This window comes from Lynx rufus, unplaced genomic scaffold (genome assembly GCF_022079265.1).
Source record: "Lynx rufus isolate CCGP_SWC_20201006 ecotype Redwood Valley unplaced genomic scaffold, mLynRuf1.p SCAF_5, whole genome shotgun sequence".
NCBI lineage: Eukaryota > Metazoa > Chordata > Mammalia > Carnivora > Felidae > Lynx > Lynx rufus.
Window position 1 is genome coordinate 52724937 of NW_025814867.1, and position 72089 is coordinate 52797025.

At 40.0% G+C, this 72089-nt stretch overlaps 1 protein-coding gene and 1 pseudogene across 2 annotated transcripts; one reads left to right on the forward strand and one right to left on the reverse strand.

Moving 5' to 3' along the window:
* The first annotated feature begins 2058 nt into the window (after positions 1-2058).
* MFSD1 (major facilitator superfamily domain containing 1) lies at positions 2059-28274 on the forward strand. Of its 2 annotated transcripts, XM_047100130.1 has the most exons (16): positions 2059-2297; positions 4330-4382; positions 5971-6083; positions 7987-8029; positions 8335-8402; positions 9935-10043; positions 15636-15738; positions 17702-17800; positions 18252-18363; positions 19956-20012; positions 20346-20502; positions 21937-22034; positions 22631-22743; positions 24839-24886; positions 26030-26087; positions 27398-28274. In XM_047100130.1, the coding sequence occupies exons 1-16, from the start codon at positions 2126-2128 to the stop codon at positions 27399-27401; spliced, it is 1407 nt and encodes a 468-aa protein (XP_046956086.1). In that variant the 5' UTR covers positions 2059-2125; the 3' UTR covers positions 27402-28274. The 2 variants fall into 2 exon arrangements, with proteins under 2 accessions (XP_046956086.1, XP_046956087.1); XM_047100131.1 differs by lacking the exon at positions 27398-28274 and having other exon boundaries at positions 26030-26091.
* Positions 28275-38100: 9826 nt separating this feature from the next.
* Positions 38101-39187, reverse strand: LOC124527160 (P2Y purinoceptor 3-like; annotated as a pseudogene).
* Positions 39188-72089: the final 32902 nt, after the last annotated feature.

Below are 72089 nucleotides of genomic sequence, written 5' to 3' on the forward strand. Positions count from 1 at the left end.
CCCTGAATGTTAACATTTTACCACATTTCCTCTCTCTCTCCATATACATGTATGTGTGTAAACAACATACACAATTTAAAATTTTCTAGCAGTCATATTAAAAAAGAAGGTAAAATTGTATTATTTGACCCAATATACGTCTGTTATCATTTCAACATGTAATCAGTATAAAAATTAACAAGATATATATATTTTTTCATACTAAGTTTTGGAAATCTGGTGTGTATTTTACAGGTACAGTACATCTTAATTAGATAGCCACACTTCAAATGCTAAACAGCCATACACAGTGATGGCTACTTAATGACCAGCACAGAGATAGTGATGATCTTTCAAGCTATGGGATTGGATGAGAGAAAGAGAGCCCAGGACTGAGTCTTGGAGTACTCGAAAATTTAGAATTCAAGCTGAAGAAGAGGAGCTGACAAATGAAACAGCAAATGAGAGCCCAGTAGACTAGTAGGAAAACAAGGCAAATGTAGTGTCAAAGAAGGAGACTGCCAACTGCATCAATGGATGCTGAGAAGTCAAGTGAGATGAGGACAGAGAATTGACCACTGTAGTTGGGAAGATGAGAGTTGTTAGTCATCTTGGCAAGACAGTTTCATTAGACTGGGGGCTCCTTTTTTGGAACTGAAGAGAGACTGGGAGGTGTTAAGTGGAGGCCTCATGTACAGCTATCTCCAAGGCAACAAGTTCCAAACGGATCTATCTCCTATGATACTCTCCTTCACTCTCTTCTCTTCTTACTTTGGATCTCTATTTGGGGCCTATGCTGGATATGCAGGAGACATTCTCCAGTCCTTCCTTTCTTTCAGACCTCATATGCTATTATTCACAAAGTCATCCCGATTTCACCTCCTAAATACTTATTCTGTCTTCTTTGCTCTATCCGTATTTCCCCATTGTAGGCCCTTGCCACCTGTTTCTAATCTTCCTAATACCTAGTAATCCTCACTGTAATTATGCCTCTAGGATTGTCATCCTCAAAATTCTTTTTGCAAAGCCTGGAGACATGCAAAAAGGGGGCGGGGGTTAAGACTCAGTGACGTTGCCAGGTTGATTTTTTAAAAACACCAATCTTGTATCCTTGCTATTCTATTAGAAAACTTTGCATGGCTCTTCATGCAACAGGTTCAGTGTCCCTTCTCTTGAGTTCCTTCTCCCTTAATCCCAAAGTAACACACACTCACTCTCTTTCTCTCTCTCTCACGCGCGCACACACACACACACACACACACACACCCAGTTCTGTTTCACTTTTGCAACGTATTATCCCTCCTGCCCATCCCTTACCTCCCAGTAACCCATTCCCTGGAACCGGCAGCACTACTGGCTCATTTTTACCAATACTAGTTTAGACACCACCTTCAAGTAGCTTCAGCATTTTCCCACTCCCCCTATGGCCACTTTCTCCAAAACTAGTTAAACTGTGCACCTGTTCTCCTTTCCCAAATGCCCTTCCTGGGCATTTCAACAAAATTCAGGGCTTATTTCAGCCACTGTTCTCATCACATTCATCCATTCCTCTAGTTTTTTAAAGTACCAGTATTTGGTACTATCTCCAACTAAACCGTAAACACCTTGAGGTCCAAGAGCTTATCTCATTACATTTTGTATTCCCAGTACCTGGCATGTCACGGCACATCATTAGGCGCTCAATCAAGTATGTGAGTATTAAGAGCAGCCAAAGTGGCTGCGGAAAGCAATACTGCGAGAAGGGCGGCTCCTCTTTTCGTGTCTCCAGCCCACATCCGATCACGCAGGAGGAGCCTGGCATCGAACTGGATGCAAGTCCCGCACTATCTCCCGGTGGAGCTGCGCAGAGTCTGCAACAACAGCAGGGCAGGAAACAAAAAGATAGCGCTGCCTGTGGTAGAAGGCCGGAGCTGAGCACCTCACACAGCTCCCCCGGGGAAAAGGAGCGGCGAAAACCCCACCTCTTCGTCTCCTACCAGGCCAGTTCTGCCCACCATGTGATCAGGGCGGCTCACGTGAGCGTAGCTCCACGTGACCTGCCGCGGTGTCACGTGAGCTATCGCAGTGAGCACATTCTTCACTGGGCTTTTGGCCGCGGAGCTTTATCTCGGAGTTACCACTCTAGCGTCGATATTTCCCCGGTTCCATGGGAGAGGACGATGAGGAAGCGCGGGCGCTGCTGGAAGGCAGCCCCAGTGAGGCTGGCAGAGGTGCTTCGGCCGTCCCCGCTCTCCCCCGGGCGCTGCCGGCCCTTTGCGACCCCAGTCGCCTGGCGCACCGGCTTTTGGTGCTGTTGCTGATGTGCTTCCTAGGCTTCGGTGAGCCTCTGGCTGGGTAGGGTGGGGCTGATAATCAACAAATTTCCGATTTTCACTCGGACCCCGGAGATCCGCCCTGAGCTGACAGCCGCCACACGGCCTCAGCGCAGCTTCTGGCTTCCTTTCGCGCCCCTCCCTCCCCCCGTTCGCAACCGAATTCAGGCCTGTGGATGTTGCCAGCTCTTCAGCCTCTGGCTGGTGGGAGTCAGGGGACTGAGCTGGGCGAGTTTTGACCCACTCTTTTGCTTTGCAAGAAGTCCCAGAGGCTAGCAGCTCGCCTCCTGGGGCCATAGATGTGAAGGAATCCCTATGTCGCCCAAGCTTCTGTCGTTATACTTTTTGTTAAGAAGGGATTCAAAAAGATTTACCCACCCGTAAGCACCCACCACCCGCCTTTTAAATAAATAATACGTTAGCAGTCTATTGTTTGTTTCTCACCGTCTTTGGGTAACATGTAGGAGTGTGTCTGGGTGATAGCTTCAGTGAGTAGATGTGTGGTTACTCTTCCGCTCTGCCACTAGTGAATCTACTGGAGTAGATTTGTGTGTGGTAGTCTTAGCGGTATTTAGTTTCAGTTACGAAATCTGAAGACTCTGAAAGCAGTTTCTTAAGATAATTTTTAAAACATCTTGTATTCCAGCAACTGATGTATTCCGTAGCATTCTAATGTCAGCTTGGTACGGAAGTAATAATGTGTTTTGCGGAGGGATTGGCTAAAACTGGTGTCATTGACAGGTTTAGAACATTATGGTGGATAGCTTAATGCTGCTGCTGGAATAGTAAACAGGCATGAAGGATGGTTTGGCCTTAGTTTCCTTGTAACTCTGTTCACCCCTCTCCCCACACTTTGTGGAAAGATGGTGCCCATCAAAGCTTTAAAGCATGACACTGGTATCCTTTATCGCAGTTAAAGCAGAAATCACAACTTGCTGGGTTTAGAAACCAAAAAGAAGAACAATACAAAACACTTAGAATTGCCCCACTCAAGTAGACAGATTATTTTTGGTAAATTATGGTTAACTGCCTGGTTTCAGAAGCCAGATTCATATCTTTATACTGATAATTTGCTTTCTTTTGAACTGGTAGCTTCTAATATGTACTTCTAGAAAGTGAAGAAGTGAACTCAGTATTATCTTGTATCCCATTAAAAATCTGTTAGTTATATTACTTTATTTTTATTTTTTAAGTGTATTTATTTTGAAAGAGTAAGTGGGGTAGAGGTAGGGAGAGAAAGATGGGAGAGAGAGAATCCCAAGCAGGCTCCACACCACCAGCACAGAGCTGGGTGCGGTGCTTAAACTCAAGAACCACGAGATCATGACCTGAGCTGAAATCAAGAGTCAGATGCTTAACCGACTGAGCCACCCAGATGCCCCTAGGTATATTACTTTAAATCTGAGTGCATGTATATCAAACCTCTCTACACTTCTCTCATATCCATACAGACATTATCATCATGTTTTAATTTAATGTTTTAGAACTCTGTTTCTTCTTCAATCCTGGTGCTGTATTCACTAAATTATTTGATCTTGGGTATTCTGTTTGCAGAGTTAGATTCTTACTTCAAACAAACAGAGTAGTTAAACTCCATTCCTGTGCTCTCATGGTAAGTGGTGAACTCAGGTAGCATTATTAGGAAACTGCTGAGGATGTTTGTTAGATACTGTGTGTGTGTTTTGGTAGCTTTAAATATGGAAAATATAGCTGCTTCATGAAAATGCTAAAAAAAATAGACATGGAGCATGATAATAGTAAAATGGAAGAACAATTAGTTGTTGATTAACTTCTTAATCTAAGGTCCCAATATTTGCTATATATGCACATAAGTAATTTGTAAATGTTTTGGCATGTTTTCTCTGCATTGTTTGGCTACAACCTAAAAAATATTAGTGGAAAGGAAGTGGTCCACCGTGTTAATCCTTAAGCCCCTCATATAAACATTGAAAATCACCATTTGAGTAGTATTTGCAGCTTGAAACTTCTGTATGGGCAGTATTATCACCTATGAAACATTTGTTGTTTTTTATTCTAGGCAGCTATTTTTGCTATGATAATCCTGCTGCTCTTCAGACTCAAGTCAAACGGGTAAGTTGACTTTTCACCTCGTTTCTTTCCTTGGCTTTGGAATGAGTATAGTTGTTGAGGCATGGTCAGGTCTCAGATTGCCTAGTCTGAAACATTGTCCATTGAGTCCATGTTAACATCTGTAGTCAAATCCATATGTAGCAAGGAGTGTTCCTGAGTTGGAATGAGTGGCCACAAAGACTTCATTTATAGCACTTGTCGCTTGATATTGTTTTATACTTTAAATAAATAATTAAGTGCTATTTCCATAGAAATGCCAAAAAGTATTAGCAGATTTTTGTTTGCATTTCACTTTCCAGTTGCATAATCATCTGAATGGCAAATGATTTGGTAGCAATAACTTTTTACTTTCTGAAATATGTCTTTGTTATTGTTCTTTCATTTAAAAAAATTTTTCTTTAATATTTATTTTTGAGAGAAAGAGAGACAGAGTGGGGGGAGGCAGAGAGAGAGAGAGGGAGGTACAGAATCTGAAGCAGGCTCCAGGCTTTGAGTTGTCAGCCCAGAGCCTGACATGGGGCTGGAACTCATGAGCTGTGAGATCATGATCTGAGCTGAAGTTGGTTGCTTAGCCAACTGAGCCACCCAGGTGCCCCTGTTCTTTCGTATATTTTTTAAAAAATTTATTTATTTTGAGAAAGAAAGAGAGCAGGGGAGGGGCAGAGAGAGAAGGAGAGAGAATCCCAAGTACGCTCCACCCTGTCAGCACAGAGGCTGATGTGGGTCTGGAACTCACAAACCGTGGGATCATGACTCCAGCTGAAACGAAGAGTCGGACACTTAACCGACCAAGCCACCCAGGCGCCTGGTTCTTTCATTTTTTTAAATGTGGATGCTGATTGCAGAGGATTCTGCATGTCAGTATTTTTAGTCTGGTTTTGTAAAAACACATTTGATATTTCCCTTTTCTTGTGTATTTAATTTTTTTAAATTTACTTATTTATTTTGAGAGAGGGAGAGCAGGGGAGGGGCAGAGAGAAGGGGAGAGAGAGAATCCCAAGCAAGCTCCACGCTGTCAGCACAGAGCCTGATATGGGGCTCGAATTCACAAACTGAGATAGTGACCTGAGCTGAAACCAAGAATCGGGCATTTAACCGACTGAGCCACCCAGGAGCCCCTATTTTCTTGTGTATTTAGATTTCTGCCTTTGGACAGGAAGAAATAGATTTGCCCCTCACATTCTAGAATGAAAGGGAAAGAAGGTAGGAGTTAGTTGGAAGGGGTATGGATAGGTTAAGATAATTTTTTTCCATGTGTTGGTGGGGGGCACCAATGCAGATAGTATCATGGGACTAAGAGTGTAAAAGATACAGGCAAATGCAGATGGAGGTGGTCCCAGTAATGGGGGATCTAATTAACCCTGGACACCATGAAGCCTCTGAAAAGGCATGTGGACCCAGGAACTTCCCAGGGAGCCCACGTGTGGCCATTTTTTCTGAGGCAGGGGCCGTAGCAGACATGAGCTTCTCAAAGCAGTTAGTGACTACCAATGATTAAGAGACGCCTGCCCTACACAAAAATAATGTTTTGATTTGTTGCTAAACTTAACTGTTTGGAAAAAAATAGTTTTATTTTCTTTTCATATAGGATATGCAGGTGAATACCACGAGATTCATGCTGCTGTATGCCTGGTATTCTTGGCCCAATGTAGTTTTGTGTTTTTTTGGTGGCTTTTTGATAGACCGAGTATTTGGAATACGGTAAGCTTGAAAAACATCTCACCTGTGGGTAAAATATTATTAGGAAAACACAGAACTAGTTAAAATATTTCTAGGAAGAAATGAATAAAATTCTGTATCGACTATGATTTTATGATTTTTTTTTTTATGTCCCTTGAATTGACTTCTGAAATTTTGTTGGTATTTCAGTTAAGGTTGGGACTAGTAATGCTGCTAATGGAATATGGTAACTCAGTTATCTAAAAGTGTAAATTATGTCCTCACTTGGGACCAGGCAAACCAAGGTCTGAATCCCATTTCTGCCACTTGCTCAACTTCTTATTGTGAGCTGTCCTGGCTTCCTGAGCTTTAGGTTCTTCATTGGTAAAGTATGGGTAATAATTCCTGCTTTACAGGGTGGTTATGAAGATTGAAAGAGATAGATGTATGGCATTTGGCTCATATGTAGTATTTGCCTCTCCCAGTCCCAGTGATATTTTCTCTTTCTGCCTTTGGGCATTGAAATTTTTGTGGCCACTTCTGTGGTTGAGGAAGGAATAACATAATAAGCTTTGTCACTTTTCATCCTTAGGATTATGTGTGTATTGTTAGTGGAGACTTTAAGGGGGATGTAGTCTGGGAATATTTTCAGGAGGCAGAGTGGAAAATGATGAAAGATCTTCCAATCGTATCTGATGGGAAAGGATTGAAGAGACTAAAAGTGTTTAGACTTGGGGACTTAAAAATTTTGAAAGATTAAGTATAAAGGAGAAATTAAATTTATTTTGCTTGGTAAAGGGATGGAATTAGCATGAAACTTCAGGGGGACAGATTCTACTTATTATGATGAAGACTTTGCTTGGTCAAGGTTGATGAGGGACCATGAATTGCATTGGGACCATAGCAAGTTTTCCAGTGCTAGAGAAGATTCAGTAGATTGAGAGGGACTTGAGTTTCAGAAGTATGATTTCCTCATAGGATCTTTAGGGACTGTTATAATACTGGTGTTTTATTACTCTGGGGAAACATTAATCAGATATTCAAAGTGTAGAATGTGTAAGTAGGCCGATTTGTAATTGTATTAACTTAGCTGATATTTGTCCTTTTAAAAATAGTTATACTAAGTGGAATAAATCAGACAGAGAAGGACAAATACCATATGATTTCACTCATGGAATCTAGAAAAAAAGACTGACAAATAAATAAACAAACAAAAAGCAAAATCTTACCTAAACAGAAAACAAACTGATAGTTGCCAGAGGGGAGGGGGATGGAGGGTTGGCCACAATGGCTTAAAGGGAGTGGGAGATAAAGGCTTCTAAATATGGAAGGAATAAGTTACAGGAATAAAAGGCACACCATAGGGTATATAGGCAATGGTATTGTAATAGCGATGTATGGTGACAGATGGTAGCTATATTTGTGGTGAACATAGCATATGTATAAACTTGTGAAATCACTGTGTTGTATACCTGAAAGTCATATAACACTGGGTCAAACTATACTAAAAGAACAAAACAAAACAAAACACAAACAGGAAACAAAATAAAAATAGTTTTAGTTATCAGGAATTGTAACCACTTAAAATTACTTAATCTTGGAATAAATTCTAAACTATTAATAGTAATTTTGTAAAGAATGTCCATTTTTAAGTGGGAACCCTGGGAACTTCTTAAAGATTATGTAACAAGTTTTGTTTGTTTAAGAGATGAAAATGGTTTAAAGTAACATATGCCATTGCTAAAACTTCTGGAATCTCCTTAGAGGTCAAGATTTCTGTAGATTAGTACTTAGCTGGGAAAGCTGCTGACTTAAGAGGCAGGCCAGCACTTTGTTTTTCTTTCCTTGGAGGAAATGTATGGGGGTAAAGAAAACTGAAGTGAATTATTACTGAAGGACTTGGTGACATATCTTAATTCATTCTCTTTCTCTCTGTCTCTAACAGATGGGGCACCATTATTTTTAGCTGCTTTGTTTGCATTGGACAGGTAAGAAAATCCAAAACATTCATTGATTACTTATTTAACAGTGACTTCTTGTCTAATTCTACCAGCAAAAATGTGTTTATTGAATGCCTGGCTTAATTAAGCAGGGTCCAGAAATGCTCATGTGGCATAATACATGGTCCATTTTAAGCCTTGAGCTAGAGGAACATTAATATCTAAATTTCACGTATTTACTGAGAAGGGATGTTAAAACCATTATAGAAGTTGTTATTCATTGTAAGTTACTTATCTCTTGAATACTTGAAATTCACTTTTTCATTGATTCTACGTTATATTCTACGTTATAGGTAGTTTTTGCTCTGGGTGGAATATTTAATGCTTTTTGGCTGATGGAATTTGGAAGGTTTGTGTTTGGGTAAGTTATATATAATTTCATTCATTCTAATATATTATAGTTTTAGTGTTCACCTATCAATTTATTGAAGATTTACAAAAATCTGTTATTGTCTCTTCTGGAGAATTACCTCAAATCCTCGAAATCTAACTACATATACACAAGACTGTTTATTTTACTTTTCCTTTAAACTAAGCAACAATTTTGAGTGGTCATTGTTAACTCTGGGCTTTGAATATTAAATAGTTCTCTAGAAATGATATTTTTCCTGAGTGTTTTGTTTTTTGTTGTATTGAAGACTGATTTAAACCTCATTTAGAAAAGTATAGAGCATCAATTTGTAGGTTGGTGATTTTGCTGTTTCTTAGTGGGTAATGTGCAGGTCCTTTTGAAACCTGTTAAAGAGGCTTGAATGGGCAAAATACCAATAGATTGATTATTCTTCATGAATTTCAGTGTCTGTTCAGTAACTCCATTCTGAGTCCAGCCTTGGGCTTCCTGCCCTGAGGATGCAAATGACATAACTTATTTAAAGTTTTTAGAAGTACTGGAGACATGTAGACTAATGTGGCAATTCCATATGTAGACAAAGTGCTCTAAGTGAGAGAGAAGGAAAAAAAATGTATATAAAAAAAGAAAGGGATTCAGAGATGGAAATGTGGTCAGAAATGGCCTCAGACATGAAGTATGTTTTGGCATCAGTATAGGATTTGGATTAGTAGAAGAGAGAGGGAAAATTTTGGATTAGGACAGAGCGAGGAAGGTTCAGTATTAGGATATGGAGGACAATCTCCTAACTGAAAGCCTAGAGGGGGCGTGGTCAATATGTAGAACTTACAGAAGGGAAAGTTAAAACCCAGGAAATAGGAAAATGTCGAATATGGAAGCGATTGGCCTGAAAAATGAATTTTTGTGTTTCCACAAAGTATGAACCACTCTTCCCACATAGACATTTTGTATACATAGGTAGATATTTTATTACAGGTCATGGTTGTTATTGCAGCACACCACATTCCCCCAAATTTACCAGTGTCATACAGCAATTACAATGTGCTTGTGAACGTTGTGGATCAGGAATTTGGGCAGGATACAGCATAGATGGCTTGTCTATGCACCTGATGTCTGGAGCCTCAGCTCGAAACATTCATGTAAAGTTGGGGGCTGGAACCATCTGAAATCTTGTTGACTTATATGTCTAGTTCTGGCATTGGGATGACCTGAAGACTAGCACTGCTGGATGGAGTGCCTAAGTGTGGCCTCTCTGTGTGGCTTGGCTTTCTTATAGCATGGCGTACTGAGGGTAGTTGGACTTCACACCAGGTGGTTCAGGGCCTCCAAGTGTGAATGAGTGAAAAGGCAGATGTCACCTTTGAGAACACAGCACCATTTCCACCATATTACGTTGCATGAAGCCGTCTCAAGCTCACCTAGATTCAGGAGTGGGAACGTAGATCCCATCTTTTATTAGCAGGGTTGTCAAAAATTTAAACTTGGATTGTTCATTGTGGTATTTCCGTAAAAGCTGTGACTTTTCTTCCTTTCCTCATTTTTAGGATTGGTGGGGAGTCCTTAGCAGTTGCCCAAAATACATATGCTGTGAGTTGGTTTAAAGGCAAAGAATTAAACTTGGTGTTTGGACTCCAACTTAGCATGGCTAGAATTGTAAGTATGACAAACTAATGAAGCCAAATGCGAAGCAAGGGATTTAATCTTGTAGTTATCTCATAAAAATTTATTTTTTTTTTTTAGGGGCACTTGGGTGGCTCAATCGATTAAGCATCCGACTTCAGCCCGTGTCATGATCTCACAGTTCATGAGTTTGAGCCCCACGTTGGGCTCTGTACTGACAGCTCAGAGCTTGGAGCCTGCTTTGGATTCTGTGTCTCCCTCTCTGTCTGCCCACCCCCCACTCACGCTCTGTCTCTCTCAAAAATAAACATTAAAAAAAAAAATTAAAAATTTTTTTAATGTTTATTAATTTTTAATGTTTATTTATTTTTGACAGAGAGAGAGAGAGAGACATAGCATGAGTGGGGGAGGGGCATAGAGAGAGGGAGACACAGAATCCGAAGCAGGCTCCAGGCTCCGAGCTGTCAGCACAGAGCCCGACAGGGGCTCGAACTCACGGACCTCGAGATCATGACCTGAGCCGAAGTTGGATGCTCAACCGACTGAGCCACCCAGGCTCCCCAATGTTTATTTATTTTTGAGAGAGAGATAGAGTGCAAGTAGCGGAGGGGCAGAGAGAGACAGAGACGCAGAATCCGAAGTAGGCTCCAGGCTCTGAGCTGTCAGCACAGAGCCCGCCGGGGGGCTCAAACTCACAAACTGCGAGATCATGACCTGAGCTGAAGTTGATGCTTAATCAGCTGAGCCATCCAGGTGCCCCTGTAGTTATCTCTTAAAAATAACAGGATGAAGTATGTTTTTGCTTGATAAATTAGGTATTGATTTTTTTCTGTATTTCTCTAGACTACAATATAGCATTTACCTTCCTTTAATTAAGGCATTTCTAACCTTATTTCACTTAGAAAACAGTGTAAAAAGACTAATTTTGTTTTCATTAGTTCAAAGAATCTGAGCATTGGGAGGGATCTTACAGGTTTTGTTATCTAATTTCTTTGCCCACCTTTGGCATCCCTGCTATGAAAGTCTTCACATATGGTCATCCAGACTCTCCTTGCACATTTCTGGTGATTGGAAGCTCGCTGTATGATAGGGCAGCTCATCTATTTCAGTTAACTTTATAAAGTTCAATCTCATGTAGAGATGAAATCTGCCTCCACAAGTTTTTTCTGATTGCTCCCACTTTTGGCCTCCAGTTAATGTTTATTTCCTCTACTCTGCACCAGACCTTTCTTGTAAAGACAGCTCTTAAGTTCTTGGTCAGACGTGTTCATTTCCTGTGGTTGTCTAAGCCACATGACATGGGTTTCAGCTCCCTGACTATGGTGCTCCCGCCTGCCTGGGCTTACTGCAGGTGGTCATACTTTTCCCAGCATTTGAAACCTGGAAATGTTCGTGGTGTTTCAGGTTTGGTTTGATGGGAAACTTTATACTTTTATTAGTGCAACCTATAAGGTGTTTGGCAGTCCCAAACCCTGTTAGGTTTTTTTCCCTCATAAACTCCTATGAATGGAGGTTTTTAAAAAAATCCTTGCCATTGAAAATCAAGGTTCAAAAGACCAAGGTTCCAAAAATGGCATGAAAATGCTTGTAATATATTCTTAGGAAAGAAGAAATCGAGTATACAAAAAGTTTTCAATGTACTGCTTCATTATATGAAGTATATGACATGTATGTGTAATCTATAGAACATTTTTGTGATTTTGTGCATGCAGTTCTAATTTTTCACCACTATCAACAGTGCTGTTGTTGTGTGACATTGCGTAAAACTTGCCTGCATCTCTGATTGTTTCCTGAGACTAGGTTGCTAGGAATGAAATTGAGTCTAGAGGATTTGTTAGGGTTTGTTAGGACATATTCTCATATTATCCTTCCAGCGATATTTACATCCCCATTTATGGGATATGGAGGGATCCTTTTTATTACAGCTTTGATAGTACAGACTATTATTACATTAAAAAAAAAGTCATTTTAGGGGCATCTGGGTGGCTCAGTTGATTGAGCGTCTGACATTGGCTCAGGTCATGATCTCACGATTTGTGAGTTCCAGCCTCGCACCGGGCTTGCTGCTCTCAGCGCAGAGCCTGCTTCGGATCTTCTATTCCCCTCTCTCTCTGTCCCTCCCCTGCTCCCACTCTCAAAAATAAATAAAACATTAAAAAATTTTTAAAAAGTCATTTTATCAAATTGATTAGAAACACCTAAATATTACTTTAATTTGTAATTTTACTTAGTGTGGTTTCCCATATTTAGACAATATCCACAAAGATATTCTGAGTACTTCATTATGTATCTTGTGCAAGTCAAGACATGTCTGTGGCAGTTTGTGGGTCTTGTTGTCTAATAACTTGTCAAGGATGTGAGATGCAATCTTTGTGATACCAGTGTGATTACTAGTGATCTTCAGGTTCTTTTCTGTGCAGTCCACTCAGCTGCAGTCTTTTCCTAGCTGCATTCTGAGGAGCCCCCAGTTTCTAGATAGGAATCTCAGGGGCTTCTAGGATGCAGGGTGGGGGTTATTGGAGTAATGGGAGGACCTGAGGAAGAGGTGGAGCAAGTCAGACCTCAAGCAGCCACCTCTTCTTCAGCCAGAATGGCTCAGCTTTGACCTGATTTCTGCGCTTAGGGTCCTTGTGAGACGCATGAGACCAAAGGATTCCATTACAGAGCTCTTGGGGTAGATGGAGTTTTGGTGTTTTTGCACTTCCCTTGTCCTTGTGCATATTCAGAATGGTCAGAGAGGTTCTGGCTTTACTCTCCTTTTCTGTAGCCTGAGCTGAGTTTGTCTGGTTTTGAACACTTGATCTGTTACCATTACACCTTCAGGCCGCGGACTTTTCGTTTTTATTATTTATCTCTTACTGGGGGTTGGGATTCCAGCACCCTTTTGATGTTCATTTGTAATGTGTTACTTTTAAACTCATTATTTCAACAAATATTTATTGAGTACTTGCTAAGCCATGTCGTGTTAAGCATTTTAGAATTAAAGGATTATTAAGGTGACATCTCTATCTTTGAGAAGCTTTTATTTTCTACTATAATTCTAGGAAAGTTTCCAGTTTTATACCTATGCCCCATTTATACGTTGTTGCTCATTTGAATAATGCCATAAGCTAGCATTCTGTAAGAAGTAGCCATGTGTAGGGCACCTGGGTGAGCATCCTATCTTGATCTTGGGTCTCTCGGTTCGTGAGTTTGAGCCCTATGTGGGGCTCTGTGCTGACAGAACGGACCCTACTTGGGGTTTTCTACCTCCCTCTCTGCCTCTCCCCCGCTTGTGCCTTGCCCCCCCCCCTCAAGATAAATAAACTTTAAAAAAAATTAAAAAGAAATGAATAGCCATATGAAATTTGCTATTGTATTTGCTGTGAGAGTATTGTTGAGGACATATTCATTTCTCTGTCTTCAGTGTCTGACCTATTAACAACATTTAAAACAGTTAACATTCCCCTTACCTTGATTTCTTCTCTTGGGTTCCAGGACACTGCATAGTTTCCCTCTTGCCTTACTATCTATTCCTGCATGTTTTGCTGGTTCCATCTCAGTCTTCTCAACTTGTAAATGTGGGAGTGCCCCAGGGCTTGGTTATTGGACATCTTTTCTTTTGACACCTCCTTGGTGATCTTATCTAGTTTTGAACTTTTTTTTTTAAATACAAACAATAGCATTTATTTACCATTTTATTTATTTATTATTATTTTTAATATAATCTGTCAAATTGGCTAACATACAGTGTGTACAGTGTGCTCTTGGTTTTGGGGGTAGATTCCTGTAATTCATCACTTACATACAATACTCAGTGTTCATCCCAACAAGTGCCCTCCTCAGTACCCATTACCCATTTTCCCCTCTCTCCCACCCCTCCATCAACCCTCAGTTTATTCTCTGTATTTAAGAGTCTCTTATGGTTGGCCTAGTTTTGAACTTTTAAATAGCATGTCTTTGCTCCTGAATTTATATCACTTGTCCAGGTCTTTCCCCTGAATTCCACACCCCTATATGCAACTTCCTACTTGACATTTCCATTTAGATATCTAGTAGGCATGTCAGACCTGACATGGCCAAACCCAGCTGTTGCTTTTTTTTTTTTTTTCAACGTTTATTTATTTTTGGGACAGAGAGAGACAGAGCATGAATGGGGGACGGGCAGAGAGAGAGAGGGAGACACAGAATGGGAAACAGGCTCCAGGCTCTGAGCCATCAGCCCAGAGCCTGACGCGGGGCTCGAACTCACGGACCGCGAGATCGTGACCTGGCTGAAGTCGGACGCTTAACCGACTGTGCCACCCAGGCGCCCCGAGCTGTTGCTTTTCTACCAGTTATCCCCCAAACCAGCTTATGCTGTAGTTTTCTCATCCTCAGTTATGAGCAACTCTTTTCTTCCAGTTGCTCAGTCAAAACCTTAGATATTATATTAAATTACTCCTTGCCCTTCAACACACATTTTCCATTAGCAAACCCGAATAGCTTTACCATCAAAATTCATCTATTTTCTGACCACTTCTTATGATACCCACTGCTAGACATCCTAGTCCCAAGACCCTTCATCTCCATTCTGGATTATTGCACTAGCCCTCTAATGCCTGTCCTTACTTCTGCCTTCATCACCCCTTGTAGTCTCTTTTGAATACAACATCCAGGGCCAGTCTGTTAAAACGTATGGAATCCTGCCACTTCTCTACTCAAAACCCCGGTGGCTTCCCATCTGACATAGAATAAAAGCCAAAAGTCCATATTATAACCTATAGCCTGTCTCCCCACCATTTCCTCTCCAGGGATCTCATCTCACTTTCTTTCTTGTTCACTTACACTGTTCCAGTCTCTGCCCTTCCTACTGTTCCTTGAGCATGCCATGTGCACTTACTGGCTATTCCTTCTGCCTGAATGTGCTGTCCCTCCCATTTCACCTGATAGCTAGCTTCCTTCAAGTTTTTACTCAAAGGAAAAAAAAAGAAAACTCAAGTTTTACTCAGTGAGATTTCTGTTCTCCTTCCCTGCTGTATTTTTTCCTTATTTTTAGAAGTACTTTTCACAATTTAATATACTTCATATTTTCCTCTTCTACCCCACTGAAGTCTAAGCTTTATGAGAGCTGGAGATTTTTCTGTTTTATTCTTTATCATATTTGCAATATCTAGAGTAGTGACTGGTTCAATCAGGGCCCAGTGATTGCTGAATGAAGAAGTGAATGAAGATGATATTTTCTATATTTTTATATTTCTGTAACCTTTACTGTCTTCTTATGGACAGGATGTTTTTTTTTTTTTTAGATGTCAATATCAGTAAAAGCTGTGCTTTTTCTGAGCTAAAGTTTATTTTATTCATAGGTACCGTATGAATTTTGTCACTCATTGTGTTTCATTTTTGCTTTGGCTGCTAGGAAATTCTAGCATTGTGTTGTTTTCCATACTAGCATTTTCTATAAACTGGCATTTTTTTGTGTGCAGTAATCTTATCTGTGGCTTTATCTTAGTTTGTTAGTTTTTTCCTAGTAGTGTTTAAAAAAAAATCTATCTCTTATTTAATCTGAATCCTGTTTTATCTGTTTCTCCTAGCCACCTCACATCCTTTTGGAACAAGGCAGAGTATATACAAGTGAAAATTACATATTTTTTCCTTTTCTTTCAGGGAAGTACAGTAAACATGAACCTCATGGGATGGCTGTATTCTAAGGTTGAAGCTTCGTTGGGTTCTGCTGGTCACACAACCCTTGGGGTCACACTTCTGATTGGTGAGTGGATCCTGATGTCCCACGTTTTGTCTTTTCTGAAAGCATGTCATAGGAAGTACTGTGGCAGAGAGGGAAGAACACTGGAGTCAGGGATAGGCCACTTTGGTTATAGTTTTACCTGAACAGTTCCCTGGTTCTTGGACCTAATTAGAAATAGTGAATCCTTCACCCTTTCCATTTACTTAAAATGGAGGATCTTGTCCCACCTTGTCTACTTTAGTGTTGTCATGCTGAGCAAATAAGAGAGTGTGTCTGAAAACTCTGAAAACAGAGACTTTATACTTGTAAGGTGTTACTAGTCTGTAGGAGAGAGATAATTATTTCCTTTTGATCGAATTCAATTGTATACCCATAGAGCTAAGATTTTATAGAAGTCAGAGGTAATATCATATGGCGGGAAGTCCACTAAGTTGGGAGTCAGGAGTCTGGGTTCTAGTCCTGCCTCTAACTAGTTCTGTCATCTTGGACAAGGAAGTTAAATTTTGTGTCTCAGCTTTCTTTTCTGTAAAATTGCAAGTATTTGACCAAAGCTGTGTAGGTCCCTTCTGGCCCTAAGTTCTGTTAGCTAAGGCTTGGGTTATGCTGGTTGCTTGGTGGGTCACTGGGAAACATATGAGGCCTTCTGGAGTTACCACCTGCGCTTTTTCTCTGAGCAGCAGATTTTTGTAACTGAGCCCAGTGATGGGTAAGAGGTCCACTTTCAGAGCCCTACAGAGACTTGTGGGATGGTGAGGTGAACATTCTGTGCCATCTTTTATTCCTTATAATTCCTTGATAATAGCTTGGTAGAAAGAGGGCATTGGAGAGGAAATCTTGGACATGCAGCTTATACCTAGGGATTCCTCTTTTCCTCCCTGTATTCCCAAATCCCATGCTTTATTTAAAACTTCTTTTTTTGATGGGGGGTGGGAGGGAGGGGAGGGTGGGTGATGGGTGTTGAAGAGGGCATTTTTTGGTATGAGCACTGGGCGTTGTATGGAAACCAATTTGACAATAAATTTCATATATTTAAAAAATAAATAAATAAATAAAAATAAAAAGAATAAAACTTCTTTTTTACTCTCAGATGCTCTTTAGGATTCCTTCTAGTCCTCTCCACAATGGAGAATATGAGAATTTAAAAAAATTTTAAGCCAGAAAAGATCAGTGCCATCAAGTCAAAGCCTCTGATTTTACAAATAGAAGTTGAAGCTCTGAGAGATTAAGTTCTGTGTTGAAGATCATTCAGCTTGTTAGTGGCAGAAGTAGAACCCATGTCTACTGACTCTCATTTTAGCAATTTTCAGCTAGACCACATTATGAAATTAAAGATTCATTTATTTTACTGATCTTTTTAAAAATCTTGAGAAGTATAAACTTTATTCACTCTTTATCCTGATTTGCTTAAATAATATAAGATTAGCATTAGCTAGTGATGCTGAGTATGCAAAGGAAAGAGAGCCTGGGTGAACTGTGCTGTGGGGAGGGTGGGCCCTTTGGGCTGCCAGAGGGTGGGTAGGATCAAGGGTTACAGACTTGGGAAGGACTCTAGAGGAAGATGAGATGATCACAGAATCAGACTTTGCTTTTATAATTTTTTCCCTCTGGCATCTGTCAATAATCAGTGCTTAGACTGAGTTAAGGAATTAGTACTGATTTGCTAGTTGGTCATCCACTTTGTTAAGTCTGTATTCTGCTTTATAACCCTAGACTAGTATGTTCTAGGCTTTTCCTTCTAGTCTCTAACCTTCTATTGGGAAATAATATTAGTAAGAGTGACTGTTGTTTGTTGAGTTCTTACTACAGGCTATTCCTTTTCTTTTGTCCTGATTTAGTACTTGTAGGATTTTCTTGTATGTGTCTAGATGCTATCCCTTTTAGTTGCTAAGTTTTCTGCTGTTAGGTAAGGTGCTGCCTCTTGGGAACCTTCAGTCTGATTCTCTTTTAAAAACGTCTTTCTTTTAAAAATTTTTTTCTATTATAGGAGGTATAACATGTGTTCTTTCACTAATCTGTGCCTTGGTTCTCGCTTACTTGGATCAGAGAGCAGAACGAATCCTTCATAAAGAACAAGGAAAAACAGGTAGGTCTAAACACAAGAAAAGTGGGGCTTTGGGAATTGCAGACCTTTGAGGATAATTTACAATGAGATAAGTTCCTAATGTAGTGTTATATCCCAGTGAGGCTTAATACATGTTTTTTTTTTTTTTTAATCTTTTATTTCCCAACCTATTTCTACTTGTCTAAATTTTGGGGTACATTTTTTTCCCCTTAAGCATTGACAGCATTTACATTCTTGTATTTAAATGCAAAATGATGAGTGTTCTTGAAGGGGAGCAGGAAAGTAGACACTAATCTTAGATTTTGCTTTTTCTAATGTCTTTTTAAGTTTTCCCAGAAACTATGTTCCAGTAATTTACTGAGAAAAGTATTTTGTAAACTGAATGGTAAAGGTTTATCACATGATAAAAGAAAAATAATCTTGACCTAGATATGCAAAATTATGCTGATAGTTTCTTCCCTTTCTTTTTAAGGTGAAGTTATTAAGTTAACTGATGTGAAGGACTTCTCCTTACCCCTGTGGCTGATATTTATCATCTGTGTCTGCTATTACGTGGCAGTCTTCCCTTTCATTGGACTTGGGAAGTGAGTATTCTCTAGGATTCCATTTTTGTTGGCTAAATTATAATGAGAATTTAATCACATAAATGTAATTTTTTTAGCTATGAATCTTGCTTTTCCAGTTACAGTTTATATTTACACAGGAATTGTTTTACATCCTGGCATACAACTGATTTTCTTTGCTTTAAGATTTAGTATTTGGCTTAATAGTTTTAATTATTTTTTTTGATGAAATACCTAATAATAGTTTTTGATTCATAATACAGCTTTATTTTAATGCTTTATATTGGACTAGCATTCTTTTTTATTTCCTCTTTATTCCTTTGTTTGGAAGCTTTTTCTTGAAAATGGAAACAGTACTTTGGCTCCTTGTGCCTGGGCCATTTGCTAGGATTATAATTATGTCAGGGTTCAAAATCATTCTTTTTTGCTCTGTCACCTGCCTCTCCCTTTCCATTGGCAGCTGCTTAAACAGAGCAGTGTATGAGTGTATATGTACTGAGTGTCTTTGTAATCAGAACCTTTAAATTGAGACTGTCTGTGACTTTGACACAAAGTCACATACATTATTTTGCAAAGAACCTGTCTGGTCCTACTTTAAGGGAAAGAAGCACTCTTAATATCATGTAGTAATACAGTTGATTTTCTGAAAACGTAGGTGTACTGTTTGCTGTATTTTTAAAATGAAAAAAATTGGGGGCGCCTGCGTGGCTCAGTCGGTTAAGCGTCCGACTCCTGCTCAGGTCATGATCTCCCAGTCTGTGGGTTTGAGCCCTGCATTGGGCTCTGTGCTGACAGCTCAGAGCCTGGAGCCTGCTTCGGATTATGTGTCTCTCTCTCTCCTGCCCCTCCCCAGCTCATGCTCTGTCTCTCTCTCTCAAAAATAAAATAAACATTAAAAACATTTTTTCAAATAAAAATAATGAAAACAAAATGGAGCGCCTGTGTGGCTCAGTCAGTTAAGTATCTGACTTCGGCTCAGATCATGATCTCTCAGTTCGTGAGTTCTCTACTGTGAGCACAGAACCTGCTTCAGATCCTCTGTCTCCCCCTCTTTCTCTGCCCCTCCTCCACTGGTTCTCTCTCTCTCTCAAAATAAATAAATACACTTAAAAAAAGGAAGTAAATAAAATAAAATGAAAAAAATTGACATCAATATATTTTATTTAGTTAGTGAAGTATTTATATAAATACTAAAGCTTTAGCTCCAGTTGCTTGAAGATGAATGTTAGATAAGATGGGAAAGTAGTATCAAGAAGGAAAAGTTGGGGCACCTGGGTGGCTCGGTCGGTTAAGCGTCCAACTTCGGCTCAGGTCATGATCTCACGGTCTGTGAGTTTGAGCCCCGCGTTGGGCTCTGTGCTGACAGCTCAGAGCCTGGAGCCTGTTTCAGATTCTGTGTCTCCCTCTCTCTCTGCCCCTCCCCTGTTCATGCTCTGTCTCTCTCTGTCTCAAAAATAAACGTTAAAAAAAAATTTAAAAAAAAATTTTTTTTAAAAATTTTTAAAAAAAAGAAGGAAAAGTTGACTAAACTTGAGTTTTTACTTAGTTTAATTATAAACAATAGTTCACTCTAAAGTGCTTATTTCTCTCTCTCTCTCTCTCTTTTATTTTAGAGTTTTCTTTACAGAGAAATTTGGATTTTCTCCCCAGGCAGCAAGTGCTGTTAACAGGTATTTCATTAATTCTGTAAGTGCTTATTGTGTGTTTAGTGTGGGTCTATAATTATAACCAAATGTCCTAATAGATAAAAAAGGACATGCGACTTGACATCCATAGTGGGAAACCAAGATTATATTGGTACTTGATCCTGAGAGGCCATCTTTGCGTTAATGGAAAGCCAAAGAAATCTTGGACCACCCTTTATATCTTTAAATTTCTGTTTGTTGATGACCATTTTAGAAGAATGCTAAATAAAATGAGCTAGGATTTGCTTTGTCTAGTGATTTTAGGGACTTTCTGGATGTGATATATTTCATTAAATATCTTTTATATTCTCTGGACAGTATTGTGTATGTCATATCAGCTCCGATGTCCCCAATATTTGGGCTCCTGGTGGATAAAACAGGGAAGAACATCATCTGGGTTTTGTGTGCAGTGGTTACCACTCTTGCTGCCCACATCTTGCTGGCCTTCACGCTGTGGAATCCTTGGATTGCTATGGTAATATCATTGTTGATGTTTGTGGGGATCAGGGCTTTAGGGAAGACTCTGTAGAGTGCAGGTCCAGAGCCACACTCAGCTCTTCTGATGGCAGAGCTTGTGACAGTGAGAAAAAACATGCCTTGATTTTAATTTCTACAAAATAACTATTTTTAAAGTAAATATTAATTATTAATGCATAAGGTATTTTTAATTTATTTGGCTTATTTAACAGTAATCTCAATGCTGAAATTGAATTTGAAATAAAGTAGTCTTATAAAAGCCAAAATGCGTATTAGTTTCATTTATTTTTCTGTACTTTCATCATAGGTGGCAAAAAAACAAAGAAACATACAAAAAACCTATCAGCCCAGGATTCATGATTTTGCATTCTTTTGTCTTTAACTCCTAGAAGGTTAAAAAGTGACAACGAATTCATCAGATTTTTGTTATTGTTCTTTAGAATGTCATTTTAAAACTTTTTTTTTTTTAACTTTTATTTATTATTGAGAGACAGAGACAGAGCATGAGCATAGGAGGGGCAGAGAGAGAGGGAGACACAGAATCCGAAGCAGGCTCCAGGCTCTGAGCTGTCAGCACAGAGCCCGATGCGGAGCTTGAACCCATGAACTGTGAGATCATGACCTGAGCTGAAGTTGGACACTTAACCAACTGAGCCACCCACGCACCCCAGAATGTCATTTTAAAGACCACAGGCTTAATGAGTGTATATGTTTGCACTCTTAGTGAGATTTCCATAGGACAGATTCTTGGAAGTTGAAATGCTGTAACAGAGGATTTGTGCATGTGACATCTTGATAGACATCATGAAACTTATCTAAAAAGTTTTTACCCATTTATAGCTTTACCAATAATACACAAATGTGTGTGTTTTTTAGTATCCTAGCCATGTTGGGTGCTGGCCATGTTTTAATCTTTGCCAGTATGATAGGTTTAGATGATCTTATTTAAACTTAAATCATAAGGTTTCTTTTTAACTAAAGAAAAGTCTGCATTAGGTGATAGATAGTTCTCTGCCATGCCGTTCAGTTAGGTGTTGGTTACCCAGAGGTAAGATAATGGATTGTTGGTGTGATGTTGCCTTGATTGCTTAATTTGTAATTAATCAGTACTGGAAAATTAGCTTGCCTGAAACATTGGTAATAATTTTTTGCAATTTACCTTTATTTTCTTATTTACTCCTTAATTGTACTCTGGGCCCAGTCAGTTATATAGGTATGTAATATAAAATGGTTAAGACTATGTGTGTGTGTGTGTGTGTGTGTGTGTGTGTGTGTGTGTGTGTATCAAATGTGAATTTTAGCATAATTGCAATAAATTTTGTATGAATGTTGATATATTTGCTCTTAAGTCACTCTAGCTAATCTGCATCAAAGGAAAATCACCTTTTGGTTAATGTTAAGCTTTTTTCCTTTTTGGTATTGCTTTCTACAGTGTCTCCTGGGAATCTCCTATTCGTTACTTGCCTGTGCATTGTGGCCAATGGTGGCGTTTGTAGTTCCTGAACATCAGCTAGGAACCGCATATGGCTTGTAAGTGTTTACACCATAATGTCTCTCTCTGCTGTATCAATTTAATTATCATGTAAAACTCTACGTCTCCTGAATCCAGTCACCTTCAGCCTTCTGGGACAGCTCTGAACCTGGAAATCACTGGAGAAGTTGGTTTAATCTATGGGTGATATTGTGGCAACAGAAATGCTCCAAGCCTCCACAAGAAAGCTGGAGTTAAGCTAACCCATTAGAAGTGATTTCTGACATTGACATTGGCTGCCTGTTTATCTGAGGCCTTCTGAGTGAGAAATTGAGGCCTGGTCTCTGGCCCAAAAAGCAGAAGGGGGAAACTGCACCCGTGTTGGTATTCACTTAGCTCTTTCTTTCATTCAGCAGGAAAGTATTGAGTTCATACTTCACTTAATAAGACAGGCTCCCTTACCTTTGAGCATAACATCTAGTAGCAGAAACAGTCATGGGATAGAAAACAATTCTAATCAGGTCGTTCCTGGTTGAAAACATCTTTTGACACTAATAGTATGTCGTTTATAGATACTAATGTTTAAAGTGAATTGTTATTCTGTGTGTGAAGACTTTCTAAATTGAAATGTGTTTTTATATTTCTTGAATTGTAGCATGCAGTCCATTCAGAATCTTGGGTTGGCGATCATTTCCATTATTGCTGGCATGATATTGGATACTCGGGGATATTTGTTTTTAGAAGTTTTCTTCATTGCCTGTGTTTCTTGTAAGTGTGATGTGGCAACATTTAGTTTCTTATAAAGTGTAGCAGAATGTTTTATTTATACTTTTAGGTTTTTGTTGTTCTTGTTCTCATTTTCCCTCTTTTAAACCAAATCCCTAATATGTACCTCTCAGATTTGCCTATTTCTTAGTCTGTACATCGAAGTTTTCCAGCCAGTGGTTTTCTAGTTCTATGAGGATTCCCAAGCATTTTTTAAGGAGATGCCTATTTTTAAAAGTAGCAGTGGAATTTGCTTCATATTCTGTTTTAAATACAGTTTTTAGGAAACATTATCCTCTTTGAAGTGGAACCATTTAAAGGGTGCCAGGTATGTTCCTGGTGTGAATGTATAGAATTTGGTATGATTTAGGTGTGAGTGCTCATGGTTTATTCATTAGGCAGCTTTTAATTGCTTTTATTCTTAGTCTTTTAATTTTTACCTGTAATGATTTATTCGTTAAAAATAGGAAATACTAGGAAACTGTTGAAAACTACAAAAATAAACTAGTATTTTTCCTGTGGTAGGCTTCACCATACATATAGTTGTATTTACCTGAAAAAAGTTCTTATATAACATACCAAGTTGTCTATTATGCTTTATTTATTTTTTTCAACATGACATTTCTGGTTTTTTTAATATAATTTATTGTCAAATTGGTTTCCATACAACACCCAGTGCTCATCCCAACAGGTGCCCTCCTCAATGCCCATCACCCACTTTCCCCTCTCCCCCACCCCCATCAATGCTCAGTTTGTTCTCAGTATTTACGAGTCTCTTATGGTTTGCCTCCCTCCCTCTCTGATTGTAACTTTTTTTTCCCCTTACCACCCCCCGCCATGGTCTACTGTTAAATTTCTCAAGATCCACATATGAGTGAAAACATATGGTATCTGTCTTTTTCTGACTGACTTATTTCACTTAGCATAACACCCTCCAGTTCCATCCACATTACTGCAAATGGCATGATTTCATTCTTTCTCATTGCCAAGTAGTATTCCATTGTATATATAAACCACATCTTCTTTATCCATCCATTATGCTTTAACATGTGTTTAATTGGCAAACCCTAGTGATGATTTTTATCAGACCTCATTTACAGGGATTAAAGACAATTTATACTTGAAATGTGGTATTTGTAGATAATTGTTATGCAAAGCCTGACTGTATTATATTATCTCATACTCTTAGAGTAAGCACATCATATTTTAAAAATGTATTATTTGTTTTTAAAAAGTAGATGATACAGAATTCAGAACTAGGTAACGAAAGTATTTTTGTCTGTTTTTGATGCTGCAACATGTGGTTTAATTTCAGTCCACAATTCCACATATATTTGATTCTCAAACCTGACACCATGCCATTTAAAAATGTTTTTGTTGCCATATTAACTTAAAGTAAACTAAGTGTGCCTCACCTGTTAAGGTAAAAAGCCAAGTCCTGACTTTCTGAGGTTTTCCCTGGCTCTGGGCTTCTGGGATTCAAATGACCACGTTCTCATGTTTGGTGAATTTGCAAAATGGATATGATGTTTTCAGACTAGAAGGATTACTTCTGTTTGGTTCTCTGTAAAAAGATAAGTAGGGTGCTGGCAGGACTTTTTGGAAGTGTAAGGAAGGACTACCACTTAAAAGGGAGAGGAAAGAGCTACAGGGATGATCCGTGGGTAGATCAGCCCCTTCTGTCTCAGCTTCTTTGTTTCTGGCCTGCCATGCCTGGTCTCATGTAGCCCATGGGAAAAAATGGTGTGTAAATAATTTTTAGTGATTTTTGAAAACTAATGTGAATAGTGTTTTTATTTTTTTGAGAGAGAGTATGAATGCATGTGTGGGGTAGGGAGTATGGGGGGAGGGGGGAGGGAGAGAAAGAATCTCAGCACCAATATGGTGCTCAATATTATGACCTTGAGATCATGACCTGAGCTGAAATTAAGAGTCCGACGCTTAACTGACTGAGCCACCCAGGTACCCCAGTAGTGTTTGTATTTTTAAATGCCGGTCAATAAAGATTTCTCTAAGTTTTACTTTGTAATTATGATTACATAGGAATCATTGGGAAGAAGTACATGTTTTTTAAGGACCTGTTTTTTTCCACTTTCAGTGTCACTTTTATCTGTGGTCTTACTCTATGTGGTGAATCGTGCTCGAGGTAAGTAGAATTCAGACATTTTCTTCTTAAACCACCGTGGATCATCTTGTGGGGTCCCTGGATTGTCTACATGCCTCTTTAGAGCCCAGTGCTTTAGTTATGTAATAATGACATTCCATTCGTAGTGATAGAAACACAATTCATTATTTAACATATAATTACGTGTTCTGGAACTTCAGATTTATTAAAATTTTTGTCATTTTCTTTCTGGCCAGTTTAAGTTTTGTAATATAACATTTTAGATGTTCTTTTTTATGTTAGCATAAAAAAAGTATGGCATTTTTAAAGTAACTTAAAGCCATTATTGTGTTATTGTCTCATATTTTAAAAAAGTACACATATTTATAGCTACAGTTTGCATTTTAAGGTTGAAAGTGTTTGATAGAGAATGAGGTGTTACACAATTTTTCTTTTGCTGTATCTTCTATATGCATTTGTACTTCTTTTAAAAAATTTTTTTAATGTTTATTTATTTTGGAGAGAGAGAGAGAGTGAGAGAGAGTGAGTGGGGGAGGGACAGAGAGAGGGAGACAGAATCCAAAGCAGGCTCCAGGCAGGAGCTGTCAGCACAGAGCCCAATGCAGGGCTGGAACTCACGAACCTTGAGATCATGACCTAAGCCGAAGTTGTACGCTTAACTGACTGAGCCACCCAGGCACCCCATTTTCTTTGTTTTTTATAAGGTTTTGATGTTACCTTTATTAATTTTTCTAACTTGCTTGCCCTGAAAGGTTGTTATGTACCTAGAAAAATGTGTGTACTTGCTAATTAAATTATTTTAGGTCATTTCCTTTAGTTTCTCTTAGTTTTCGCTATTATTGAATATTAATACAATGTCCCAGTTAACAAGATGTAATGAAATACGTAAGTCCAAGCTTAAAAAAAACAAAGCTCACATTATACAGTGATTATTTGTATTTGTATCATATAAAAATTCTTAAAGTACATTCTGCCCCTGCCCCGCCTTGGGAAGGTTCCAGGAGATGAACTATTTCTTTCTCATCTTCTGTAGCCTTTTGTGTTACTTTAAGGTATACCAATGTAAATATGGGGTGTGTGTGTGTGTGTGTGTGTGTGTGTGAATGTTTGAATTTTAATTTTAGTAGTTTTATAGAAAAGGTTCTGCGCTTATTTGTGTTTTAGGGGGGAACCTAAATTATTCTGCAAGACAAAGGGAAGAAGTAAAACTTTCTCATGCTGAGTAAGTATTAAAAGAGAAAAGTTGTCTTTCTTTTGCAAATCTCAAACATTAGCATTTTATTTCAAAGTATGAGGTTTGGACTTTTAAGAAATTAGTCTTCTTGAGATTTGAGAGCTAGAAATTATCTGTGGAACTGGTGTAACAAAATTCTTACTTGTTCAGAAAATTTAAATAGGGTCGATGTCAAGGGTTAAAATGAAGGGGGATAAGAAGAATTGGGCTTTAAATTGCTTTCTGAGAGAGAGAGAAAGACTTGTAGTATTTGTCATTTATTGGAGGAAAGGTCTTTGTCCTAAGCTCCTATTCTGGGCTTAGCCTTCCATTCTCTCTGATGTTTTCTTTTTCTTAACTAGTTGAGATAATTTTTCATCTTCTGCTACTAACATTCTGTGTCTTCTGACTCATTTGGAACAGATTAAGTATATAGTGTGGTGTTTAAGTTAAATTAATTTTTTCCACAAGTGTATGCTAAAACATAACTGATTCTATTTCCTGTTATTATAATTTCTGATTTTTTAGATATTAAAATTTTTATGATTTAAAAAATGTACTTACAAACATATGCCATGTAATTATAAGTTTTGTGAATTTTGTATAGCTTAAAATCTTGTAGAACAAAGCTGTCTTTTAAGGAGGTGATTCTTAGCCATTTCAAATTCCCTTTTAACATAGTAATTCTACTTCTTGAAATACATCTTGAGAAAATAATCAAAACTATTACAGGTTTTAAATGTCTTTATGACAGTCTTGTTTGTTATATCAAACAGTTGGAAAGAACATGAATGTCCCAAGGTAGGGAAATGGTTAAATAAATTATGACACATCCATATAATATGTTGTTAAAATCATGTTTTAGAAAGAATTTAAAAGTCAGGATGACTTTTTTTCCGTCTCTGCACCAAGTCAGAGATACCTACCCTACCACATGTTAAGTAGACAAAAGATTAAAATGCAAACATAATACCAGTTTTGTTAAAGAAAAAGTATGCAGGCATGTGTATTTCTTACTTACTTACTTGTATATGATAGAAGAAATACTGAAAGGAAAAACCCCAAATACTAACAATTCCATTTGAATGGTAAGGTTACAGGCATACATTTTCCTTTATCCATATTTTCCAGATTTTCTACATTGATCTCATGTTACTTTTACAATCAAGAGGAGTTAAGAGATATTCAGCAAAGTGTGCAGCCTTTAATATTTGGCACTACATGTTTTGTAATGCTTATGGTTTTTATTTTGTAAACCAGTTGAGACCTCCTGTGTTTTCTTTCTCCTTTTTGATAACTTACTGCATTGTGTTTTACAGATGAGAAGCTTAAATGACTGTGTCATGAGATGGGCTGCACACATCATTGGTTTGAAAACTTCTATTTTTTTTTAAATCTAGAGATTAATCATTAGGAAAAATAATGGTGTGGAAAGTTTTTATATTTATATTTCAAAAATACCTATTTCAAAGTATATTTGTGATGACTATTTTGGCCTCTGTCTTATGAATTGTGTATTGCTAAAGAATTCTACTTTGGAATGGGCTAATCAACAGTGAGGTTTAAAAAGTTTCTCTGGTATATACAGGTGAACTTTAGTGAGGACAGTAAATAGTGGAAAACTTGGATCTTGTATTGAGATAATTTTCAGAAGAAGCATCTTTAAATCTTAAAGCAAAAAAAAAAAAGGCTTTTGAGGGGTAGAAGGGATATTTTATACAGAATAAACAATGGCATGTTCATAGTCATTCCCTATTTTGATAGGGAATATTTGAAAGATATTTTTTATGCAGTCTTTTCATTTTCACAAATAGCAGATTGAATTCTGCTCTCTTTAGTTATGAGAGGTTGATGAGCAGTGACCCTTTTGAACTTCTTTGTATCTCCATTACTCAGGACCCTGATCACTTAGAGATGTAATTTTGTGCTAGAGTTTTTTCTTACAATCTAATTAATTACTAAGCAGTATCCTTGAAATTATGCATATCTACATGGATTAAAACACTGCAAAAAGAATACTTGATGTCTTTTAAAACTTGATTGTTTAAAAAATATTGAAACATTGATTTTAACTGTTAATTATTTGGAAGATGATCTCTATAAGAAAGTCTAAGTTGGAGGGGCTCTGGGGTGTCTCAGTCCGTTAAGTATCTTGACTCTTGATTTTGGCTCAGGTCATGTACTCAGTTTGTGAGTTCGAGCCCCATATCAGGCTCTGTGCTGATGGTGTGGAACCTGCTTGGGATTCTGTCTCTGCTTCTCTCTCTCCTTCCCCAGCTTGTGCTCTCTCTCTCACTCTCTCTTAAAAAATAAATAAACAAACAAATAAACAAACTAAAAAAAAAGATCTAAGTTGGAATAAAGAAAATTTGCTTAATTAAAGTCTTTGTAAGTCAGTGGAGCACCTTTTTCTCCAGAGTAGGACTTTAAATCACATTTATATATTTCGGATTAAATATGGTTATAAAATTTCTTTGACAAACTTAAAAACTTTTTAATTGACTTAGTCTTAGCATATTATATGTTAAAGTCAAGAAATTTTTCATGTGATTTGCTTTTCAGGAGCATGCAGATATTTTAGACAACTATTAAACTGTCATATTTAGCTAATTATATTATTTGAAATATATGACATTGTATGCTTGAAAGTTCTGGAACACATTGAAAATGCATTCCTGATTCAAGCTAAGTTTTATTTACATCAATTTTTCTGATTTACTGTTTATTGTGTCATTATTCAGTTGTGAGTTCTTTAGGTTTTGATTGCCCTGTGACTGTTCTAGCCCGGATTATTGAATGTTGGCTTTACCAGTTGGTGAGAGTGGAGGAAGCCAGCTGCTACTGTTGCTGGAGGGTTTGTGTGGTCCAGCCTCTGCCTTACTCTTTCCACCACCTCTGTGCCTCAGCCACAGTTAGCTGCTTAATTACATTTTTTTAAATGGGTCGTGTTCCTCCCCTTTTCAGGGGCCTTGTCCATGCTGCTCCCTCTGCCTAGAATATTTAACTCAAAATTCTCCACAAGCTGGTTTCACCTCATTCACAACAGAAAACCTTAGCCCCAGCTCAGAACCATTCTTCCTGTGGAAACTCTTCCAGGCCCTTTAGGCTAAATCAAGTTCTTCTAAAATTTCTGTGATCTTTGAAAAGCCTTGTGCTTTTTCCTTCTTAGCTTACCTCAGCTTATAATGAAGAATTTGTGATAGTTTGGGTTTTGTTATCTACCTCTTCCTTTAGATTGTAAGCTCCATGAGGGCAGGGACTATGTCTATTATGTTAATTACGATTGTGTCAATAGTGCCTAGCACAAAGTAAGCACAAAATAAATATTTTTTGAATGATGCATAAATAAAAAGGAGAGTAAAATGGAATAACCTTTTTGGAGGATAAGTTGGCAATATGAATAAAAAGACCTGAAAAGGATGGTGATGGGCTCTGTGCCTTTTGGCTTAGCAATTTCATTTCTAATAATTTATCCCAAGGAAACCATTAGACAAGTACACACATAAATGTCTTTTAAGAAAGTATTTTCATTGCAAGATTGCTTATAATAGCCTAAAATAGGAAACCACCCATGTTTATAAGAATAGAAGTTTTGTTAAGTACTTTGTATCATGTGCTTAAAGTGAAATATTAAAGTAGTCATTAAATGGTTTCATTGGAGAGCATTGACATGGAATGATGGCATTATTATGTGAAGATTCAGAGTGCTGCTATTTTTGTAAAAACACACAAATGTGTCTGAAGGATATGTATGTAAATGTCTCTGGGTGATGACTTTCTTTTGGCTTATTTATGTTTTCTAATTTTTCAACAATAAACATTATGTAATAAAAGTTGAAAGAAACCCACAAAAATCAAAATTTAGCACAAGTTTGAGTGCTACTTTTGAGAAAAGTGGAACTTGGTGTTCAGAAGGGAGAAAGGTAACAAATAGGTAGAGTTTCCCAAAGAACTTTGGGGACGTAGGTGGGAGTTAAACAGGGCCCTGAGTTAAAAACAGAATTTGCATTGACAGGAAAAAAATTGAATGTGAAGGGAACCTTGAAAGACAGAATAGAGAATGGGGTAAAGACTAATGAAATAACACATATTCTGTTCCCAGTAGTGGCAGAGAACAGCTTCAAATTGTCTGCAAGCTCTCCATGATTCTGGAATGCCTTAACCTCAGTTTCATCCCCCTCGACTTCTTCCATTTGCATGTTCTTGGAGTGCAACATGGGAAAACTGAATTTAGGTCCTGAACACAGATTTGCTACCTAGAGGTTAATGGGGAAAACTCTGATGTTTTGTAAGAGATACTGAAATGTCCTTGATGTCATACAGGTAGGTGACAACCAAACTTATTACATACTTATTACCACTTACCCATGAGGTATTCCTATATAAGGTCACGTACTCAAGTACACACTTCTTTTCCTTGTGGATCTTTATCAGTCCCACATCTTGTCAGCAACCCTGCTTAACTCCCTCAGCTTCCTAAAATGATTTTTTTCCCCATAGGTTTGACTGCACATCAGTTGTGTAATGAAAAATCAGTAGACCTATGAGGCATTCCATTTGGGATTAGTGTGTACTTTGTAGGAATTTGTCTTTTTGAAGATCATCTTCCATGCTTGTCTTCTAAGTTTTACTAGGTTGTAGTTTCCTGTGCTTCCATTTTCTGATTAGCGAAATGGAGTATCACTAGAATTCCTTCTAGCACTCACGTACTTAATGTATGAAACATACAGATGTAGTTTATTGCCACATGTTAGATATATATTCATTGATGGATGACCTAAAACACTATCGAGAGAAATATCTGTCCATTCCTTGCATTTAGTTGATAGATTGGAGAAGATGGACTGTCTTACAATTATGCTCAGATTCCTTTGGACACTGTGGCAAATAAATGGAGCATGCTTGGAAATTTCTAGGATACAGTGGGTTGTTTACAAACAGCTGAAATTGTGCACTGATGACACTTTCAAGCTTCTTGCAAGATTTGTCTAACTCTCCTGCCCGCTGCCCCAATATTGAGGCTTGTTTGTTTTTTTTTTTTAAGGGAAATCTGATTATTTTAGGGTTCAGTGTCTTAGTATGTTCAGGCGCGACCCTATCTGCCCTGGGGAAGAGGTAAATAAAAGTGTCAGGACACAAGGTGAACCTTCTTCTCTTTTTCCCCTCCTTAATCCAATAGAGCCTAGATTTCACAGGGTATGGTGGACAAGAGGTGGACAGTTGATGGGGTGAGGTGGGAAGAGGATGAGAGAGGGGAGAGTCTGGGCTTAAGCAGCCACTGGTCTGGGAGAGAAATGGCTGGAACATATGTCTCAGGCGGGAACATAGAGTGGGCAGGTGTGCCTGGAGAGAGGTTAGCTCAGATTTGAAAGTCACCGATCGTGAAATGGAGAGTGTCAGAGGAGAAATAAGCATCCTTTTTGGGTACTAGTGGGGTGTGGGAAGGTGGAATCCAGGCTTGGTGAATGGAGAGTTGGGGGGATGGGTCTAAGAAGGCAGGCGTATTTAATGGATGTTTAGAAATATTTTCCATAGCTTTGATTTTATTTTAAAGTTCTATGAATTTTAATAGAGATTTGTGTTCAGACTACCACAATTGGGATACAGAACAATTCCTCAATTACCATTTTAAAGAAAAAATATTGTAATATTTTAAGGTAATGTAAACGTGTTCCCTTCATTTAAGAGTTGTTTGGTTTATTTTTTAACACTTCAACTGCTAAAATGCTTTTCTAGTCTGTTGACTAAGTACATAAAGTTTTTATGATCATGTTACTTAAGTTAATATGCTGTATTTCATAGACTACAATATTTCATCTTTAATATCTCTGAAATTGGGAGATATGTTTGATACCATGTTACAATTCAAAGAAAACCAGTTGTGGGAAAAACAAAGCAGGATGCTATAATAACGTGATGATGCTTGATGATGTAAGATATGACAGACTTCTGTGTCATCACTTGTTTCTGGCATCACTGATCCTAAGGCTCTTCACTAGGGATGACGATTCAGAGATGTGGGAAATGTAGACCATCCCCCTCAAGGGTTGCATAGATGCATGGAGTAAACAGACAAAGGCTCAGTGATTCTGTGATTGTGATACAGTGTGATGAGCACTGTCATAGAGCAATGGCTAATGGGGTTCAGAGGGCCTAGAATACTTCCAAGATTCCCAGAGGAGATGGTCTTTGAGCTGTATCGTAAAGAATGAGTAAGATGATTCACCTAAGCAGGGGAGGAGTGGGGCAAGAATGGGGAGGACAGGAGGTCCCAGAGCTAATCCTGAGCGAGCTTGCTGGTTAATGAAAATGGAGTGAAGGGGTGCCAGGGGAGTTTAGCTTGAAAGTCTTGTTTGGTACAAGGCAGATGATGTTAATCCTGAAGGAAAATGGGAGGTTCTTTTGGAAGATTTTTCTGTTGGGGATTCAGATAGGGTTTACATTTCAGAAAGATGACCCTAGAAGCAGAAGGAAGAAAATGAAGTAGAGGTTGAGGGGAACCAATCTGGAGTCAAGAGGATGTTTAATAGGTTGGAGCAGTGAAGCTCACGAGAGGTAATGAGGATTTGAACTAAGGCAGTGGCAGGAGAGGACAAGTTCTAGTGATGCTTAGAGGCTGAACTGACAGCGTGATCATGACGTGAGGTTGGGGAAAGGCTGGAATTGAGGACAGCTCCCAGATTTCTGGCTTGAATGGACGGTGGTGCCATTTAACCAAGAAAGAGCAGCCAGCTTGTAATGATTTGGAATAGGAATCCAAGGTAGAAATTAGGATAAAAAAGGTAGCCTACTCTTGGAAGAAACTAGGTTATAAGAGAGAACATAAGGAGTCTTCAGCAGCTGTTTTTGTTTTTGTTTTTAATTGTGAGGTTAATGCTTTAGAAAGGTCTTGTTGTTAATGTGTTTTTCTGCTTGTAGAGTGGAACATTCTCATACTCTGCAATTCTTCAATTTTCTTGAAGTGGCACTTTTTGGTTTTTGTTCATGGTTTAACCACTAAAAATTCCCAGCTACAGCTTGCTGCAAGAACCTAAGTTCTACTTCTCATCATGGATTTCTTCTTGAGGCCATTATCTTTGAAGTTTGATAACATTAAAAAAAACCAAAACCTCTCAACAAAACAAAAAGTTGAGAAATTGAAATACTAAAGGAATTTGGCTTGTTTACAAGAAAGTAAAAGATAATGAGAATATATAACTTTATAAGGTTAGGTTAAGTTATGTTTAAGTGCAAACAACTTTGTGAAACATTTCCCCTCTTTATTGTCTTTAAAATGTGGGCTGCAAAGTATGAATGCTTGCAGGTATTGTATATTCTGGAATTGCTTTGAATTGGAGTTGGTGAGTGTTAGAACAAATAAATCCCAGGCAACTTGTGATTTAATTTTATAGGCACACATTCATAAATTGGATTTAGGCAGTAATTCCACAAAAGCATACACAGGAGAATCATTTGCTTTGTGTTCATTCTACAGAGATTTAGTGAGTACCCATATGTTGAAGCCTTTGCTACATCCTGTGGCAGGGGAAGTAAGAGGATTTAAACATTGCCACTCATGCTTGGTAGAAGGGATGTGTGCTTGTGGCGTGGATAATGGGTCAGAGAAGGGAAAAGATGTTCTGATGCATGATCAGGGAAGGCTTCTTGGAAGAGGTGGCAATTGAGTTATTTGCCGAGAGATAGCTGTTCATCCTCTTTGACTAGTCTGTTTCATGTGACACTCTTCTTTTTAAATTTTTTTTTATTTTTTAATGTTTATTTGTTTTTGAGAGAGAGAGACAGAGTGTGCGTGGTGAGGGTCAGAGAGAGAGGGAGACACAGAATCCAAAGCAGGCTCCAGGCTCTGAGCTGTCAGCACAGAGCCCGACGCAGGGCTCGAACTCATGAACTGTGAGATCACGACCTGAGCCGGAGCCAGACGCTTAACCAACTGAGCCACCCAGGTTCCCCTCATGTGACACTCGTGATTCATTACCCCCTTTCTTCAAACTGTTCCCTCATTTGATTTTTCAGTGCTCTATTGTCCAGTACCATTTCCTCTCACTGTGTTACCTGTCAGGATTTTTATAGTTCCTGTATCTCCTAGGTCCTCTGTTCTTTCTCTTTCCTCCTTTCTCAGAGGTACCATTTACATCTGCAGCTTTGAATACTTTGCTGGACAGATAACTCTAGACTCAGAGCTGAGCCTAAGCTGTCTCTGAACCTCCATCCTGCATTTCCTGCTGAGGCCTCCCTAGACACTCACATTTAACTTGTCTGAATCTGAACTCTCCCCTACAATGCACACCCTCCCTCCCTCTCTTTCTTTCCCCAATGACTGCTGAGTGCCTACCATGTGCTAGGTGCTAGTTTATCATTCTTTTGATTTCTCAGACTTGGAGTCTCAGAGTCATTTTTCTTCTGTCTCCCTTACCACTCTTGTCTAAATAAGTATTTTATTTCTGTTCATTCTTTCCAATATGTTTTAAAATATTTTTAGTTCTACTCATGCCCATTATCTGTGTGCTTGGATCACTGCAGTGGTCTTCTAAATGTGGATTGCCTTCGTCTTCATTATCAGTGTCACCATTGCTTACTGAGTGTCTACTATGTTCAGAATGTTGCTAGCATGCCATGTTCTATAGACTGGAAAAGGGAGTACTGGGGGAGAGAAAACAGACCTGGGATGATAAAGGAGCCCGTCATTAACTCCAAGGTGATAAACCAGTGGGAGAGTCAGCAGTGCAGAGTGAGATGGGAGGCAGCTGGAGGAAGTAGAATCCAAGGCTTGGGAAGATGAGCACTTAAGCATGTGGAGAAGGTTTTGGGCAAGGTGTTGAGTGGTAAACATGTGAGGGATAGAAATCCACATGGAGTGGTAGGAGAGCTGTGAGCTGAAAAGTTAAGCTGGGAATAGACTCTGATGGGTGTAGTACGCCCATATGGGAAGTCTGGGCTTTGTCCTGTGGAAGTGAGGGTATAGGAGGGGCATGGACAGAATTGGGGAGAGTGTGATGTATGGAAAATGCTCTTGTAAAGAAGATGTGGAGGTAGTGTGTAGGCTGGCTTTGAAGGGAAGGAATTAGGAGACCTCACAGAAGTCTTCTGTGACAGTTTGTTCCTCTTCCTTAATTCATTCAAAACACGGGAGCTGCCAGATTAAGTTCCTGAGCCACAGTTTTGATCATACACTCTCCTGCTCAAATGACCTCGGAGATTCTCTGTGCCTTGAGTGGTTCTTTGCTGGGTTTGGGGTGGCCTTTGTAATCACACTTTAGCCCACCTCCTCCCCTTCAGGAACCAACATTTGGCTCTCACACAGATTTTCCGTTTTCTTGAACCTGCGTGGGAAATTGTGCTGTTTGAAATTTCACCAATCTTCCGCATGCTCATGATGCCTTTCATGGCCTCTCAGCCAGTAGTATTCTTACCCCTGCTCATGAAACTTCCCTAATACTTACTGCCTGTACTGTTCATTTTTGATTAATCAACAACTGACATTTCTTTTGTAGCTGCAGAAACTGTTTAATTAGCATTCATGTTGTTGTTTGTATGTTTTTGTTTTGTTTCTTCAACAGTCTGTAACATCCTTGACCCTTTTGTAGGTGGTTACAGCCATTATATTGGTATCTACTACTGCCCCAGTTATGGTATTTTGAACATGGTAATATTTGCTGACCTTCAGTTTTGTTTTAGCTTGTCAAAACAGCCAGGCAGATTATGCAAGATTCGTGGGGCTCAGGGCAATAACACATTTGAAGGTCCCAGCTTTTATCAGGGTGGTGGGCATTGAATGAGTAGATCTAGGAAGAACTTTCATTTCTTCTAGTCTTCTTGTCCCTTTCTATAGATGGGTTTTCAATGACCACAAGGGAGTCAAGAACATCCCCTTGACTTACGTTGGGCAGTCGGTTCCCAGCTCCCCTTACAAGGCGGTCCTGTTTTCAAAGGGAAGAATCTACTTAGATTCTTGTCTTGAGATAATTGTCCCTGAAAACCGGGATTTAATATCAACTAAGTTAAACTTTTTTGATCCCAACTATCCAGAAGTAAGTTAAAAATGGATGCTTACACTTTGCTGTTAAGTAGGTCAGAAGGTCTGCAGAGCAAAATTAGCATTATATGGATCAGAGAAATAATTGCAAGCACCTAAGTTAACAAAGACTAATGGCTGGAAAACTTTGGTCAGGGGTGTTAAAACACTTGCTTTTTAGATGAAGGTGATATATTCTGAGGATTTTAGATTAGTTTTCTTCTCACCTCCAGGGTTGGCAGGCTGGTGTGCATTAGAGGTAAGGACTAAGTGGGGAATATGGGGTGGCTTTATGCTTTTATTGAGGAACCTAGTGCACCAATTTTCCATTAACGTAAGCCATATTAATTTGTAGGGGTGACAATTGGGACTGTTGGCTAGCTGATTCTTCCCTGTGTGCTGCTATGCAAAGAAAGGGACAAAAATGAAAAATACAAGCAAGAGAACTGAGAGAATGTTCGAAAGAGCAAACAGTTGTAAGTTCTTTTAGCTGCAGCAGAGGCACTTAGGTGGAAACAGCTGACCTGCTAATTAGAAAACATCCTTGCCTATTCATTAAATTAATTATCCTAAGGAATTCTGCTAGGCAACACTTCGTCTAGTTCTAATTATTATGTGCCCTTGAAAGCAATAAACTGCACTTTTAGAATAAAATTTTATAATTTAGACATCTACATGGCTTACTCAGACACTTCCTGTAATTAGAGTAGGATAGTAATGAGGGGTTACATTTTGGTTTTTATTAAAAAGGCTTATCCACCTCTTCATAGGGAGATTATAATGAATTATTAAATAATGTATGTTTAGATTTGAGAACTCCTTGGAGATCATTATTGTTCAAATATGAGAGGTTTTTAAGGTTATCTTTTTGGATTACTTTGGATCTTTATTTTTTTGAATGAACATCATATTATGATTAAAGATAGTAGTAAAACTTTTCTGTCATAAACTGACATTATGTTCAAGTAAGAATAAGGTGAATCATCATTCATGCAGCCACATTATCCTGTTTTCCCCACTTTGTCCTGCGGAGCGTTTTCTAACCTTAATCAGAACTCTGGTTAAAAAGTGTAGGAAAAGAACACCTACTGTATACCCCCAGTGGTCTGCCCATGAGAGCAATTCTGTGAAAGGTGAGCTGATTTAAAACAATGAGCTGGTGTTATTGAGGAGAACTTGGCTGGCTCTTGACCAGTGTTTGGATTGGGCCATATATGTTTCAGTCTTAGGAGTGTATGCTTCAGAGGTCAGTGCCTGGGTCCAAAGCTTCCATCTAGCACTGTGATCTGGGCATTCTCCAACTGGCTGACCTTGGACAAGTTACTTAAAGCTCTGTGCTTCAGTTTTCTTATCTGTAAATAGGGCTAACATTAGCTCCCACCTCCAAGGGTTGTTGTGAGGATTAAATGAGTCCCTTCATGTAAAGTGCTCTTACATAGTAAGGGCTTTATCCACTTATCCATCCATCCATCCATCCATCCATCCATCCATCTGTTACTTATTCATTCCACTCCTATTTATTGTGCACTTACTGTGTGCTGGGCCCTGCTGTGGAGACTGCTGTTAGGGGTACAGGAGTCAAACAGATGAGGTCCCTGTCCTATTGGAACCTAAGTTCTAGGGGGAAGAGACACACTATAAATAACTAAAATTAACAAGTTCAGGTACTAAGTGTTAAAAAGACAATAGCTAGGGAAATAGAGAGTGACTGGGTTGTAAGGAGAGAGGTCATTGTTAACTAGGGTGGGTAGAAATGGCTTTTGAGGAGGTGACAGTTAAGCTGAGGCCTGAATGATGAGATAAATATCAGCTTTGATTAAAATAAAAAAGTTTTCTTTTGTGTTGGTGGCTGTTTCCATATTCTTATTTTAAAATTTCTTAACATCAATATAAAATCCTTTGTAGCAGGACACCGCTAGGAGACCTTGAGCCCCTCCTAGTAGCACATGACTGTGTTCAAACCAGTCATTGTCAACATCTTGGAGCTCATTGTCTCCAAACTTCATCTTGTCAGTACCCAGATCTGCCCACCCCTGGGTCTCTCTCCCTTGGCTCCAGCTGGGTGCTCACCCACCTTGTTATGCCTGAGTTCCTGAAAGAGCCTGACTCCATTGTTCCCCACTGATAGAAAGTACAGGATTGGGTTGAGGCAGCTGCTCATGCTCACCAGTGGTCTCCATAGCTTATAGGCCAAGCTGGCCACCATCAAGAGCTGGCAGTCCTCTGAAGATAGGTAGCGGAGTGTGAGGTAGAGGGAGCGTGTGATGTGGAAGGGCACAAAGCAGACGGTGAAGAGGCCGCACACCAGCAAGATGGTCCGGATGGACTTGGTCCGGGCTGCATTGCCTGTCCTCATGAGGGTCTCTCCTGGCTTGATCAGTCTCTTCACCATCAGCGAGTAGCACACCAAGATGACCAAAGAAGGAAAGACAAAGCCAGACAACGTTAGAACCATGCCGTAGGTGAAAAACCGATCAAAATTTTCAGGGCTTGTCATGTCGTAGCAGACCATCTGGCCGTCGATGTAGTCTGTTTGGGAGAAGAACAGTGTGGGCAGTAGCTGGAGGACCACCAGGGCCCAGGTGGTGGCAGTGCCCAGGAAGGCATGCCAGCGGGTCCGGTAGGGCAGTGAACGCAGGGGGTGGCACACACCCAGGAAGCGGTGCACAGAGATGCAGGTCAGTAGCAGGATGCTGCCATAGAGGTTGGTGTAGAACAGGAAGCGCACCAGCCTGCACAGCAGCTCCCCGAAGGGCCACCTGTCACCCAGGGAGTAGGTGATGATGAGAAAGGGTAGCGTCAGCACATAAAGCAGGTCAGCTACCATCAGGTTCACCAGATAGATGGTGGCACAGCTCCAGCGCTTGCTTTGACGCCAGGAGAGCCACAAGACCATGACATTCAGGGGCAGCCCTAGCACGAGGATGATACTGTAGGTCAGGGAGAGGTAGACTTGCTTGTAGTCCTCCGAGAACTTGCAGAATCTCTGTTCCTTTGAGGCATTAGTATCCAGCATCTCCATCTCCTGGGAAGCTCCCTCTGGGACCATAACTGCTCCTGCTTGTGCTTCCCCTGGGAGAAAGAAAATGGGCAGCATAGCATCATGACCTTGGCTGAGTGTCAGCCTCTCCCTTGATCTGGCATTTTACTCTGTGTTCCCAAAGTCTGGTCAGAGTCCTTGTTTGAAAGAGGCTAACTCCAGGAAAGAAAATGTAAATTCAAGGGCACAGCAGCCTTTAAAAGCCGAGCTTGTAGACTTACCAGGTCCAGAGGGCTGGCCCTACGCTATCTTGTATGCTTGCTGCTCTAGGCTGGGTTGTGACAGGAGGCTCAAACACACATGTGCTTCCTGTCATTTAAACAGGGCATACAACCTGGAACAGTGTGACTGCTCCTCTGGCTAGAGTCCTTTGCATAGAGTCAGGAAATCTCCAAGGGGATTTTTATTTGTATCTCTTTCAGGATTTATTAACTGCCTATTTGAATACTGAGGCTGATTTGCTTATTAACCATCTCAGCATCCCGAACATCCAAGAAAACAGATGTGAGCCATGAAGCCAGGTGCAACTTCTTCCATATTCCCATTTCTGCTGACAAAGCAGACCTAATAGATCCATGTAGCTGAGGAAGCTGTGTGTGGAGCCTGCCGGTTTCTGTCCCATTGGGAAGTCAGTGGGTCAGTCAGCCAATCAGCATGGAGTCTACAGAAATGAAAAGTTTATTTCTAGGGTCTAACATTCAGAAAGATAAGTTAATACAGGGCAAGAGAGAAAGGTTTAAGATAGGTAATTTTGGGATAAATTGAGTGTTGCCTGTATAACATATAGCTTTATTCACAACAAAAGGAGCAGAGACCTCATTCACTCTTGTCAGTCAACAAACATTTATTGAGCATAGCTATTGGGTCTGGCACTAGGGATACAAAGATGAATAAAATATGGCTCTTGCTGTCCAGGATTTCACAGTCTGGTGGGGAAGACAGAAACCAATACAGCTAATTGTAACAGTGTAAAGAGTGGTCAACAAAATGCTGTGAAGACCAGCAGGATGCAGCAGTTCTCTGCTAAGGGAGTCGAGTGAAGGCTTCCTAATGAGGTGCCATTTGAGTTGCTTGGGAGAAGAACAGAGACAAAGAAGGGTAAGAGGCCTTCCCATGGGGTGGCGGAGGCAGCCCATGAAAGGGAATGGAGCTTAAGAGCATGGTGTGTCCTGGGGTGGCAGGAGAGCCAGCGCGGGGGATGCCATCATAAAGAGGATGGATGTTCTTCAGCATGATGGTGATGGGATAGGCTGTTTGAGGGAGATACCCGGGAGCCTGGAACTGGGCCTGGAGCAGTCGGACTGTAAGGGACTGTAGCAATGCATGCAGGTGAGAGATGCTCAGTACTTCCAGTGAGGCCGTGCAGCATGGATGGAGGGGAGGGACCTGTCCCCGGAGATGCTGCTGGGGCAAGAATGACAGGACTGAGTGGACTTGGGGCATGCACCAGAAGAGGAGTTAAGGGTGTCCCTCAGACTGGGTGAGTGGGCGGTGAGGCCAGTGTCTGAGCCGAAGCCTGAAGCTTGAAGGTTGGGACTGATGTTCTGAGGTTGCAGGACGGTGGCTGTCTATGCTGCAGCTTGCGCACGGGCTCGCCACCTTGCTAACTGGCTTTACAATCTAATTGAGTGGGAGAGCAAAGCTTTCTGGCTAGGTGAGTGAAAAGAATATCATTTTCTCTCATTTTGTTCCCCGTAATCATTCATGTGGTGGGTGGGGGGGGGGGCTGGAAAATGCTTAGTTATTTCCAGCGAAGCTGCCTTCCCAGCTCGGTGTGGGCTCTCAGAGGGAAGCCAAAGAGGGGAACCAGCCTGGCTTAGTATAGGCTTGGCCAGCCAGTTCACACTGTGATCTTACTTAATCCTCAGAATAACCTTGTGGATGAAGTGTGATTAGCTCTAGTTTACTGCTGAGGAAATTGAGAGTCAGAGAAGACAACCCTATAGGGCTCACTAGGCCCTCTGATCTAGTATGCTTGTTCCTGATGTGGATTGTGGGTTTCTGCTCCCTCAGAGCACATTGCAGTGTGGTGGAAGGTGCTCAGATCTGGCTCTCCCAGGAACCACTAGTATAGTTTGAAACAAGCCACCTTGTCTGTCTCAGCCCTGGTCTCCTCAGCTATAAGACGGGACAGTCTCTCTGGTGAGATTGCTGAGAATTAGCTGGAAGAAAGGCACACAGTCCCCACGGGCCTGCCACAAGGGAGGGACCTGACACATTTTAGTTCTCATCCCACACCCTCCTCCCTCTTGCCCTAGAGATTATGGTGCTCTGAAAACCTGAGCTCTATTGTTTATTTGGGAGGACGGGAGGGCAAGTGTGCCTTTGCTACCCTGTAACTAGAAAAAGTGACTTTTCTTCATGGCTGTTACCTTCTGCTATGGTCTCAATTGTGTCCCCTACAAATTCATATGTTGACCCCTTAACCCCCACTGTGACTGCAGTTGGAATAAGGAAATGATTAAGGTTAAATGATGTCATAAGAGTGGGACCTTAATTCTGTAGGATTATTGTCTTTGTAATGAAGGGCAGCAGAGAGTTTGCTTTATGTGAGGACATAGTGAGAAGATGGCCTGCAGGCCAGGAAGAGAGCGCTCACCAGAAACCAAACCTTGCAGTTCGTTCTTGATCTCGGACTTCCCAGTTTCCAGAATGGTTTCTCCTGTTTAAGCCCCTCAGTCTGGTATTTACAGCAGCTTGAGCAGGCTAAGACACCTTACTTAGACTTCAAGGCCAACCTGGTCTGGAGGGATAGCTGTTTAAGTGAGAGGATGATCATCTTAGTCAAGGCATAAGTGTAGAGAACTACAGTGTTTGGATTAGTGCATTACTGAGGTTGCTGTTGTGGAGAAAGGAAGAGGGAGAAAAAAGTCAGGCCATAAAGGGGTAGTTGACTTGGCAAAAGCTGTGACAGTCTTCACCACCTCCTTTTCCTTGAAGCTTCTCTTCTCTGGCTTCTGTCATCCGCTGGCTTTTCCTCTGCCTCCCTACAATGTCTAACTCTCTCCATTCACTGGGATGAAGAACTGAAGGGCTATGTAACTATTCATAGAAGAAAGGAAAAGAGTGGAAGAGAGGCAGGTTGGGGTTTTGCAACAGAAGGGAACGTGAGGGACATTTGCCACGATGAATGGGATTCTAAGGAGAAGTCCACACATCTAGAACATATGTATTGCATAATGCAGTTTCCCCTCTTTGTCGCCATTTCTTCAAGAACTTTCAACAAGACTGACGCAATTTAGAGTTGGAACTTGTTTCTTTTAAATGGGCTCAGTGGGAAGATGGACCTCGTGAAAGAATGAAGCAGGAGTCCTCAATGTGCTATTAAATGGGTACCACAGTTTCTGACCTTGAGCCCAGGTTCTTCCCACTGTGAGTCTCCAAGAGCCTGGGGCTGTTTCTGGCCCTGCTGAACAGGGGCCTCAGCAAGCCACCCCAGGAGCAGTAGTGATGTCTGCGGACCACACTGGACATCTTCCAAAGGGGATGGGGAAGTCTTTGTCATCTCAGTAGTCTAAAATAGTTATCACCACCCAGGAAAATGACACACCTACGATGAAAGAAGTGTTCTCCTTCCTTTTAGTGTTTAGAACTGTTTATGAGATACATGTTTTAAGAGTTCAGAAGAGGGAAATTTATGAATAAACGTGAATAACTGCAAAGTTACTGCCTTTCAGTTGTGGAGGAGTGATTGTTGAAAGAGAATATCTTTAAAAAAGATTTTGTGCCAAAGGAGTGGGCATTGCTCATTTTCATTTTAAAATGCCACTATTGGGGCACCTGGGTGGGTTAAGTGTCCAACTCTTGATTTCCACTCAGGTCATGATCTCATGATCACGTTGGGCTCCGAGCTGAGTGTGGAGCCATTTTTTCTCACCTTCTCTCTCTGCCCCTCTCCTCTCAAAATAAATAAACAAGGGCGCCTGGGTGGCTCAGTCAGTTAAGTGCCCGACTTCAGCTCAAGTCATGATCTCATGGTTCGTGGGTTTGAGCCCTATGTTGGGCTCTGCTGACAGCTCATAGCCCGGAACCTGCCTCGGATTCTGTGTCTCCATCTCTGCCCCTCCTCTGCTCACACTCTGTCTCTCTCTCTCAGAGATAAATAAACATTAAAAAATTTAAAAATAAATGTTAAATAAAATGCCACTATTGTATTATACATGTTTAAATCAGTGAATCGATTTTAAAATTTAATATTTTACCTATATTTGGAGACTTTTTGTTTAAACAGCTGAAGCTATGTAATGGAGTCTCATTAATGCCTTCAGGCAGTAGAAGTTCATTTATACAAGTTATTCTGAAAAACTGTTGATTAATATGTGTATTTCTTAATTTACAAAGATGAATTCGGGATTTATTATTCATGTCACAACATAATTATTTGATTTTTCAACAGGTTTTTAATTTTTTTTTTAATTTTAATTTTATGTTTGGGAAATGCCAGTGGGGGGAGAGGCAGAGAGAGGGGACAGAGGATCCAAAGCAGGTTTTTTTTTTTTTTAATGTTTATTTATTTTTGAGACAGAGACAGAGCATGAATGGGGGAGGGTCAGAGAGAGAGGGAGACACAGAATCCGAAGCAGGCTCCAGGCTCTGAGCTGTCAGCACAGAGCCCGACACGGGGCTCGAACTCACGGACTGTGAGACCATGACCTGAGCCGAAGTCGGACACTTAACCGACTGAGCCACCCAGGCGCCCCAGCAGGTTCTGTGCTGACAGCAGTAAGCCCGATGTGGGGGCTTGAACTCATGAATCATGAGATCATGACCGGAGCTGAAGTCCGACGCTCAACCGACCGAGCCACCCAGGTGCCCCTGATTTTTTAACAAGTTTTTAAAATATGAGTCCCCTAGGTACATTTAATTAGGTGGTGGATTAAAGTAGTTGGTGGTTTACTTTGAATTGCTTTTCTGAAATGTTTCAAATTGGCTCAATAATTTGGTGTCATTTGGCCAGTAGACCACTGGGTGGCAGATGAAGACCGACAGGTTACAGTCCCCTCCCCCTCGCCCCCAAGGAATTAGGAATCGAGGTTGGGCTCAGGTCCAGGAATAGCAGTTGTGGATGAGGTACAATTCATCGAAGACATAGAGAAAACGCCACCAATCAAACCACCTCTTATATTTGTCTTTTGTCTACACTTAACGATGCTAGGTTCACACAATGATATAGAGTTACAGTCTGCCAAAAGCACCCTGTTATTGTGATTGATTTTTAAAAAGAGTGGCAGACATTATTTACCCCATTTTACAGCTGAGCAAACTGAGTTTCAGAAAGACTCAGCAAAAGTCCTATCTGCTATGATTTGGGGAAAGCCTGCATTTCTTTTACAGAGCAGAGACTCAGCACATTTCCAGATTTCCAGGAATGGTTTCTTACCTATGAACTTCCTCTCCCTGCCCCCAGGTCATAAAACACAGAAAGAAGACGTGGAAATAAAAGAGCAGATCATCCCTGAAGTTCTATATCTAGTGCCCTTGTTATAAGTGATAGAGCCCCAGCTTAAACAGCACGATCTGAAAATAACGGTAAAGAGAGAACAGTGAATAGAAAAAACTATCAAGAATGGGACATAGCATTCCCATAGCAACCCTCTACCCAGTTTTAAACTATACCTTGGGTCTGAAGATAAAAGGCACTGACATTAGCTTTTTAATGATTTTATACTATATTTTTATAGTGTACTGACTCCTGCTGTATACCTGGACCTGTCTCACATATTTGAATTGTCTTAACACACTGGAGACCAAGGGCCTTCCCCCCTCCCTCCCCCCCCCACACTCAAGGAAAGCAAATTGGATCCTTTAAATAATTTAGAGGACTGTCTAGAGACAGTGAGTACTTAATTTCAATAATTAATTTGTATAGCGGCTTGCACATTTTTGTTTTCTGTTGACAAGGATCTGACATAATTGGCAGCTTTAAATTAGTGTAAACATGGGGAGTGATGGGGAAACATTGCTCTGACATTGTACCATCACAACAGAGAAGGTGGCTGTTCTGAAACTGATGGTACTTTGTCTAGAAAAATAATCACTGTTGAAAAAAATAACCTTTTACTCCATCTGCACAATTGTGTGATTGCTCAAACTGACTTTGAAATCCAAATTTTTAACATTAATGATGCAGTAAAAATAACTGTAGCTATATTGTCCTGTGGTTGTGGAAGTTCATCGTTGCCTTTGGGCTCCCAACCTTGAAAGGAATCTTTATGAAACTTTTCCTTTTCCTTTCATTTGGCATCAGACAAAGATCTTTAAATGCACCAGGACCGAATCTATCTTTCCCTGTGTTTTGTGTCAAGAAATGTAGAAAGCTGGTTTGGTTTGGGGCAAGAGCAGAGATCAGTAACAGAGCCTGGGGCTCTCTGACTAGTGGTAAAGTTGCCCAAGGCATCTGTAGAGTGGAGGGCTTGTGTCCCAGGATACCTCCTTCCATCCACTCTTACCCTCAGGCAGCAAGTTCCCTTCACAGCCTTTGCCTAAAATGCTGCTTAAAGCAGTAACGTGCAGACATGCTGTCCATTACCAAAGCCTTTCCTGTTGCTAGGGTGTTGCTAAGGTGGGGGGCAGTGGTGGAAACAATCCCCAATGGCTCTGGACACTTGGCACATGGGGGAGGTGGAAGAATGCTGTTGTCTTAGCTTGAGTCACCGAGAAAGCAGAGCCGAGGTTTAGTGTGATACCATTTTATTAGAGGGTACAGTCCTAGGGAGCAGGAGTGAGGGACAAAGGGGAATAACCTGGTGAATGAGGGAGAACCAACAGGGGGACTCAAAGGTGGGTTATTGAATTGGCCCCCACAAAAGGCAACTGAGTACTCAATCCCAACAGACTGTCATCTGAAAACCTGAGTCAACTGCATCCCAAAAGGCCCTCCCCGGGCCAGAAAGAAGTAGGCATTCGTCCACCAGTTTCTATCTCCCACTGGCCAGGTCATCCTGGTGGGTATGTCCTGTGAGCACAGGAGAACATCAGAAAGAGGAGACACACTGAAGAGAATGCATTTTCTCACCAAGCCCCATTTTTCTTTTGCCTTACGAGGTGTTACCTCTTCCTTTACACACACTTCTGTGTACACACACTTGCTTTTGCATGGGAGATGAGGGACTCCTGCTGTGTCTCATCCCCCATCCTTTTGTGTGAACTCATTCTGCAGTTTATTTTTGCTCATTTTTTTCTATTGAGTTGTCTTGCTTTTGTTGTTATTGATTTTTAAGAGTTCTTTACATATTTTGGATAAGTCTTTTCAGCTATTTATGTTATACATATTTTTTTCTACTCTGTGGCTTTGCTGACTTAATGACTTGTATATAAGTGTGTATATATATGTATGTATATATATGTATTTTTTTTAAGGAATAGAAGTTGTAAATTTTAGCATAGTTGCAATGATCAATTTTTCTTTTATGGTTTGTGATTTTTAAAAAATTTATTTTATTTATTTTGAGAGATATTTATTTATTTTGAGGGGCAGAGAGAAAGGGAGAGAGAGAATCCCAAGCAGGCTCCATGCTGTCAGTACAGAGCCCAACGCAGGGCTCAAACCCATGAACTATGCGATCATGACCTGAGCCTAAACCAGTAGTCAGACGCTTAATCGACTGAGCCACCCGGTGCTCCAGTTTGTGCTTTTTGTATCTGGTTTAAAAATCTTAATTTGGTGCCTGGATGGCTCATTTGGTTAAGTGTCTGACTCTTGATTTTGGCTTAAGTCATGATCTCACAGCCCTAACATCAAGCCCCTGCTTGTGTTCTTTCTCTCAAAAATAAAAAAAAAAAATCTATCTTGATATCATAAAGATAATCGTCTATATTAGCATGTGAAAGATTTTCCCAAGTAGATCTAATTGACTTTGTCCTACTAATGGATTTAATGTGTGTGTGTGTGTGTGTGTGTGTGTGTGTGTGTGTGTGCGCGCGCGCGCGTGCGCACATGAAAAACACAGGAAAGCATGATTAGATCAGATGCTTTTTGGAGATTGGAGAGCAAGGGGCATTGCAAATTAGTTAGGAGGCATTTGCTCTAGTTTAGGAGGAAGAATATGGTAGCTTTAACTTGAGTTGTGAGGGGGCAATAAGAGAAATGGACAGATTCAGTTGATATTTAGAAGGTAAGTGAACATGACCTGGCAATAATTAAATATGGGAGTGAGAGAGGGGTTAAGGGTTTCCCCAGTGACTTTATTATCTCCTGCTACCAACCAATGCTTTCATTCTTTTGTCTATTATTTCTCTATTTTATTGCTTCTCTCTTTTTAGTTTCTGCTTCTTCTTTGCTTCTTCTGACTTGGCTTTCCCTCTGGGCATCCTTTGGCTTCTACTACTGTTGCAGATGGCTAACTCTGCACCTGGAAGCAAAGAACTTTTCCCGAGACTCTGATTCACCCAGGTATTTATTGTTATTCAGAAAGAGAAGATACACGTGTGAGAATGGGTTTTCTTTTCCACCAAACCCCATTTTTCTTTAATAATGTCTAAACTATGAACTTGCTTTCTACAATACATACTTATAATAGAAGCTTCTTATGACTCTAAAACAATTATGGTAGCAAATATAAAATTTGAAGCTTGTCTCCAACACAGAGTGTTTTATTTGTTAATAGTATGCCTGTCAGAACTTTGAGATATTTTGTTCATATGTAAACCTTAAATTTAAATTGACAGTCCTATTAATGATGGAATGCAGCTATGTATGTTTATGGTAAAAGAACAAAGTGGATATTTTTGAACCTTATTATATGAAGAGAGATTAAAAACAGTAGTCATAGAGAATGAAAACAGGCCTTGATGTCATGTTCAGTAAAACATGTCAGAAGTGATGTCTCAGAAAGCACTAGGGTGAAATACGAGGGGAAGATGTGAAGTTGCAAGGGGTTTCATTTAAACACGAGGCTCCTGTATTAATATTTTCATTGATTTATTTTCATGCCAATATGTTCTGACATAAATATGGTGATCTATAATGTATCGACCATAAAAGTCAACATTATTTTTAAAGCTGACTCAGGGAAATAAAACCTCATTGTTAGTGCTGATATATATGGTATGTTACCGTGTTGAAAAATTAACCTCTCCTGCTCTGCTCCCGATTGAGCTAATAGGAGAGATGCATTTCAACACTGCTGACCTTTTGTGCGTGTTTTTCTTCATGGCCAAAGTTTAGTTTGCAGTGGGCCTGGCCCATGGTGTGAAGTAAAGAGCAACGCATATTCATATTCGACTTCCTTCTGAAAAGAACTTTGACAAGAATGAAAGCTAATCAGCAAGAATCTTTGCCTTTCAGAGGATCAAAAGGCCTGGGAAACTCTCTGGGTTAGATACCTTGGAGCCCATACCTTGCATCTTCAGTAAACAGAGTGGCATGAGGCCCCAAGATGTAGAGGAACCTGGGGACAGTGTTGGCCAAGGGTGACCACAGAGGAGAGACTCAGTCTGGAGTGCCAGAGGCAGGGATACACCCTTGTGTTCTGCGCAAGCCAACCACAAGAGTGATAGGACCTTCTATGAAATGGTTCTACCAAATGGAGAGTGAGCCAGGGAGAGTGTAATTTAGCAGCAAAGGAGAGTATGCTTGTAAGACCTGAGTTCCAAGCCACTAAGTTCCAGAACAGAATAAAGTTTGCTGAAAATAAGAAAGTGCTGAGATTTTTAGAGCCAGAGGGGCCCCTGGGTGCCAGGCAGCTGTAGTCACTTGATAGATGAGGAAACTGTCAAGTGAGCAGTTTGTCCAAGGTCATATAGATGGTTAGTGGCCGAGCTGTGTCTAGGTTCCAGATCTTCCGATTCTCTGTCCAGTGCTCTTTCTGTTCGTTTTATCAAATAGGAGTCATGACTGATAATATATGTTCATGGAGGATATTCTACAGGACCTTTCGAATCTGGTTTCCAACCCACCACTGTACTGCAACTGATCTTGTCAAGGCTCTCAATGGCCTCCATGTTGCTACATCCTATGGAAACCTTCTGACTCCATTTAAACCTCTAATCAGCATAGGCCACATTCATTGAAACGGTCTTCTCTTGCTTTCGCCATTAGTTAGGATTTCATTGCTGGTGAGGGAAGTCCGTACCATAGGGGGGACCAAGTAAAACAATAATTTATTGCTCATATAATCACCGTCCTGGTAAGTGTGGCTTTAGTTACAGATGTGCTACCAAGACTGCTTTCTCTATATTTCCTGGCTCCATTTTCTCCAAATTGGCTCCATTTTCATATGTACTCTTTTGTCATAGTGACAAGATGGCTGTCAGAGTCTCTACTCTTTCATTTAATGATATGCAGATCCAGCAGGAAAAATTATGCCTCAGCCAGGGATTCCTAGGATTAGCACTGATTGGTCCTATTGTCTTGTTCTAAGTTCTGTGTCTATCTCTGAACCAACCACTGTGGCCAGGGGAATGGAATGCATTGATTGGCGTAGGCCTTGGTTAAATGCTCCAACCCTAGGACCCTGAGGAGAGAATTGGCTTCATTCAAATCCCATGTATTGGGGCGCCTGGGTGGCGCAGTCGGTTGAGTGTCCGACTTCAGCCAGGTCACGATCTCGCGGTCCGTGAGTGATGGCTCAGAGCCTGGAGCCTGTTTCCGATTCTGTGTCTCCCTCTCTCTCTGCCCCTCCCCCGTTCATGCTCTGTCTCTCTCTGTCCCAAAAAAATAAATAAACGTTGAAAAAAATAAAAAAAAAAAACAAATCCCATGTATTTAGAGTTGAAGTAGGCGTGGCTCTCCTAAAGCATATTTGGGGTCCTCTTACAAGAAAGGGAGTGAATACCAGGCAGCAAAATTAACAAATACCTGTAACAACTTCTCTGATGTGACAGTGCCCTAATATGCCTCCTACTTCACTCACCTGCCCTCCTCAACTTGATCCTCAGGGCCCAGCTGCAGACCTTCTCCCCTTCCATGTCTATATTTGCTCTCAAGGTGATTTTATCCAGTCCATGGAATAAAATCTTTAACCCTGAGGCTATGGTTACTGTGAAACTTGTTTTACATATTTGTTGTGGGGAATTGCATTTATTCACTATGTATCTATTATAAGAAATTGTATATATTAGAGTATGTCTGAGTAGGAGATTGGATTTATGCACCCTAAGATGTTACAAGCCAACCAGCACTGTTAATGACCTCACTAATTTTATTCTGTAACTCCATTTCTGCATAAATTCATAAACCCAATTTCTAGTCAGGAACCATTAAAACCCTTTGTCTTGGCTTTCTTATTATAAGTTTATTTGAGAAAAATAAATTTGTGGCTCTATAAGAATAATTTCTAATTAGTATGTGAAGCTTGTTTTTTTCATGCTACCCATGTCTTGATAAGTCCCTAATCCATACTCACAGCTCAGTTCTGTGAGCTCCAGTCTTGTGTATCTAACTGCCCGTTTTGCACTACCTGGATATTTACAGGTTCCACCAACCTAACCTAGCTAAAAGTGAGCTCCTGATTTCCTCTTCCCTCCCTACCACCCCACCAAATCTGTGTCTCTGTACAACATTCTTCGTAAGTTCAGTAAATAGCATTGTTTCCCCACAGTCCATTCCATTACTTTCACTCTGTCTGGATTATTCTGATGTTGAGTTTGGTCCTAGGACTCAAATCACAAGTCCATTTTTCTGAAAACCTGTGTGTTCTTTGATTGTATCATGCTCATTCATGCCCCAGAGTCTCTGCGATTCCCCATCCCCCTCCCTGCTTGGAGCACACTTTCCACAGCTCTTTCTCTGCATGGCTGAATTCATCTTATCCTTCAGATCTTAGCTAAAATGTCATGTTCTGAGAGGGCTTTGTATTATCTAAAAACAATTTGTACTGTAATCCCTTACTATAGCGCCTTGTTTATATGTATATGTGTATATACATATACATGTGTGTATACATATATAAATATACACATATATAAATATATTTATACATATACATATGTACGTATATGTGTGTATATATATATAAATATATAATTTTTTTTTTTTTTTACAAAACCTTTGCTTATAGTTTTGCTTGGTTTTTGTCCATTTACCACTAAAATGTAAATTAATTGAAGTCATGGACTGTGTCTGTCTTGTTCTTTATATCCTTGGGCCTAGCAGTGCCTTGCACATAATTAGCATTCAACAGATCTTAGTGGAATGAGGGATTGTTCTGTTTGCTGTCTTAAAAGGGAGGGATACAAGTGGCTTGTTCTACTGAGGGTCATGCCACCTTTCTCACCCCAGCAGGATGGGCTTAATTGCTGGATTCATACAGGTGGTAATAGGCTGGCTTCTAAGACAGTGGTTGTTGGATGACTACCATCATGGATAGGCATAAAGAGAAGTAGCTTGAGTCTCCAGCCCCCAAGGCCTTGACTCTGGGAGTGTTGGGCCTCTCTATGGCTTGTACTCTTTAGCCTCCTTTTTAAGAGCAAATGATGCTGAGATAGAACATCTTAATTTCATGCAAAGGTTTTGATTCCTTTGACATTAGATATGCATTCTTGAGAAAGATAAGTAAAAAGCACCAGTAGTGATCCCATAACCAACTTTCAGCACTGCCCTTGGAAAGGAAGTTCTGTGCAATGTGGAAGTGAATACATAAAAGAAGAAAACATGAATTATGGCTTGTTCTCATCTTTGGAAATGGTGTATGAGGTTAGTTTCTCTATTCACAACTTTATGAGTTGTTTGTGATGACTGAGCAAACATTTTTGTTGTTTTTGCTTTTTGTTGGTAACTGTATCAGTCAGTTTTTACTAGGTGTGCTGCAATAACAAAGAACTCTGAAATCTTCCTGGCTTACAACAGCTAAGTTTTGTTTCTCACTCACAATGTGTTAATTGTGAGTCAGGTTCAGCTTTTCTTTGTGTCTCCTCTTCATCCTGGGATCCAGGTTGTAGGAGTAGTCCCAATCTGGGACATGCCTATCTTACAGCAGAGAGAAAAAGAGAGATAAAGGAAACATGAAATAGCTTTTAAAGCTTCTGTTTAGAAATAGCATGCTTCACTTCTTGTCACATGTCATTGGTCAGAGTAATTCACACAGTCAAGCCTGATACCAATCAGGTGGTTTAATCCTCTTGCAGAAAGGTAGAGCAAATGATTGGAAATGTTAATATAATCTTTCACAGGAGTTTTCTAATGAAAACCTAAAATACTGCTGCTGGAAAGTTTTGGCAATATGTAATGAATGAACATTTAGTAAAGAATGAATGTTTTTTAAAAGCATGTTTTATATATTTTTAAATGTTTATTTTTGAGAGAGGAGAGAGAGAGCAAGCCAGGGAGGGACAGAGAGAGAGAGGGGACAGAGACTCTGCAAGTAGGCTCTGCACTGTCAGCACAGAGTCCAATGCCGGGCTTGAACCCATGAACCGTGAGATCATGACCTGAGCCAAAACCCAAGAGTAGGACGCTTAACTGACTGAGCCACCCAGGCACCCCAAAAGAATGAATGTTTTTAACTGTTCTGATGTGTTAGCATTATGTGCAAGTCACATAATACAGGACAGAGAACCTGAAATGGAGAATTTGGAGTCTTTGTATGCCAACAGTTTACTGTGTGAGCTTGGACAAGACATTTAGTATCGCTGGACTCCTATTTCTGCAAAACAAGGGGTTTAAATTAGATGACCTTCAAATTCATTATAAACAAAAAATGTCTATGCTCTTCTGGTTCCAAGTACATGATGAGTAGTGTGTCTGAGTGATGGCAGTATTGAAGGCTCAATTTGTGGGGTGTCTTAGGGCTGTTCAAAAGCATTGCTCTGCACTTTACTGGCAAGTGAGGATATCTAAGACCTTCACCCTCAGCCAACTTCGAGGGGATGGATCCTGTACCTAATTTCTTCCCACTGAAGCCTTGCCACTTGCCCACATGAGACTACTGTTCAGTTTAAAAGGAATTTTCATTCTCAGTTCACTTAGCCAAAGGGCAAGTTCTGACAAGGTGGCTGTTTGAGTATTGTCGATGAGTGAGGATGAAAAAATGCAGCAAGCAGGAAGATGTGAATGGAAATCCTGACTCTATCCTGGCCCTAAATTGTTAGTTTTTGGAAAGAAAAAATTAAGAAAAAAGAAATCAGGCTTTGAAAATCTTATCTATCTGCAGCTAATTCTGTATAAATCTTCATGTTGGATGAGCTTCAGGATTTATGGGAGACTTGTTCAGTGAGCAGCTAACCTGAACCTGTCAAGATTTTTTTCTCTCAGTACATCTATTCCTGTTTTTCCTTGCTATTTAAATCTAGTTGGCATATGTCTTAAATTAGAAACACTCAGCTCTTTTCAGCCAGGTTTTCAGCTTAGATCAGACTCTGTAGAGCTTCAGCCACTGAATTTAAAACTTGACCAAATTCTTGTTGACCTCTACATGCTCATTCATCTCAATATAAGTGATTTCATACATTTTTGAATAGGTTTCCTAAAAATGGTGGCTTTGGAGTGTTCCCTGTAACCTAAACATATCGCTGACATTCTTGTCACCATAGCAGTTAGGATATTACTTCAATTTCGTGCACTACTTTCCTCTAATGTGTTAAAACTTTTTACAAAGATATTGTCCCTCAGGGACACTCTCACACATGTGCATCAGGAGAAAGATAAGGCCAAGGATATCCACTGCAATATTGTTTGTGATCAGAAAAAAAAAAAAGAATGCCCAAATATCTATCAACAGAAGAATTGATAAATATATTGTACTATAATCATACAATATTCATGCAGCAGTTAAAGTGAATGAAGTAGAGGGGCACTTGGGTGGCTTAGCTCATTCACTGACTCTTGATTTTGGCTCAGGTCATGATCTAGCCTTGCATTGGGCTCTGCACTGAGGGTGGAGCCTGCTTGGGATTCTCTCTCACTCTCCCTCTGTCCCTTTACCAGACTCGCACACACTGTCTCTCTGTAAAATAAATAAATAAATAAAATGAAGTGAGTGAACTAGAACTACATGTATCAATATGAATGTATCTCAAAAACATGTTGGGTGAAAAAAAGCAAGTTGCAGAATTATACATACAGTATAAAGCCATTTACTTAACATTTAAAAACATAATACAAGACTACATATTATATATAGATACATTTATAATAAAACTAAAAATAAAATGTAAAATAAGGGTTCACAAGAATTTTGGAATAATGGCTACCTCTGGGGAAGGAGGAGAAGATATACACAGAGTGATCAGTTTATGTCTGTAATATTTTATTTCTCAACAAAAAAAGGAAACCTAAAATCTTGTAAGATGTTAACCTTGGCTAAATCTTGCTGGTGAGCATGAAGGTATTAGTTATTTCTTTATGCTTTGGGTATATGGGAAATACCCCAGTTCATCCCCCTTCCCCATTATCCCCCTCTTCCTCCTACCAACCTCCAAGAGATGTAGTAGCATTCCATGTGAAAAACAACTTCTAGAAGACTGGATTTACTTCATGTGGTTTGGAGAAGGTGACTTCTTTCTGTTAAGTTTAAAAACATCACCTCAAACTCAGATTTGAGATTGGTTTTGAAAAAGAGCTGGACAGTCAGGGCCTTTTTGTTCACAGTGGTTTGTTGCATACATACCTGAGGCTCTTCCCCCACTTGTGCCGCCTCCATGCTCAGAATCCTCTGATGGTCTCCTCTTGTCCTCAGAATAAAGCCCCAGATAGTCTGCAGCCCTGCAGCATCCGGCCCAGTCTCCTCCCCTCCCTGTTGGGCATCAGTCTTCTCCTGTCACGTTCCCTGTTCTCTTCCTTCAGGGTCTTCACAGGTCAGCAGCTCTGCCTGGCTTACTCTTATCCCTCATCTCCCTTCAGCTCTGAGTTCTTCTTTAAAGACATCTGCCCTGACCCCCTCTCTGGGGTCTGTGTTGGTCTCATTCTCTGCTCGATCCCCACAGTTCCTAGGACACATGATCAATACATATTTATTAACTCTCACTAACCTGAAATTAGAATTGTAGAGATTAAGTGAATCAGGTCGCACCCTAACACCCACTTATTCCTCTTTACGAATGGTGATATGTCTGTTTATTCTTGCTTCATTTTTGCTATCATAAGACAATAATAGGTATAAAGTTAATTATCTTACCAGATTAATAGAAATTCCTACTATGTTTTTTAGACATATCTAAATTTAGTATTACTTAGTAAGTGGCACCTAATATAAAGGGAATCATGAATTCATGATTATGAATTATCTTTAAGTCAGTACCTGTAAAATAGATGTGTTCTCTCATTCAGGAGAATATATTGGTAATAAAAAAATCCTTAGAATTTCTCTTGAGTTTAATACCAGCATTGGCAAGCGCTATGCATGGGAAAAAAGTCACTGAAAATTCTACAGGAAAGGAGAAGTCCACCTGAAGCAGACTTGTTCTGTTTTTATTTTATTTTATCTTATTTTTTTAATGTTTATTTATTTTTGACAGAGAGAGAGACAGAGTATGAGCAGGGGAGGGGCAGAGAGAGAGGGAGACACAGAGTCGGAAACAGGCTCCAGGCTCTGAGCCATCAGCCCAGAGCCTGACGCGGGGCTCGAACTCACGGAGCGCGAGATCGTGACCTGGCTGAAGTCGGACGCTCAACAGACTGAGCCACCCAGGTGCCCCTGTTTTTATTTTTTTTTTAATGTTTGTTTATTTTTGAGACAGACAGAAAGAGAGAAAGCGGCGGAGGGACAGAGAGAGAGGAGGACAGAGGATCCAAAACAAGCTCTGCACTGACAGCAGAGCCTAGTGTGGAGCCTGAACTCACAAACTGTGACATCATGACCTGAGCTGAAGTCCGATGTCAACTGACTGAGCTACCCAGGCACTCCATAAACCAGACTAGTTTTAAATCAGAGAGTTTGATTACTAAAGATAATTTTTTGATGGTTTTATTGTATCAGGCAGTTCTTGGGAAGGATTCACAGGGTGGTGATAGAATCAGAATCTTTTAGCTAAATAGTGCAAGTGAAAATTTACGGAGTGTGTCTCTTGCTTTTGTGCAAGGGGCTGGAAGTCTGCAAATCTTAATAGGGTATGTCTAATAACATGTTAATAACTCACAAATTGCCAGCTTTGGACTACAGATCTTGAGTGAAAGGGTCTTCATAAATTATACATGTCTGACAAATAGGTGATACATTTTTCAAATCACATAAGCTCCTCAGAATCAAGTCTGCTCTATGGAGATAATTAAAGAAAATCGATGTGTGTTGATTGATAGATATTTGACTTGAAAACACATTCTCCATGCTGCCTCAGACAATGAGGCGCCTGAGCTTTAAGGCTGTTCTCTGAAGATGGTAGGAGTGTGGTGGAAGGCTTGAGCATGCTGGGTGTAGTGCTTATTACTCTACATGCTGAGTTCTCACCTCATTGCTGGCCCTGACCCTAACTCCCCACATTGCTGAGGGCAGCTGATTTGACCTATCTCTGTCTCCTTCCCTGAGTGAGAGTATGACTCTCTGTTTTAGTCTCACTGGGATGGTGAGGGGCTTAATTCATCAATGCTGGTAAAGTGCTAGGAAGATGAGAAGTGCTGTGTCCATTCTAAGCAACATTATTGATTCAATTTTTTCCTTGTGGTCAATATAAAATTCTCCACATATCAGATAATGGCTCAGCATTGCATAAACAGCCAAGAATTGCTGGCAGAAGAGATGTGGCCTTTGTTTTCCCCTAGGAAAACTGATGTCTGTAAAATGCCTTCAGTTTCTCTGAAAAAACATTATTGCATGATTTAAACTGATTATGTATTGTTACTGCATTTTTATTTGCCTATCAGAATATTTTTTTTATTTGTTTGTTTTGGTTTGCTTTTCAGTAACCATCTATAATAGTGTTGAGCCCAGTAAATGCTTTACATTATGGAAGGTCTGGATTGGTAAACATTTTGCTTTTCCACTCAGCATAATCCTGTTCATCAAATGATAGTGCAAGTATGTGTATATATATATATATATATATATATATATATAATGGTATATACGTGTGTGGTATATGTGTAAACATATATGTTTATATGAATATAAAATCTAACTTGCATTATCCATAGTGCATAATCCTGTTTATTAAATAATAGGAATAAATAAATACACATATGTTAATATCCTTGTATATATCTTTATTATTATTCTACTGAAGTAATAAATATGATAAGTAACCACTAATTGTAACATTTAGCTAATTCACCATTCTTGAAAAGATTTAGGAATTGTACTCCTAAATGACTTTCCACAGGTATTTTAAAAAGTGTATGAGAAATCTAGGCCAGTTACTTTATCATTATATTAACAAATCCATTAACTGTAATAATATTGTGATAATATAATATCATCTAGCTTATAATTTATCAGACTTGGTTCTGGATCACTTTTGCATGCTTCCAAATTCCAAATATCCCCTCAGAAGGTGGAAAATTCAACAGAATTGGTTATCGTAAAATGTAATGTGCAGGGGGCTATACAGACTGCATTGAAGATAAAGACTCTCATTTGGGTACATAGGGTCTGGTTTATTTGTTTAAAAAAATTGTTTTTTTTTTTAATGTTTATTCATTTTTTGAGAGACAGAGAGAGACAGATCATGAGCAGGGGAGGGGCAGAGAGAGAGGGAGACACAGAATCCGAAGCAGGCTCCAGCCTCTGAGCTGTCAGCACAGAGCCTGATGTGGGGCTCGAACTCACGAACTATGAGATCATGACCTGAGCCGAAGTCAGATGCTTAACCAACTGAGCCACCCAGATGCCCCCCTCCCCCAAATTCTGTTTCTAATGATATTATGATTATGGTGCTAAAAAAAGTCTTTATCTTTCCATGATACATACTGGAAAAAGAAATCCATCTCATTATCATATGGTTGTACTATTTACGTATAGCTCACCTATGAAAATAAAGCCTACCAAGGAATGAATTTGCTTGTTTTATTTTTTATTCATCAATTTATTTCCTACTTCATTTATTGGATGCTGGGTATGTATGAGATGCCATGAAATGCATTAAAGGGTAGAAGATAGTCTTTACTTTTAAGGAAGTTGTGATCTAGTTGAGTCAAAGAAAATGTTCTAGAGACAAGAGATTATATAAATTACTATGGACAGGGGCTGGTAGTTGTCCCCCAACATCTATTTTCCTCTTCTTTTTCAGTAACAGAATTCCTAGTTTTTAGTTGGGCACATGGCCACCCAGAGTAAAGATGCATCTCATCAGCCTCCCTTGCAGCTAGATGTGGCCAGTGCTAGGTTTGGACAGTGCTGTGTAAGAGGAATTGTTCTCTGGCAGTTTCTGAGACCCTCCATTATTTGTCCGCTCTGCTCCCTTTGGCCATTCTTTTTCACATCTTCTTGCTCACTGGATGTGTATGTAACTGTTGAAGCTCCTGTGACCATATTGGAGCCTGCAGATGAGGGCCTCACCTAGGGATGGAGGAGTGAAGTCTGGAAGGAGACTGGGGCCCTGTGTTTATGGGACTGCCGTACTGCCCTGGACACCCTCTCTCTGGATTTCTATGTGAGGAAGCAATAAACTGCCTTCTGTTATAGGTATTTGGTACTTCTGGCCAAATATAATCTTGACAGGCACATCCGGCAAACTGTGCATTTTAAGTGTGGCGGGGACAGCATGCAGAGCAGTAATCAGAATGGGGAATTGCGAGGAGGGAAGGTCTCCTGGAAGCGCTTGCTATCCCCGCTCCAACTCTTCTCTTAACCTACTCATTATTTCTTTCACCTCATCATTTCTTGAATGTGACAGCACTCTCTCACTTCCTTACCTTTGCTCATGCTGTTCCTTCTGCAGTGCTTTCTGTATGCAACTTCTGCGCACTGAGTTAATTTTATAATTATATTAAATTACATAATCTCCATAGGCACTGAGCACAGTTAATTAAACTGAGTAAACACTCAGTACATTTAGCTGTTATCCTCATCGTTATTACTGGCCAGCTCAAATTTTACCTGTGTTCTAAAACCTTTCTTGAACACTCGCCCACTTTTCTCAGAAAGAACTGTCCCCTCGGTATCCTAAAACCTGGCACTAAACGATCGTCAGGGAACTAAACTGTTTGGGGGAAGTGACTGGCTAGTTATTTGTGTAGCTACCTGTCAGGAACAATGGAGGGGCAGGAGAAATATGGCCTTCCAGCATTCTTTCTTTGCATTCTGGCTGCTTCTTTGACATTGTGTCCCCTCTGTATCCCCAGGTTGCTGCTTCTATGGCCACTTTTCAGAGGCAAGGCCATAGCAACACAGCTTCAGCCCTGCTTTAGTTTTGCCTCCTGGATCCTGAGCTTTGCAGACATGAATTCTTATCTTTGTTACTTGGGGGTCAGGAGAACAGATTAGAGTGTAGGGCTGGGGACAAGTAAGCTTTGTTTGTGAGATTACTCCACCTCTTTTTCTTGATAACTACAGGACTGGTATTTTAAGACCAACTTTAATACTATATTGTTCTGCTCTTTGGTTTTCAGGTGTTTCTTTCCAGGTGATTGCTGTGCCAGCATGACCCAAATGTGGGGCTTACTCTCAGACACGCCACTGTCAGCTCTGCTCAGGTGTCCACCTTGTACTTTCCTCCTTCCAGCCTGTCCTGTTGCTGTCCTGAAGGGTGGCGCATGGTCACATTGGGGTCGGTACAGCTGAGCAGGCACTATTCTGAGGTCTTGGTTGGGCTGGCACAGAGATTTCTTGGTTAGTCTTTGGGAGTTCAAACACACTAAAAAAAAAAAAATCTTCCCATCGATGAGGGCCTTGACATTCACAGGATGAGGTGGATTTCACTCCAGATCATGGTCTTTAGAAAAAGAAACTAGTACTGTCAGATTTGAGGTTTTCAGTCATTGAAAAAGAAGGGCTGATTTTGAGAATCATTTCCACAGTCCCTCCCCCCTTTCTTGGTCTTGTCTCTGTTTAGAGAACTGAGTGAAGGAAGATGTCTGTTCAGCTTCCCCCCATTGGTGCTGACATACCTATGCTGGTTACTTTTTGTACCATGTTCCACACTGGCATGTCTCATGTCCCTGAGGCCAGCATACACAGGACTGTATTTCATCGTAATGGCCTATTTCATTGAGGGCTTTTTTTTTTTTAATTTTTTTTCAACGTTTATTTATTTTTGGGACAGAGAGAGACAGAGCATGAATGGGGGAGGGGCAGAGAGAGAGGGAGACACAGAATGGGAAACAGGCTCCAGGCTCTGAGCCATCAGCCCAGAGCCTGACGCGGGGCTCGAACTCACGGACCGCGAGATCGTGACCTGGCTGAAGTAGGACGCTTAACCCACTGCGCCACCCAGGCGCCCCTCATTGAGGGCTTTTTAATCTTACTTGCTTTACCCAGTAGAGCAAATTCTTACTTTATTTAAAAGCTGTCTTCTGATAATAGGTGATTATAATATGTTCTTTTATTTTTTAATTTTTTTATAATGTTTATTTTTGAGAGGAAGAGAGACAGAGTGCAAATGGGGGAGGGGCAGAGAGAGAGGGAGACACAGAGTCTGAAGCAGGCTTTAGGCTCTGAGCTGTCAGCACAGAGCTGGACGCGGGGATGTGGGGCTCGAAATCACCAGCCATGAGCTGAAGTTGGACGCTTTACTGAGTGAGCCACCCAGGTGCCCCGATTATAATATGTTCTTAATCTAAGCATATCCACCTGTGTTTCCCAAAAAGCAAAGTCTCCAGGTGAATATTGGCTACCTTTTTTTTTTTTTTTTAAATAAAGAGGCTGGGAACATTAAGTTCTAACATTTCTTTTAGTACTATTGCTTTTTGAGTCTACATTAAGAGTTAAGGGCGTATTTTTAAAATACAGTTAGTCCATGATATATATATCTATATCTATCTATCTATCTGTCTATCTATCTATATATAATCTATAATATATATCAATATGGCATAACTTGCACTTAGTAAACAATGTCATTTGAAAAGTGGAATGGAAAGTGTTTCTGGAATTGTTAAATTAGAAAATATGCTTTAAAAAATCCTGAGCATATAGTGTATAAGGAACCACCTAATAGCTGATGTTAGGGTGACCAGTGACATAGGTGGCAAGGAGTTGCACAGAGAGTAGCGCAACAAGCAGGACAGTTAATTCACTCTCTAAAGGAAGAGAGGGGCCAGACGTCAAAAGAGATGTTGGCCCCAGCTTCTGTTGGGTAGGGCCTTTTAAAGTTTTTTTTTTTTTTTTTTCTCAAGGTTGTGAGAGGGTTGCAGCTGCCCATGAGGGGTGAAGGGAGGGGGTTGATTCTTGGCCAGGTAGAGCAGGAGGTGGCAGGTTTCTTGAGGGGCTCTGCCTGTGGGTTGTGGTCTGGTCAGAGGAGCATGTGTTTTGTTGTTGTGGTCTATTTTCTGATAATGAGGGGGGCACCGTGACCTGGAAAAACAAAAGAGGGCCAAGTACAGACACCTGTGAGTTTTGTCTGCGAGCTTGACTGGTGAGGGGGGCTTTGAATAGAACCCTTTCAGCTGAAATGCAAACTAAGGATATCTGATGTATTCTTATATAGTTTTTTTTTTTTTTAAACCTGGATTAAGTAGGGTTTACAGAGCCGGGGGCAAATCTGGCCTCCAAATACTTGGGAAATGCTTTTGAGTTTCACTGCTTAGATCTTACAACCTTGCACAGAAACCACATGATCTAAATAAACAGCTCTCCTGGTTCATCAGGACAGATAACACACACAAAATCTCTGCATTTGTTACTTAGCAAACTACATAAGATTAGAGAAACTAATCATTTCCGTTTCCGAGGAAAGGCTCCCCCTCCGTGCAGTTGGAACTGGATGCTGTGCCCGGTGCGGGGCATTGTGGGAGTAACGAGGCAGCAGCCCGTGGTGGGGGGCGGGGCTCACGCCTCACTTCGAGGAGCAACAAGCGCATGCGGACTGGGCGGAGAGCACCACCACCTCAAAACTGTGACTTGGACGGAATTCATGGCTTTAGCACTTGCGTGGTGCCTGTTTCTCTGGAAGGCCTCCTCCAGGACGGAAAGGCAGGTAATCGAGTTCCTTTTTTTCCCCCCCAATATATGAAATTTATTGTCAAATTGGTTTCCATACAACACCCAGTGCTCATCCCAAAAGGTGCGCTCCTCAATACCCATCACCCACCCTCCCCTCCCTCCCACCCCCCATCAACCCTCAGTTTGTTCTCAGTTTTTAAGAGTCTCTTATGCTTTGGCTCTCGAGTTCCTGTTCGGGAATAAAGGATCCTCCCGGAGCAGGTGTGGTGTCGGGGTCAGAGATGGAATGAACATGGTATTCTTAGAAACTGTCCCTTGTTGGATTTCGAAGTCCTCCGTACTTGCAGTGAAGTGAGGCCAGCAAGAGTTGAACCCGCCTGCGTTAACCTTGCCTGACCGGAGTGACCCTCGAAGGTGACTTCGTTGGCACTGCCAGTGCACTGCCCTTCAGACCTGGTCTTTTTTTTTTTTTTTTTTTTAATTTTTTTTTTCAACATTTATTTATTTTTGGGACAGAGAGAGACAGAGCATGAACGGGGGAGGGGCAGAGAGAGAGGGAGACACAGAATCGGAAACAGGCTCCAGGCTCTGAGCCATCAGCCCAGAGCCTGACGCGGGGCTCGAACTCACGGACCGCGAGATCGTGACCTGGCTGAAGTCGGACGCTCAACCGACTGCGCCACCCAGGCGCCCCAGACCTGGTCTTTAATGAGACCTGAATCTCAGAGATTGAGGGGAAGGCTGGGAAATGCAGAAAATCTTAGTTCTTTGTTAGGAAGCCAGGTGGCTGGGGGCCGTGTTTGCATCGGTCGTAATTTTGTCGTCCTGCTTCAAAATACAGGGACTTGTAGGTAAGAGGTAATGGTACTACCCTGATCGGGGCCAAAGACAAACACTGGGAAACTGCTTTCTCAGAGGATCGTGAAAACTGGCATTTTGGTCAGTCTTTTCAACACCCCTGCCAGAGTGTTGTTAGCTGTAGTTTACAGGCTGGCTATCTTTTTTTTTGTTGTTGTTTTGACATGACAGTAGAAAATGGCTGAGAAATAGCCTTCTCCCTGTGATTCGCTTTCTCTCCACCTGTCTCATAGGTTGGTCTAATAGTGCTAAAGTAACAAAATGGCAGCTGTAGAATGGCGTGTGGCCCACAGGCTTGGTTTTTATTTGGCTTGCAGAGGATTTAACATTTTGGGGGGAATTAGTTCCTAAATAATAAGTGGGAGATTTCACATAAAAAATGATTTCCAACTTTTCCTGCAAAGTCAGTTCTCATTTGATGACAGTCAGCTAGCACTGGGTGATGGCTGTCTTTGTTAGCTCAGGCATTTGCTCACCACTTCAGCACGGCCCCCATTTGTCCAGTTTTGTTCATTGTCCATTCAGTCCCAGAAGGCGTTTGGGTTTGAGACCCTTGACACAGACTGCTCCTCAGCGTCCACACTTTTCAGTGTCCCCTTTGCTACCCCTGCTATCTCAGGAGCTCCCTCAATGAGCTTGGCCCACATGTCCCTCTATAATAGATCCTGTACTGCAGCCCTCTGTTCCCATCCTGGGGAAAAGCTCCACGCTTCATTGTGCTGCAGACTTTGTTGCAGGTGTACGATTTGGGAAGCCAAGTGATGACCCCACGTAACTATTGGGGTAACTGTTGCTGAGGGCACGTTCTGGTTCTGAGTGCTGTGGTGAAATGGATGTGGCCCTGCGGTTGTTTGTTCTACTTCTGAACTCCCCAGGGGTGAGCTCAGTTACAACCTAAAATCAGGGGCAGAGAAGTATGTTTTTTTGTTTTGTTTTGTTTTGTTTGTTTTTTAATCCTCTTGGAGAACTGTGGACCGTCCCTCTATAAAGGTTGTAATAATAACGATAGAATTATTATATATATATATATATTTAAAAAGCTTTTTATAAATCATTTCTTTACACCCGACTGTGACCTACTTAAATGAGGATTATTGTTGCCCCTGTTTTGCAGATAAGCCCTAGAGGAGGGTCAGAGCACTTGCCCCAGGTCTCAGTCCCTCAGCCCAGCAGGGCATCAGAAGCCTTTTAACATTTTTTAAAAATTTAGAACTAAAATCTTTTATCTGTATCTTGCAGGGTCACAATTTTAACCTTAAATGTTTCTGTATAGAGAAATGTGTGTAATTTCTATGTATTTACATATATATGTATATATATGTATATATAGCCACAGTTTAGTGCACAGAAATTATCAGAATTATTACTCACATTCACCTGTCAATGAATAGGTCATTAAGGGACCCTAAGGAGGAAAAATCCCCAGGACTAATACCTATAAATTTCTCAATTTAAACTTTTGGTATCCTGAACTACTAAATATCAAAAACAAATGCACTTTTAGTAACAAAAAAAGGCTTTGGCACTTCTAAATATTCAGAAATTTGCAAATCACCATCATTCCTTTAACCATATCCACATACTGTTATAGTCTTAAAATTTTTAAATTAAAATTGACACCTCAAAAGTTAAAAATGTGTCATTTTAAATTTGAATTAAAAAATTAAGAATAGTCACATCTCAATAAAAATTGAAGTTAGTTTGCTAGTTATATTTTTTAAATGTCCATGAAAATAAATATATAACTATTTCATTTTAAGGTTCATTTGTGTATTATCTAAAATTATGTTACCTTTACCACCCTTTGGGAAACTCTGCTTTTGATGGAAAAAAATCATGCAAATTGTAGCTCTTTATATTTGTGTAACCACTGAGTTTCCCTGGCTCAGTGTTGGAAATATATAATGTATAATACAAGAGGCATGGAACAAAATCATTGGGGGAGTTGGCAACATCTGTGTAGTTCTCACCATCTGTCACGTCTTCCTAGGATTTTGTGTGGTGATGGGCAAAGCTGGTGCTTTGGTGGATATAGGATGTGCTAGGCACCTATAATGACCTATATCCTTATGGTGATCCTGCCTCACGGCTGCGGACCTGCATTCTTCACCTGGTTTTGTGGAGAAATCTGAGTTTATCCCTGGTTGGTAACCTCTATAAGAACTCATAATAGGAACTGTCATATGAATATTTATTTTCTCTAATCCAAATGTTAATTTGATTGATTCAAGAGATGGTAGGAAAATATTCCTCATGTCTTGAATATTGAATTTAAATGTACTTTAGAATTGTAGCAGTAATTCATTTATTTTATTTTATATATTTAGACTTAGAGCCTTTTGAACTCAATTAAGCAAATTTATGCACATCATAAGCTAGTTATTAATTTGAACAAAAGGTCCTGATCTTTTTTTAATAGATTTCAAGTACTGAAGATCAAGTGAGGAAATTTGTATGTATTTATTAAAAATACTGAAGGCAACACTAAAACCAACAGGAACTCTTGTGGCTTATGTGCCAGAAATTCACATTGCCTGGATCCCAGTGTCTTCCTAAGCGCTTACTTTATTGAGTTATCTGTATGGTTCATATTGGTAGGCAAAGATGGGGCCATCTTACAAGATCCAGGAAAAATAAGAGTTTGGGAGATGCCCTTTGGGCTGCTTGTAAAGAAGAAGGCCCTGATAGCTCAACCTTTGTATATACCAGCTTAGCCTTTTGAAAACCAACAAAGGAATCACTGTATAACATTTCTTAATACAGTTTTTGAAAAGCTTGTATTATTCTTTAAATATGTTTACCCACTATAGTAGCCCTTGTAATCTTCTGAAAAATAATTCATAATTTGTGATTTTGGAGTGATTATATTTTTTAAATGTATGCATCCAGTCCAGAATAGCTCTCAGAGGATATACTGCACATAAGTACCAGGCTGCAAACAGGGCTTGGATTAATAGACCATGGAGGGCTATTTTTATTGAGAGTTTAAGTGCATATTATTATTATTATTGCTAAACTGAATTAATAATGTCTTACACATGTCCAGCATGTGTATGACATTTTACTGTTCTACCGAGTGCTATTGCATACATTGTCTCACTTGTTCCTTGCAGCAAGCCTGGGAAGGAAGGTGGGATGTTTTTAAATGTTGACACTGAAATCCTTTGCTGGAGATAAAGTTCTAGTAATGTGAGTGAAAAGAAGATGCTATAGAAACACAAGCATTCTTATTACTACATTTTTGACCAATGTCATAGCAGTTGCTTAGATTGGTTTCGGACATGTTAGTCCTTAGGGAGAGACCATATCTCATCATTTCTTCTGCCTGGTAGGAAGAAAAAAATGAGCAAAATATGAGTGCTTTCTTGGAGGAAAAACTGCAAGAGTAAGGGATTCACTTCCATTTCACAGCAATTAACAGCAAACCCTTGGATTCCCTGTTGAGCACTTCTGGATATTCTTCTTGTTTAAAAACACTTTTCTATATCCCTCTTGTACCATGCGTGGTAAAATCTGGAGAATCAAGTAAGTGTGCAGAGATTGTCAGAGGAAACAACAGACTATTTTGGTATTATAGTCAATAGTGATTAAATCTGGACTTATGTATTATTTATGTAATATTTTGGGCTTTCCTGTTTTACCAACAGCAACATGGGGACTCAGAGACAACAAGCTGCATATGTATTGACAGCCAGGCTGGAATAGTGAACCTAGGACTCTGGAATCCTAGAATCTGTGTTGAGAAATATTTAAATAATTCATCGTAATGATTATTTCTACAGGATACAACTGCAGGATTAAATGATAATTTTATTTGACTTACATAAAGGGGAATTATTACTGCAGTTACTTTTAAAGAGCTCCCTGGGTTTGCAGGGAGCATCTGAATTAACAGAAAATTGAGTACCATTACTTATTAATGGGGTCTAGCTGATTTATTGGTGGTATATCTGGCAATTAGCCATTCTGCATAGTGTCTTTTGTTTGGCCATTACTTTTTCCCTATTGAGTGCAAGCTCAGAGATGAGCGAGCACCTTGAACCAATGGGGAAGTCTGCCTGTCAACCTAATAGGGCCTTGCATCATCTTAATGGTGAGTTATGATCTGTCTTGAAGGATATTTGGACACACTTAATATCTTCTGGATGACAACCATTGGAAGCATAAGTGAAAGTACATGTTGTCATTGAACCACTAAAAATCTTTATTCAGTCACTAGATAGCCATTATATTATCTGAATCTCTTTGGACATTTATTTTATTTCTTAAAATTACACAATTGCTTTTGGCTTTTGTGGCACTTATAGAATGAATTGCTGTGAGTGAACAGTAGCACAGCAAGGTATGGCTAATAGTATTTATTTGCAAGAGTCACTTTGGGGTGCCTAATTTGTCCTCAGGAGAAATATCTTTTTGCTCAGCCTGCAAAACGTTGTAATAAAAATTGATGATTGATGTTGATTATAAGATTAAATGGCTGGGCCACAGTGGCCAGTGTCATAAATCAAAGCAGCCCAAAGTTGTGATTGGCCACTAGAGAAGGTTCTAAGTAGGAGTGTTTTTTTAATGAGTCACTATATTTCAAGTCTGTATAGTATTGACTCCTACAGTTTATTGAAACTGTATTTAAAACATCATTCTACAGTGGTTTAAATAAGTTTCTAGTGCAGTTTGTTTTTGCCTATCTATGCAGTAGTGGAAGAAAATAGACGGGAAAACAGTTTAAAAGATGGTTGGCATAATGTTGATTGTTTAGCGAAAAAATTGATCTTCTCAATCCATATTTGTTTTTTCTTATGTGTCATGAAGAATGCTCTTTGGACATTGAAAGGTAGAATACACAGTGTTAAAAGATGTGGAGGGCTTGAGATGGGAGGTGGTGTTTCAAGAATACTTCTGGCTTTTTGAAAGTGGTTGTGTTATACTTAGGGTCTTAGAACTTCCCTGTGAATTTTTCAAACTGATGTTCACAATTGCTGAGGAATTATTCTGCTCCTAGATGTAGCTGAGAGAGTTAATATATAAATAAATGTGATATCAAACGGGTTGGCAAACTATGGTCCATGAACCAAATCCGTCATGCCATCTGTTTTTGGAAATAAAGTTTTACTGGAACACAGTTATGCCCATTGATTTATATACTGTCTATGGCTGTTTTCATGATAAAAATGGAAGAGTTGAATAGTTGCAACAGAAACTCCCTAACCCTTTACTGAAAGTCTGCTGACCTGTGATATAGAGCAAAATTGTTGTTAGGAATCATACTCAAAATGCTATGGAAACATGGAGAGAAATCAATTAATGGTGATTAGGTGAGTCTTCAAAAGATGGGAGCAGTTGAGTTGGATCTTAATGATATGATGAAAATTCGTAGAAGGCCATGGCCCTCTCCCTCTCTTTTCTCTTTTTTTCATGCTCTAGCCTTCTTATTCTCTATCTCTGCATCTATCTCTCTATAATTTTGTTAAATTTGCCTTTTCAGTATTACATAAAGGTTTGATTCTGTATACTCCGTGTTCTAGTCAGCTTGGATATGGAAGTCAGCAAAAGTCTATGAAGTATAAGGCCAGGAAGTGGTATTACTGTGGTGAAGTAGGAGTTCAGAAATTCTTCATTTCAGTAGGCAGATATCCAGAGAGGGCTCCAGAGTGGTATCTGGAAAAATGATCTGAGGGTGATGCTATAGCCTGTCCTTGAGTCGACTGTTGGTGCAGAGTTGGGTGCTATTCTTGGCCATGGTAGACCAGTACGGCTCCAAAATTTCTTGAAATTTGATGTTGTAGTACCTGCTGTAACTGTGTCAAATTAGTGAATCATTTCATTAACTGTATTTTTATAAGCCTGCTACTGAAGCCATTATCTAATAATTCTAACATAATTCCCTTTAGAATTTCCTTTCCACTTCTTAAAAAAAATTGTTTTTGATGTTTATTTATTTTTGAGAGACTGAGACAGAACACTAGAGGGGGAGGGGCAGAGAGAGAGAGGGAGATGCAGAATCCAAAGCAGGCTCCAGGCTCTGAGCTCTCAGTGCAGAGCCCGATGTGGAGCTAGAACCCACGAACCATGAGATCATGACCTGAGCCATGACTTAATCGACTAAGCCACCTGAGCGTCCCTCCTTTTCACTTCTAACAGAAGCCAGAAGGAAAGGTGACATAGCAGTGGTAGCTTCCTGGTCTCTGTCTTCCCCAGGTACTCTTTTTCCCAGTCAGTGGGATAACTTTATAATCTTTTAGCAACCGAGAGAAAATTTTCTTCTCCCTTCCATCTTGCCAGGTGCTAGTCGAAATTTGCAGATAATTTAAATACAATGGTTAAGTGTACCCATTAACCACTTCACTGAAGCTCAAAACTCATAAATGTTCAGAAAACAAACAACTTTCTGTTATAGGGGGCCATATATCTTCCTAGTAACAAATCCAAGCTTAACCAGCATGTATATTTCCAAAACACATTCAGAAGGAGTTTAAAATTTTATAATAACAAAACTATAAAGAGGTTTCACCCCAATATATTGTTATTTATCCCAGATTATACTTTACTTTTTTATCCGAAGCTGTCAGGGATTGAGTTCAAAGCAATAAACGGTGGGGTGATTTTCTGGAATCTGGAAGGATTATAAATAAGGTTTCCGTAGGAAGGATTTTGTTGCCCTTCAGTTGCCACTTTGGGTTGTTATTTACTCATATCCAGGTCTTATTTAGAATCCCAAATGTTAACAGAGTAAAAATCCTATTGTTCATGGTTCCTGAATCAAATGAGAGAAAGCCACTGGAAAAACCCCAATGGTTCTGTGGCTCTACAAAAATAGAAGTTATATCGGTTAGAAAACCTAAGGAACAAAGCCTTTCTTTTCTTAGAACTAAACCACCAGTCAATCTGGCAACAGCATATTCCAACTAGAAACAAACACATTTATCTTTTATTGTTGAAAACAAGGAAGAAAGCCTAGACTGCTGAAAAGTTTTCTCCCTCACCAAATGAGCATGCCATGTAGGTTAATCTGGTGAGCATTTATGAATACCAACTTTGTGCAAAGGCTGCAGTGGGCAATGTGAAGATGTGAAGGTGAGTCCCCTGTGAGTCCTGAAGAAGTTTTCTTAGTACATGGCTTTGCTTTGTGTGGTTCCTTACGAACCTGGGAAAAGTGAGAGGAAGGTCTTGGAAGTTGAATCAGTAGATCTTCTCTTTGCATGAAGAGCAAGTCAAATGTAATTTGGTGGCTTTGGTCGTAAGGGAATGGGACTGTCAGAATCATGACATTGGTCTGAGCAACAAAGCGAACTAGGCTTTCATTTAGCCTTGCACATCGCTTCTTCCAGTGCACTAATTGTTCACTGTGATTCATACATCGTTCTGACAAGATGGCAAATGGAAAATGTGGGAAGTAATTAAAATAAGTGTGTGGCTTAAATTATAATAATATATTGCCCTGAGCTGAATGCCATTATCAGGGGGAAAAGGGCTGCATTCAGGCAGAGAGGACTAATAGTTTCTGGGCTTGTCTTTATAACAAAAATTCAACTCCAGGAAGTGGACTGAAGAGACACTTGGAGCTTAACTTGATAGTTCTTGGAAGTTGGAATAATAATTATATTTATTGGTTAAGATCAAATTTTCTAGGGTGTTATTCATGTATATAAACTGATTAGGAGGGCTATGATTGAATTTATACATGATTATCATATGACCATGTAAATTTTGGCTCTTATTGAAGTAATATTGGAATGTTGGTCTTGTAAATATTCCTTTTTACTTTTGTCAAGTTTTTATTTAAATTCTAATTAGTTAACATAAATGGTAAAATTAGTGATTCATTACTTACATATAATACCCAGTGCTCATGACAATGTAAATATTCCTTATAAATACAACTATACATCTCAGAAATTGTTTCCGATAGGCAAAATTTTGGGGAAATCAAATATTTGCCTATTTGGAAAGTTTGAAATGTGCTTTATTACAAATAGCTTGGGGCGCCTGGGTGGCTTGATCGGTTAAGCGTCCGACTTCGGCTCAGGTCATGATCTCGCAGTCCGTGAGTTCGAGCCCCGCATCGGGCTCTGTGCTGACAGCTCAGAGCCTGGAGCCTGCTTCTGATTCTGTGTCTCCCTCTCTCTGACCCTCCCCCGTTCATGCTCTGTCTCTCTCTGTCTCAAAAATAAATAAACGTTAAAAAAAATTAAAAAAAAATATTACAAATAGCTTATATTTATTATTACAAATATAACAATGCTTGTTACAGATATTTTAGGAAACCGATAACTGTACAGAAAAACATTTCTTTGCATTCCCATTAGGCTAAATTAATAATCTCTGTAAATCTTCTGGTCTTTTTATTTTTTAAAAGATAATGTGTATATGTGTGTTTGTATGTTTACATAATTATGTTCTACAGTGTTTTGTATCATGATTTTTCTTTCCATTTCATTGAAACTTGTAGAAAAATGTGTTTTTAATTATGTAATAACTGATTTTGGGTCTGGGCTGTAACTTATTCAACCTATATAGACATGTGGGGTTTGCCCATGTTTTTGATGCACAAACATTTGACTGCAACCTTATAGACTTCTCTTACATGGATTCTTTTGTTTTTTTTTTTAATTTTTTTTTCAACGTTGTTTATTTATTTTTGGGACAGAGAGAGACAGAGCATGAATGGGGGAGGGGCAGAGAGAGAGGGAGACACAGAATCGGAAACAGGCTCCAGGCTCCGAGCCATCAGCCCAGAGCCTGACGCGGGGCTCGAACTCACGGACCGCGAGATCGTGACCTGGCTGAAGTCGGAAGCTTAACCGACTGCGCCACCCAGGCGCCCCTTACATGGATTCTTTTTTTTTTTTTTTTTTTCAACGTTTATTTATTTTTGGGACAGAGAGAGACAGAGCATGAACGGGGGAGGGGCAGAGAGAAAAGGAGACACAGAATCGGAAACAGGCTCCAGGCTCCGAGCCATCAGCCCAGAGCCTGACGCGGGGCTCGAACTCACAGACCGCGAGATCGTGACCTGGCTGAAGTCGGACGCTTAACCGACTGCGCCACCCAGGCGCCCCTTACATGGATTCTTTAAAGCAGAATTTCTGGGACAAAAGGTTTGATGTCATCACAAGAGGTTACTTTAGTACAAACAGACAAATGTTGAGCAGTTGAATTGAAGCAGATCTCATTTTTAGAGTCAGGGTATTATTTTT

Bases quoted from the DNA above. Each gene is read 5' to 3' on its own strand.
- MFSD1 (XM_047100130.1), top strand. From the start codon at position 2,126: ATGGGAGAGGACGATGAGGAAGCGCGGGCGCTGCTGGAAGGCAGCCCC. The intron at 20,503-21,936 runs GTAATATCATTG...TGCTTTCTACAG, and splicing joins GGAATCCTTGGATTGCTATG to TGTCTCCTGGGAATCTCCTA. The intron at 24,887-26,029 runs GTAAGTAGAATT...TTTGTGTTTTAG, and splicing joins TGTGGTGAATCGTGCTCGAG to GGGGGAACCTAAATTATTCT.